At 36.7% G+C, this 72089-nt stretch overlaps 1 protein-coding gene and 1 long non-coding RNA gene across 2 annotated transcripts; both read right to left on the bottom strand.

The window, feature by feature from the left end:
• Nucleotides 1-24769: 24769 nt before the first annotated feature.
• On the bottom strand, nucleotides 24770-29832 carry LOC120297717. Its single transcript, XR_005553870.1, has 2 exons — nucleotides 28935-29832; nucleotides 24770-25676 (listed from the first exon to the last, which is right to left on the bottom strand). It is a non-coding gene; the product is annotated as an uncharacterized LOC120297717 (long non-coding RNA).
• Nucleotides 29833-30106: 274 nt separating this feature from the next.
• On the bottom strand, nucleotides 30107-55640 carry TMX3 (thioredoxin related transmembrane protein 3). Its single transcript, XM_039320671.1, has 16 exons — nucleotides 55486-55640; nucleotides 54122-54179; nucleotides 52786-52825; nucleotides 51319-51442; nucleotides 50984-51029; nucleotides 50572-50652; nucleotides 48088-48187; nucleotides 47315-47392; nucleotides 44647-44713; nucleotides 43665-43763; nucleotides 41231-41288; nucleotides 39205-39258; nucleotides 37098-37154; nucleotides 36160-36289; nucleotides 33912-33980; nucleotides 30107-32682 (listed from the first exon to the last, which is right to left on the bottom strand). The coding sequence occupies exons 1-16, from the start codon at nucleotides 55529-55531 to the stop codon at nucleotides 32419-32421; spliced, it is 1371 nt and encodes a 456-aa protein (XP_039176605.1). The 5' UTR covers nucleotides 55532-55640; the 3' UTR covers nucleotides 30107-32418.
• Between the last annotated feature and the right edge of the window lie 16449 nt (nucleotides 55641-72089).

The raw sequence follows: 72089 nt of genomic DNA, 5'->3' as shown, positions 1-72089 counted from the left end.
TGATTGGCATCTCTTTTATAGAGAGAGGTTTTCTTCCAGCTGTCTGAAGTGATTTCCTTACAAACAACATCCGTTTCCTCAAAAACAACAGCATTAAACTTGTTCTGTAAGAAGTGGTGACTGGTTAAACAATCAGTATTCAGTTTGGAAAACTACAAAATATAGGATAACTTTCAGGGGACAGAGGCTGCATTGAATATAACTCTGCTAAGCTCAGGGCCAGCCAGTTCAACTTTTTCATCTGACATGTTTAAACAGAAAAATAAAACAAATCTTACATTACAAGACTCTTGTGGGTATTTTGTCAGGAAACTAAGCCTATTAAAAGTCACCAGCAAGTCAGGGCATTTTTCAAGCTTTCAAGTATTGTATTTTTACATTTTGCAAACAATAAACAATAATATATATTGCTCTGTAACAGCTACTGTTGTGTCCTATAAACAAAGTTCATTTAAAAAAAAAACTTGGCTGCTGAAATGAATATTAAATGACAACCTATGTAACTTATTTTTCCTCTGAAATTTCTGTTTTTCTGAACTGCTATAGAGTAACTAGCAAATCCCTGTATCTCTGCTAGGTGAAAGAAGCCCCCTCCTGATCTTCAAGCAAAGTGCCTGAGGGTTACGGACATCTGTGACACCCAGAGGTTTATAACTAGTTGTCAGCTAGTCAGATATTCATGCTAAAGCCATGCAATTGATCATTTCCAGGACATGTCCAGTTTCTAATCCTTTGCACCCCATTTTAACCATTTCTGTTATTATTAGTTTTCCCATTTAATTTTTTACTAAATTAAGGTGACCAACTGTCCTCCTTTAGGGAGGACAGTCCTCCTTTTGTGAGTTCTGTCCTCCCTCGAAAAGTGTCCTCCTACATGTCCTCCTTTTCGATATTTGAAGACTAATCTGCAGGCCTTTTTTCCCTCATAGAACGCTCAGAATGGCGTTCCGGCACCTTTTTTTGATCGTTTTTTTTTCAACTTTTTTTTCAACTTCAGCAGCAGTGCTGCTCCCCCTATTGGCTTTCAAAAGCCAATAGGAATTGCTGCCGAGAGCACCAAAACACCCGGCCGGCAAACTTTGCACATCTAAGTTGTCTGCAGTGGAGGCGAATTGGCAGGAATTTTGCACCCCTCCCTGCTACCCAACTACACCATCTCCTAGTTAGTTCCGAAGATATCTGGAGGAGATAGGAGCGGTGACACCATGATAACTTTCTCTTGATCTTTGGCCTGCTAGGGCAATAATGGCTGCGGGCACAAGAGGCAGGGGCGGAGGGGCTACTGCAGGTGGGGATTGGAGGGGCAGAGGTGGCCAGCAGCCCTCTGTGCTTTGGGAGCCACGGGGCCTGTTCTATGCGGGGCTGCACAGGGTGGGCGGTGGTGCTGGTGGGGCAGCTGCAGACGGGGTGTGTTGATGGCGGGCTGCCCCCCGGGGCCGGAGCCAGTGCAGCTGGTGCTTTGGGAGCCGTGGGGCCTGCTCTACATGGCGGGGCAGCAGTGCTGGTGGGGCGGCTGCAGGCGGGGACGCGGCATGTAAGCATAATTACAATATAAAATGTTATTGTTACAAATGTTTTTATTATGCATTTATCATATTATAGTGTGTTCTGTATTATTGTTGCAATGAATAAAATGTTTCTTTTATTTACGATATTTTTTCTTCAATTTATTTGTGTCCTCCTTTTCATTGTAAAAAAGTTGGTCACCTTAACTAAATTCATCATTTATCCAATCAGCAATTTTATTATAGTCTTCTTGAGTTGCCTATAGATCTTTCCAAAAGGGGGTTGTGTTTCCTTTTTATTTGATTTTTCATTGTCAGATTTTTCTATTGTCATTTATACTTTGGTAGAATTGCCTCTGGTCTGATGTAGCTGATTTTGCTTAAATTGGATTATTCGTGCCTCATAGCATTCAGTTTTCCCAACTATTGCTGTTATTTGTTGCTTTATCATTTCCAAAGCCTCTTCATTGTTTCTGATGCTAAGCCAATATTTTTTTTTTTTTAATTAGGCTTGTCTTGATACTTACATTCTTAAATTTTTGCTCTTCCATGTTCTTTAAATTACTCGCATTTTATCTTAATTTCTTTATCTTGGCCTCCAGTCTGATCTTCTACTTTGGGATTGAATGGTTTCCCTTAGGTTTTCTAAATTTTATACCCATTTCTTATGTAACCACCACTGCTGCGCTCTAGGCAAGCTTATTGGTCTGTTCTGTAACCACCACTGCTGCACTCTAGGCAAGCTTATTGATCTGTTCGATAAATATTATTTTAATCATTGTAAGTACTTTATTCGTGTCCTTCATGATAAGTGCAAGGTTTGGTGAGGAAATACTTTCAGTATTGGCATTCTTTGTTTATGTACTCGTAATTCTGCATACAGTATATTTTATTTCTTTTAATTTTTATTGTTGAGCAGTCAAATCATTGCTTTTTTTTCCCCAGTGCTGGCCGGTACTGGTTCTGTTGTTATTACTTCAGTGGAATAGCTTGTCTCCTGGAGCTGTGGGTGATACATTACTGGAGGTTTTCCAATAGACTGGACAACCATTTGACCAGGATGATATAAAGTCTTCTGTCTTAAGCAGCGGGTTAGACTAGAAGACCTCTGAAGTCCCTTCCAGCCCTATGATTCTGCAGTTCAGGAAGCTTTCCTCTATATTTCCATTTGTTGTCATCTACATTTCTTCTACTGTTCTACTATTGTTCGAGGGTCTTTCATTTGGACAAGTTTTCTGAGTCTTTTCCAGTTCTGTTTCCCTGAATATTTTATTTGTGGTAATGAATCTCCTTTGATCTGCTAATTGTGTTCACTGATATTTGAGTCTGGATAAATTCTTTCCACAGTTCAAACATTAAGTCATCTGACTTCGTTAGTTCTGATGTATAATTGTGCAATGTTGTACAATGTTCAAATACAGTATACAGTCTTGTCCATGGCTGTAGCTCTTAATCTCATAGAGCATCACAAGACCGACTCCCATGACAAGGGGTTATCCATGAAGCTGATGATGTACCTGCATTTAACTTTTAGATAGGATTGCTAGCTGTATGTGTAGCTTGGTGTGGTGGTGAAGGCATAAGACTAGAATCTGGGAGATTGTGAGTTCTACTCCTGCCTTAGGCACAAAGCCAGCTGAGTGACCTGAGTGATTAATGCTGTTAGGTAAGTTGTAGGATATTAATTAGTCTAAATTGGAATTGATGTCCAAAGCTAAAAATGTATTGATACATTATAACATAACTTTTTAACATATACTTAATATATTAATTAGATATTAGTATTCTATACTTTATATATGTATTTGAAAACTGCAATATAGAATAAGATGAATAAAGATTTCTAAGTTTGGGTTATTGATAAATGGAATATTTGAACTGTAAACTTTGGGATACCATAAATACTCTTAAAATGAATATAGTTCTGAGTACTTTGTATTTTGAATGAAATTCCCATGTAGCTATCTATTAGGAAAATATATTGAAAAACTTGATAAATTGTTTCATAAATGCATATGGTGTTCTTCAGAAGGTATTCTTGAAAACGATGGGTTGTCAGTTAAGGAGAGTGGTGTGGTTTTCCAAAGATTGAATTATATTCTTATGCACATCTTTTAATTGGCATCAGTTTTTGGACAGCTTTCCTCAGCATAAATTCTCCTTCCTAGGCCCATTGGAACATTCACATATGGTACTTTTGCTTAATTGGAGTATTTTAGGTTCAAATATGATCAGTGAAACATAGTTCCTGTAACTACTGCATCAATTTGAATAATGTGGCTTCTGCAAAATTGCATTTTTTTTCTTATATTAAATTGACTTTATGGAGAGATCCATACCTTACAGTAGATGAGAAATCTGCTATATAAGAGATTTGGAATGAATACCAGGATTTTTACTTTTGACCAATTATTGAACTACAGTGATGAATGTCTGTGTTGAAATACTAATATATTTTGTCTTTTGCCACCCACTAGCAGTATTTACAACTACAACAGCTTGATTTGAATCTGCAGCATTTTTAGCTTCAGTGACACTGAAATTGCCAAAGATTTTGAGACTAAAAATCTGGCAATCAGTCTTTACACATACATGCTAGCAAAAAGTCAACTTGACATGCAATTTGTAAAGATTAAATGGAATAAGAAATTGGAGATCCTTATTTTGTCAAAACAATGGAAGACTGTTTTAAACTATATAATATTTTAGACTATGGCTTATTCAACAAAATAAATGAATGTTTCCCCTTATTGGACCAAACTGTATTATATATAAATAATTAAATCATTGTGTTTTTGGAGCTGCTATAAAATAACTTCATTCATAGATATATTTTGGGATACCTCAAAATGTTGAGGTTTATTTTTTACAGATTGTAATACATTTGGATATTTGTATTCTTTTGAATTGCTTGAATTTCTACATGGAAATTAATAGCAGGGAAGCAGAAATGGATTCTTCACACTGTTCTTACTGTTAAGGGACTTGTTCACCAACATGGGGAAAAAAATTCGTGACTGAGGACCTGGCTATTACTTGCAGCTTATGAATGAGCTACTTAGTTGAAATGTTTACAAAATAATTGACAGAACTCTCCTGCATGAATTCCACTAAAGTTTTTTTTTCTTATATTCTAAAATAACTATCAATGTTATATATTTCTTTTTTATAGCATTGAAGTTGATTGTGAACATCATTCTGCCTTAGAAATATTTTGGACCTAATTTATTAGATACTACTTTCAACCATCACTTTCTTCTTCACTGGCTTGAATTTAACACCTAGCCTGCAGTAAGATGATCTAAAAACATAAATGATTCAATGTTCCCTTTCAATTGCTCTGCATGGTTCAGCTAATAAAATTCTAAAGCATAGAGAAGTGATAAGAACACACATGAAATATAAACCATTTACCAATCATAATGTTTAAAACAAATCCCAAAAGACTGAAATGCTTGGCTTTCAGTGAGATAATTGGACAGTTTCCACTATCCAATATATAGGGTGAATTTTAGTTAAATTGATTTCAGGTCTGGTATATGGACAGAAAGCTAAGTTCCCTTTCCTTATTTCTGATTACAGGACTTTGAAAACCTTGGGTATAGAAGCCTCTATAACTAACACTAAGTTGAAAAAACTGGGATGTATAAAGTAATAATTCTCCATAGTTATCTTTGATCTTAAATATTCTGTGGAAAGAAAAATGTCTGAAATCCATCTTCATATTCCTTGGCGACTGCCTCCTGATTTCTCATTTGTAGCAAAAAAGAACCAGTAAAAATATCTGAGTTAAAATTCCTTCAGGAATATTTCAGCATAGAACTTAAAAAGATATAGTGTTCCCTTGGTATTTGTCATTAATTGATTCTGGGAGACACAATGAGTACTTTAAAAGTGCCAAATAAACTATGTGATTTACCATGTGACCGTGTGTTTGGCTGGAAAAGACTTCCTGTCTGCCCCTTTTCCTATGTCAGCAACCTTCCCAACATGGCTGACTTCCTGTCCGCCCTCCACAGCTGTTATCCTCTTCCTTTTGCAGTGATCTTCTGGCATAGCCGACTTCTTGTCTATTCTCTGTGGCTGTCCCCTTTTTCCCATTGCAGTGCTTGAGTACCAAACAAACAATGAACACCAGGACATTTTCACATCAAAATACATCAAGTACCAAATTTGATGAGTTTTGAAGCGGTTGAGTACCAGGGTCCCACTGTATGTTTCAATTTAAAGAAAACACTCTGGCTGAGGAATTCTGGGAATTGAAGTCCACAAGTCATAAAAGGGCCAAGTTTGAAGACCCCTGCTGTAAGGAGTAAGAAAGCAAATGACAAATTAAAGAAAGCAGTTAGGAAGACTGCAAAAATATCAGGAGGCATATTCTTCATAGCAAGATGAATATCTTGTCAAAGGCACTGATAAATTAAAATCAACTGAATATCATGGGAAAATGTATATAATACTCATGGGAAGGAAAAATACTTAGGGGCTTTGATCTGGTTGGGTAGATAAAAAATACAGTTCAGATGGCACTGAATTATTTAGGGATACTTTGGTAGGAAGACAGCTGCCTCTGTGACGTGACATAGGTGGCAAACTTCCTTATAATTAACATGAGGAAGCCTATCAATTGATAAGTGTGTTTATGAACTCAACTCTAATTAGAATTAGTGATAGAAAATTATACTGCTTGGCATTCTTATGAGATTATACTGCCAGGATTTCATGGCAAAACCATATTACTAGTGGTACAATTTTTTGCTCTTTAAAAAAGACTCAAAATAGATTCAAAATACTTGTGTTTCTTTCACCTCAACAAGGTTTAACCTAACTCTTCATATCACTGCCTGATTGCCATGCTCTCTCTAGGCCTCAGAGGCCTAAAGTAGAAAAGCATGTGTTGGATGCCAATAATATTCTCCATCACACAATACAGTGGTCATAGTTACACACTGGAAAATTATCATGAACATTAGTCATACTCCTATTTGACAATTCCTTCATTCTTTGATGGTGGAGAGAATCAATGGATGAGGTTTCAGTAGAATTTAATGACTTTTGTCCTTACACATATTCTTACAGATTCAGTCATTATTAGCATCAATGATTTATTTACTTATTTAATTCATCTGGTCACCCAGAGAAATTAACTAATCAACTAAATGATGCTGGGCGGCTTAGAGTTCTAAAATGATAAAACAGTTAAAGCCAATAAAGCAATCTAAACAAATACTGTATATACAGCAGCTGAGATAATTGCCCAGTTGACAATAAAGCCAAGAGATAGGGCCCATAACATGGAGCCCCAGGCCTGGATAAACAGCCACGTTTTTAAAGCCTTCTGAAAGATCAACATGGTTAGGACCATTCTAATCTCTGAAGGGAGAAGATTCCACAAAGCAGGAGTTACAGCAGAGAAGGCCCATTTTTGGTCCCCACCAGCCAGCACTCTTTGGCCAATGAGATCCAGTGAGACTCTAGGAAAAAGACAATCCCTCAAATCCCCTGGATTACTACATATTGTAAATATGGTGCAAATGCTAGTTAATTAATCCATGAGGTGGGAATGTTATTTAAAAAAAAAAAATTCTGGAGCTCTTATTTTATGATCCAAGAATATTTGGTTATCACCCTAAATAAGCAGATACTGTACACAGTTCTGCTATTTTTTTTCTTCCATTCTAATCCAGAATAACTGAGTTTTATTTGTCACAATAATTAATGCATGATATGATGCTGGTTTGAGAAATTATAACATTCAGTATTACATTTTCAATATTTTTCTGTGGAATAATGGGAATTTATTTTTTAAAAAATGACATTTCAGTCCAATATATTGAATACATCAAAAAAGCACTAAAAATTGATAAAAGCCTTTATATTCTTTTATCTATAAGCTCTTACTTTCAAATGTGGCTTCATCATTTTGCAGCTGTAATTAAATATACATATCTGAAAACTAAAATACAGTTGAATTATAAAATATAATTATTTTTGCTTTCTCTGTGATAAAAAATAGATTTATTTTTTATTCTGTTTGAAAGGGAACACCCTGACTATATGTCTGTACAGTGCAGATACCCTTAGGAAGATACTGGTAGCAATATGTTGATTTGCAAAGTAATATCTAATTTAGAGATCCTAGCTTTAATAAAATTTTGTGCAGAAAGATGCTTCAGGTATAGCTGGGTTTTGTTTGTGTGTTTAACATACTAGCTGAAATCTTTCCAAACTGACCAACACTTTCCTTATTGTTAGCAAGATAGATGTTGCGCCCTGCGAGGCCTGCTCACCTGGACGGTCAGAGACAATGCCATTTTGCTGCTCCGCTGTCTGGCAAGGGCCTCATTACCCAGCTGCTGCTGGTCTGCCGCCATTGCTGTTGCCACTGGTCTCCCATCATTGCTGACATCATCAGGAAGCGTCTTACATCGCAACATCATCAGGAAGCACCTTGCCGGGCCGACATTCGTCCGAGAGCGCCGTGCTGCTCCTGCAATGGGGAGAGGCCTTTGGGCGTCCTTCTGATAGACCTAGACCAAGGGTCGGCAAGCTGAAACACTGAAAGAGCCACTTGGACCCGTTTTCATCACAAAAGAAAAAACTGAGAGCTGCATAATGTGCGCGCACATGTGCACACACGCACATGCGCACAGAAGAGGGGGCTTGATTAAAGAGTGGAGCCTAATGCGAGACTTGCACTGGTTCTGCCCCCATCCAGCTGCGTCCTGGCTTCTCCTCCCCTCAGAAAAGACTGCTCTCCCCCCACCCCACTCTCTCAATCTCTGGGACTTTCTTCTTTCCGCCTTTTGGTGTGAAGGTTCCCAGGGAGCGGAGGAGGAGGCTGATGGGGAGAAAGAGCTGCTGTGGCAAATCTTCCAAAGCGGCAGCAGACAGCCACTTGGGCTCGCCTATCTCAGCCTGCTGCGGGAGGCTGGAATTGAGGCTTCTGGCTCGCTTGGGGAGGGGTGCTTAGAAAAGAGAGGATGAGAAGCAGAAAGTGGGAGAAAGGACGTCTTCCACCTCTCTGGGGTTCTTTCACTGGGAAGACGAGGAAGCAGCAGTTCCGCTCCACAGGAGGTGGGAGCAGGCAGCCTCTCCTTCAAGCTTCTCCAAGTGACTCCAGGAGTGAAGCAAGGTCCGAGTCCCTGGAATGTCAACTTTGCAAAAGAGGGAGGCAGTGGGGGGATTAAAATAAAACATGGGGGGGAGGAGGTTGAGGAAACCCAGCAGATGCCTCTATCAGAGGACGAGCAAGAAAGGCAAGATTTGGGAGAGAAAGAAAGCTTCCAGGGCTTGCCCAGCAGGCAGTTGCTCCCTGCTCTCAGAAATAGCCATGGCAGGCAGGGACTGCGAGGAGCAACCAGGATTGGAGGAGCAGAAGTCAACACTGCCAAAGAAGAGGAAGAAAAGGAAAAGTGGGGGTCTTTAAATAGTCATACCCACTTTTCCCTCTTTTTTTTCCAGACATCCACGTGTGTATGGGTGTCAGGTTTGGAAGCCTCCGTTTAAGTCTGTGTGTGTGCACAGACATAGGCTGACTCCTCATCTCCTGCCCTTGCTGCATCTCCTGTGGAGACACATTTGCATCTCTGTGTCTCTGCCACTCAAAGCCATCCCGCAGCTCTATCCTTGGAGCTGTTTCAATCAGCCAAGCATCTCCATGGAAGTCAATGGACAGCATGACTGAGATAGGCAGCAGCCACAACTCTGGTACGGGGAAACAAGAGTGGAGCGGTGCTGCCTATCTCAGTCACATGGAAGAACAGGCATGTAAACAGCACCAGATGGCGCCGCCGCCGCCAGCAGAGATGACCAAACTCATGGAGATGCGTGGCTGGCTCAGCTGCCCAGGGACGGCCCAGGGAGCAATGCCCCTGCTGGCCGCCACCTCTACTGGGACTGCCACCCAGGGGGCTGCAGGAGGAAGAAGGGGAGAAGGAGGGTGAGGAAGCTGCTGCCAGGACTCCACGCTGCCCGGCCTTGTCCTCCGCCCATCCGATGTAGCCACAGTGGAGGCTGGGGCCACGCACGCCACTGGCCCTGGCCATGGCTGCTCTGCTTGACCAGCCCCTCCACTGGCCAAGCTGCTCCTCCTCAGGCATCCCTCTTGCCCCAGCACCCACCTGAGCCACCCGGGGGCCAGCAGGAGGAAGAAGAAGGAGGAGGGTGAGAAAACTGCTGCCACTGCCCAACCAAGACTCCGCGCTGCCTGGCCTCATCTTCTGCCCACCCAATGTACCCACAGCGGGGGCTGGTGCCACGCGGGCCACTGGCCCTGGCCACAATGCTGTGGCTGCTCTGCCTGACCAGCCCTGCCAGCCCCTCCACCAGCCCAGCTGGCCCCCCGGGTGTCCTTCTTGCCCCAGCGCTTGCCCGAACACCCTTGGGGCAGCAGGAGGAAGAAGGGGAGGAGGAGGAGGAGGGTAAGGAAGCCGCTGGTGGCGCCGAGCCCCAGGAGGAGACTCTCCTCTCCTACCATTGCTGCATCTCCCTCTTCTTTCCCAGCAGCCATGATTCCAGCGCACCTGCCTGGCCAGCGGGGCCAACGGTCACACTGATTGGGGATCGCAGGGGCTGCTCTCCCTTGGGCCACAGCTTGCGGGAGGGCTGGCCCACTCAGTGGAGCCTCCAGCGGGCCGCTCCCAGCAGGGATCCCGGGGCTTCCCCACACGGCTTCATGGCCATGTGCGCCTTGGATGGGGCCAGCCCGGGAAAGGGACTTCCTGGCTGCGCTTCTCCCAGGGGGTGTTGCACCCGGGCACAGGGCCAATCAGGAGCCCTGCGAGGGGGAAGTCCACATGAGACAGAGAGAGAGAGAGAAGGGAAGTGCAAGTGCCTCTCTGTCTCTCTCTCTCTGCAAATGGCAGAGGAGGCTCTGGAGCTGCAGGTGATGGCTCAAACAGCCGCATGCGGCTCTGGAGCCACGGGTTGCTGACCTGTGACCTAGACATTTCCTAGACTGATTGGTGACCGGGCTGCAGCATGGGATTGTTAGTGATCCATGGGGGAGGAGCTAGCAACTGAGCAGCTGGTTCTTTTCCATTCCACCTGGATGGTGGCTTACTGAGTAGGGTGGGGCCAGGTGAGGGTGGGGCCGTCTAAGGGTGGGTACGCCTTACAGTATGTAAGGCACTGGGAGCAAGCCACTCCCAGTGCTAACTTTATTTCCATTTAGCAATAAAACTGTTGGTGGTCTAAGTGTTCCTGTTTTCTGGCTTGTCTTGGGAGCTCAAAAAGGACGTCTTAACAATATGCTGTATATGACAGAGATGGGATTAAGGCTGCAACCATAATGCCTTATTTATCATAATTAATTGACCAATTCATCAAAGTCAGGATGGGAAGCAAACATCAGGCAATTACCATGCTTATGGAAGACAGTAGCTTAAAATGCAAGAGGGACAAATAATAAAAAAAAAACATGAATTAAGAAATGCAATCAGAAAAAAATAGCCATGTATGCATGCTATGCAAGCTAAGAAAAAGAGAAAGCATGTAAAAGATCCAATGAAGGTAGTCTGAACTTGGGGAATAGTAAGGAAAGAATACAGTCAGAGAAATAAAAGTGACATTTTAATTGTGAAAGAAACAGCTAGATGGCAGAAAGTTTGAATTGGCATCTTTTAGGTTCTTGTATATGTATGAAGATTTTTGCATATTACGCTCTAAGGAATGGTTCTTGTGGTTTTCACTCTGAGTTTTTGGAATGAATGCAGTCCATGGCCCAAAGTTGTTCTATAGCTAACATGAATGAATGAATGAATGAATGAATGAATGAATGAATGAATGAATGAATGGGTGAGAACAAGGTGAAAGAGAGCAAAAAATGGATGGGATCATTTAGAAATTCAAAAGTGAATGAGAATGAGGACTGGCCAGTACCTACTTAGCAAAAGATCTTTGAGTCTGTTTATATGTTCCCAAAACAAAGGAATGAATATAACTCTAAAAACAAAATTTAATTATTTATGCTGACCAATTGAGATAATTATTGAAGAAGACAGGGACATGAGAGATGCTGAATGTGGGAGGAAAAGCACTTGCTGTGGAGCTGAAGGGAGACAAGTGACAAAAGCAACACTGTGTTGCTGTGACATAAGTTCATACCTTTCGTCCACACATCACGAAACCACAAGATATAGGCAAAAAACATAAAGTCTGAGCACAATGGTACAACGCTGGTTTCATCATTTTGATGAAACCATTTGCCCTTTATGGGATTAGATTTTTTTTTTAAGTGCTGGGAATGTATGTGACAAATTTGGATTACAGCATTATGAGGGTGACAATGACAAAATTTGAGAAGTGGCATGGCTTTAAGCAGGGCAGATTTATGTATTTCCTCATATGAATACAGAAAGCTTTACCTTGGTCAATGAAAATAAAGAGATGATGTAGAATGCAAGTTAACATGACCATTAGAATTCAATACGATCAGGTGATGCAATTACAGCCCAATTAAAATGACCCATGATTGTTTATGATTGTTCGTATGATGAAAATCAAAGCGTGATGTGTAATGTTCTGGGACTTTTATAAAGCAACATAATTGAAATTCAGTAATGGGCTTTGAACCAATCAAGAGCCGTTCCTGCAAAAGGTGTCAGGCTGTGAATAACCATCATTTTCACACAATGAAATTGAAGAGGATGCAAGACATGAAAATCAGGAAAGAGCAATCATAGACTGAATACCAGGGCCATGACAAAATGTAATTCCGCACTTGGGAACAATGAACTAGTCAAATCGACAGCATGATAAAATCCTTTGAGAAATGACAGTGCTACTGAAATCCTAATGAGACCGTCAGAAGGCACATGAATTGCTTCAATCAGAATGCCACCAAAAGAGGAAAATTAAAATAGGGCTTGAATAAAAGATTATTAGTTATATCAGAAGCATAAAAGAATACAATATGTACTTGGACAACCAAATGTAGATTTTTATCCAAGTTTGCTTAAACATAGATGACCATTGGTCAACTCCCATTTTTCCCTTGCTGATGTACAATCTGCAGGCCTGGCTAGCATAGGATCTGTTGGCAGGCTGACAGTAGACTGAAAAAGATCTTTTGACAAACTTTTTGCTCTTGCTGACCAAATGTTAGTTTTTAATTTTATTAGAATTGTATTCATTATGAATTTTTTAAAAAATTGTGAGTTTCTGCTCCTCTTAGGTGCCTGTTTGTATCCTTCCTCATTTTTGCAATACCTTATTGCATTCTTCCTCCACTTTTTTCCCTTCATTATTTTAATGAATCCTGTTCCCACTTCTACCATGCATGTAATAGCTTAATAATACCTCTGCGTATACTATCATTAAACTCTTTCCCTCCTCATCATAATATTTTTCTGTGCTCTTGTCGCCCCACCAAAAACTTATTTGGCCAAGCTGACCAAAGGACATTTTAGTTTGGGAGAAAGTGAGATAAATTAGCTTTCCTTCCCATACTCCTCCTTTACGTCCATATCTGTTTTTATGCAGAAGGAAGGTATGCAGGAAACCAATAAAATATATGTGAGGTAATAGAAGCAGCCATATCTTTAAGTGGTGAACTGGGGCAATGGTCACGTCTACTGCTCTCCCTACCAACCAGCTGGAATGGCTGCTTCATTGTACTTAACATATGGTTCTGTGGATCTGATTGTTGCCATACTGGCTAGGATTGTCCTGTAGCTATTGCTCTGCGTCAGGTTTCATCACCTAGTTGCAAAGCTATTTTGTTTTACATTACTATTGGGTAGTCCAGGAGCTATTCATCAAGGGATGAATAGCAGCACTACTGTCACTTGGAAATAGGTCCACAGAAAAAAGATATAATAAAGAGCACAGGAAGGAATTTATACTACACCGCATAAACAATTCTCACATAGCAAGCCTTGGGTGCCATTACTTCTTCAATGGGCAGAAGCATGAGATCAGCCTATCTGGTGAGTAGCGAAATAAATAGTAAGAAGGAAATTCTATTTAAAACCAATGCAGAGTTGTGTTAGAAACCAGAAAAGTACCTTGATCAGCTATAACTTAAAGCTCAGCTTTGGTTACTGCCGCCTATGGGATCCAACAATTGGCAGAATAAGATACAGAGTGAGGAGAAATGGTACAATGTGAGGACACAATAGTCAGTTCAACAATGCTCTCATATCCTGATCTAAATTCAAATAGTTAAACCACTCATATTGCAAGCTTCAGCTCTTTGCATTTTAACATCATGATGCCGTGCTGAAAATATCATCAGATTTAATATTTTTCTATCCCTCTGGTAAAAGAGAGGTTACAGAATGGTAATGAAGCCCCTGGTTTGATCAGAAAACCTCTTCCCTTCAGCTTGTCCTCAGATACATTACTCTCTGAAGTTCTAGTCCTGCATTAGGATGCAATTAGAATGATATAGGAGAAAAAGCCTCTATAATTTTGATGAGACACAAGAATACTACAGGCAATGAATGCTTTTGAAGAATTCTCCTTCCTTTACTCTCCGCCCTTGCTAACCTCACCTTTTGCTCAGATTTAATTCCATGTAGCCTCTTGAAAGCAAGAGCCCTGACATCCTGTTGAATGGCTGGCTGGATTGCAAATCTCATTCATGAACAGGGATGACACATTTTAAAACAATTATGAATAGAACTCCTCTGAATAATCCACACTGAGCAGTCACCATAAAAACAAACAAAATTAACTTTTTCACCAGTCACTATGAGGAAGCCAGTCTGAGTTCTCCCCCCCCCCCAGCCCTCCTCCCCCATCTGCCTGGGAAAATAAAAAGGGGAAACTGCAAAGCTGAGTAGCCAGTTCCAAATCACCCCTTCCCTTGTTTTTGCTTTTCCTAGAAAGAAACCGATTTTAAGATCTTATTTCCATTTGTAATTCAAGTAATTCCAGAGGAAGAGCAGCAGCAGCAATTCTGATCATTCCACTTCCCTCTCCTTGAGCTACCTGAAACCAAGTCTTTGTAGCCATGTGATTCCAGCCAGCCCAACCAGGAAGTGGAAAAAGGAGTATGGGTGTCCTCCATTGAACTAGACTTACCAATACAAGGCTGCAGCCTTGCCCACTTAGACCCTTCTCAAATCTAATGAGTAGCCCTACAGAGTTGAATTTCATAGCTTGGAAAGAACCAACAAGCTTTGCTGATCAGTTGGGCCCAAATCAGATAAGGGAATGGGACACCAATGACCATCTTCTTAACTGATCTGAGCCCCATCATGGTCTTTGGAGCCCAAAATATAATAAAATACAAAAATGATATAACCTCTGGTCTGTGAAATAGTGTCTGTCCCTGTAACATAGTTTGTAAATTTTGTTCCATTTCTGCAACATTGCTATATTTGATAACTGAGAATGGCACAGTTCTATATATTATATTAGAGCTGGACAACTAGTAGGCAGCAAAGGAATATAAAACCCTTACTCTTTCATGCCAGTTTGTGGTGGTCCAGATTTTTTGCAGACCAAATATGGTAAATCTATGGTTTATAGTATTCAGCAAAGTTGTTTCCAAATTCTGAATTAATTACTAGAATGCCTTTGCTGGCTGTCATTGTAAGACAGATATTGAAAAGTTCCTCTTTGCTGCCCTAGATGTAAGATTTCGGTTAGCACAATTTAAGGCCTGCATACACAAATTATCTCTACTCTAAGAGGTAATAATTGATCATTCTGACTACTTAAATGTTGATTGGTTTTTATCTCAGCTGCTATATATGTAACTTATAATGTTGTTATCAGGCTTTTAACTTGCTTTTATTTATTACTAGCCAAGTCATGTATTTGAAATGGGTGGCCATATGAATCAAAGGAAGGAAAAAAAGAAGGAAGGAAGGAAGGAAGGAAGGAAGGAAGGAAGGAAGGAAGGAAGGAAGGAAGGAAGGAAGGAAGGAAGGAAGGAAGGAAATTTAAGTAAAGGCAGAAACTTGGCTGAAGCTGGCTAAATAACTTAAAAAAATGAAGATTAGATGTTTGCAAGATGCTACATATCTCAGAAATTGTGTTGCTGGAAGATTTCAGTTCTGACCTGCTGGTTTAAAATATTGCTCCCTATAGATATTATATTTGTTCCAACTCAAAAAGCTTATGACATTATAGTAGTGACTGGAACAGTTTAGAGATTTCTTAAAGTGGCTAGACAAGACATAACAAAGTAAAGTATCTTCAGGGAATCCTATAATAAATGGAACAGTCCATTATCACTGCAAACACAGCAAGATTCATATAAAAGCATTCTGTGTGATGAAAAATGCACCACAAATAGAAAAACTAAAAAATACGTTATCAGTAATGCCTCCTAGGATCTGTGTATATATACTATTATGTTGAGATTATACAGCAGGGAACAGTATGAAAGCAAAATCTTTTAACTAAAGAGTATTTAAAAACTATACATCCCAGAGTGACCTAAAAGGATGACAGTATAGACCTCAAACAAAGTGATTGGATTTTATTGCAGAATAACCCAATGAAAGCATATCAGTGGGAAATGGCAAGGAAGGAGAAAGCAGCAATCATTGGAGAAATAAGATTCAGCGGGGAAATAACACTTAAAAAATACCGAGATAATAACTATGAGCAATCAGATCAGTAAGGGTTAGTGATAGACCAGCAAATACAATGCAGTGTTTAAAGAAGACAGGAAGTCAATACTAGTTCTAAACAAACCTTCTTCTTTGTCTTAAAATAGATAGTGAGTCCTGAAGAACAAGAGAAAGAAAGAAAAGTGGAAAGAGAAAGGATATGGAAAAGGAGTTGAGAAGTCAGCCTGTATATAAAGAAAGATAATAGATAAAGCAGGCTGAATGGGGAGAGACAGACCTTTCCATAGCACAATTCTGCTTTAGGGCTTAGTGATAGATACAACCTTCTGAAGTTCATGGAAGAAAAAGGGTTTTTATTAAGAGATGGTCACTGGTGTCTTTTAGGTGGATCAACTCAGCATTTGACCTACTGAAACTGTGACTGCCCTGGACTGCGAATTTAAGGTATGGAGAGAGGCTTAGATGCTTCTAGGGGAAATTCAAAGGGAACTCAAATTTATTGAACCTTTTAAGCACTTTTTAAGACTCAAAGAGAAAATTAGTCTATCCTCCATGTAGAAACATTACCAGTGAACATCCCCATCTTGCACCAAAAAAAAATGGAGAATGCAAAAAATCAATTCCAATTCTAATAGGAATTGGTATTCAACTTAATTGAGTAAATTGGAAAATGGAACGGGTAATATCATTACAGAAGTAATATCAGCAAAATATTAAATCATCTAAATCTGGTGGTATTTTTATGGATTCTTTCTTTGAATACTATTGAACTCTATACTGTATATTACATATATTATTCTAGAATTGCATGGTTGACCATACACTGTAGATCACACAGATGCCAAGGAGTAAATCGAATATGTATTCCATGATCAACAAAACCAGATGAATAAGACAATAGTCAAATTACTTCTTGATAATATACCATAGATAAAATGGGCATAATATTTCTCTAAGATCCCCATATTAGAAAAAAATGCAATTTCTCTTTTCAAGTAATTTCAAGGCTGTGTTAGTCTAAAGCATAATAGCACTTCTTCATATATGATCCTCTTTTATTTTTTAAAGTGTTTTCAGGAGTAACAGTGTGCAACAAAGTCCCTATATGAAAATGATTGGAAAATCAAAATTAATTTTATCTTCAGTTAGGTTTTGGGTCCACCAACTCCACAGTGCCCTTTATTTATCCATTGCTCTTAAAATTTCATAAATATAGACTTTCAATCAGAACTATCTACCAGATGAACTTAGGACTTTTCTACTTAAGACTAGAGAATAGGGGCCATAGTTTTTTTCCCAACTGTGTGATAAGACTATGGCTATACAATATGTATGTATCTTATTATTGTCCAAATGCAAGAAGTATGTGCTTACACATAGCACTTTATCTAGTGAATGTTTTCTACATAAAGCTGTATGATTGCTTTTGTGTTTCAGTTGATGCCTACATTTCAACAATAAGCACTATTTTCCTTGTATATTATTCTGGTATATCTGTTGTTCAGACTTAGTTTACTGATTCTCATAAGAAAACTGTTTTATTCAGGATATAAGGAAGAAATACAAATGTTGAGCTAGCAACAATTAGGATGGAGGGGGAGGAGGAGAGGGATAAGGGTAATTAGAATGGAGGTTTGGCAACAAAAATGCAGTAGATAGTAGACTGTTAATATTGCTTGTATAAAAAGAACTACTGTATGTGGGCTAGAAAACATTGGGCCGTGCTTGCATGCTGAAGAAAGGAGAGAAAGCTGTTGTGTATAATCTGAAAAAGCATGCTGAAGGCCAGAAGAGAAAGGAAAAGTGTGGGTCCACAATTACTAATCATGAAGAGGGTTTGGTGGGATATCAGAAGATAGCCCAACTAGGTAGACCAGACCTGATTAACTCCTCTGAAGGTAAAAATTAGTTTTATTGAGATTGAATATAATAAAAGAATCCTGTAAGTTTGATTGTGCTTTATCATCTCTTCTTCTTATAGTTCAGTAAATTAAAATGTCAGCCTGAGTCACTTCTTGATGTTATTTCGCTGTTTTGGGCTTGAAAAATGCTTCAGCCCTTTTGCCTAAATAACAATTCTGACATCTCATATCGAGAATAATCTTTCTTTTTTCAGAAGAAACTAAGATGAAAAGTTGCACTCACCATCATCAAAGAAAAAGGGGCTGATATCTTGATTGGGAGAGAGAGAAAATGCTACTCTTCAATGTAGGTCCTAATTTACGAAGGAGAAATAAAGTAGCATGCACATATAGTGGATATAGAAAGTCTATACACCCTGTTAAAATGCCACGAGTTCCAAATATATATAAATATAAAATCAGATCTAGACTTCAAAATTCTTTCCACCTTTAATATGTAAGTTGTACAATTCAATTGAAAAACAAACTGAAATCTTTAAGGGGAAAAATAACAATAAAAACTAGAATAATGTGGCTGCAAAGGTGTTCATGCCCTCTTATAAGTAGGGATGTGGCTGGGTTCAGAATTAACCAGTCAATTTCAAACTGAGGGTTTTTTAAAAAAAAAAAAATAGCAACCAGTAAACACCTGCCATCAGTTAAAGTGATTCTGATCAATCATGGAAGGTAGGTTGGGCTGAAAGAGCTAATGAGTGAGTAGCCTAACATTGCCCAATAATGGCTGAGATTAGAACCTGGAGTCCTTGCAGCTAGCACACCTTAATCATTGTACTATACCAGCTGTCAAATATGAATCACTGTACTTCAGTTTGTCCTTTCTTAATTTAGGGAAAAATCAATCTCTATCTCACTTTCTTTCCTTGACCAGAAATTCCTGGTGGTAGAAATTATGGCTTCTGGTACTGGGATTTGTGAAGTGTGGCAGGATATGCTAACCCCTAAAAAAGTCTGTGATTAATCCAGTACATTCCAATCCCATATCTGAAAGAGAGTAGGAGAAAAAAAAATACTACAGGTAGTCCTTAACTTGCAACAATGCATTTAGTGAGCTATTTGAAGTTACAACGGCACTGAAAAAAAGTGACTTATGACCATTTTTCATACTTATAACCACTGCCGCATCCCCATGGTCATATGATCAAAACTCACGTACTTGTTAATTGACTCATATTTATGACGGTTGCAGTGCCCTGGGGTCATGTGACCATCTTTTGTAACCTTCTGACAAGCAAAGTCAGTTAATTAACTTAACAACTGGTTCATTAACAACCGTGTCATTAATTTAACAACTGCAGTGATTCACTTAACAGCTGGACAAGAAATGTCAAAAATGGGGCAAAGCTCACTTAACAAATGTCTTACTTAGCAACAGAAATTTTAGGTTCAGTTGTGGTCATAAGTCAAGGACTATCTGTAAACAATGTACTGTAATGTAATCTATTTCGTGATTACTCTTTCTCTGTGTGTGTAATTTTATTTAATGGAAAAGAAAATATTGGAGAACAACATTGATGTTTAAGGGGCATAGGCAAACAAAGTTATAAAAACAAAATGAAACAAATAAAAATGCTTGGAATATGCAAATTAAAATCAAAATAAATCCACACTACTATGCATGTCAAAATAATTTCCTATTTTCTTCCTATTTGACCATATTTTGGTTTCATACATCTTATAAGCTTGTTTACTTGTGCTGAAATATATTTTTAGTTGCCAGATGTTTCACTGCATTTTAATTTTCCTGTTTATTATGCTTTGTACAACATTTGCATTGCATTATATGGAAGGTTTAGTTTCAGGGTGTTTTTTTGCTACATTTTCTCAATTTATAGATATGACTTTCTCAACTTCCCATTCTAAATATTATTGTAAGCTGCAGTTAGAAATCAGAGAGCACTGCACAAACTAGGTAAGAAACCATACAATTTCTCAAGAGACAATTCTAAATTGCAGGGAATAAGATTGTTCAACTTTCTCTTGCAACCCACAGCTAAAACAAATATTAAGTGGTATTTAGGTCAAGTGACATAATGTTGAAGAAAATTCTCCACAGCATTCAGAGTTATGTGAATACATGTTGGGGAAGAGGGTTGGGCCCCAAAATGTTTTACAATAAGCATTCTACAAAGAAGTAACCCACTTTGAAAAATCACTGCATGAAGTTTAAACAAAAATATTGGAATATTGCTTCCTGTCTCTGATGGGAATTTAACAAGAAAGATGTTGAGCTCATAAAGAATAGCAAAACTTAGAATAAGATACAGCAAAATTGTGGAAAAAAACAGTATGTAATGATATAAAGCCAGATTTGTAACTTTCCCTTTGAAAATCTACACTTTACAATTTGCTGGAAACAAGTGATTTTTTGGAGGAGGTTTTAAGAGGTGAAAAAGGTCCTTAAGCCTAAAACATCAGTTTAATTTCTTAAATCCCAGCCTCAGCTTTATTACAAATGCAATAAAGGGCCAATCTTTTTGCTCTACCAAGTCTGGAAGAATTATAGATACCCTGAAAGCGAAGCTGATACTCACCTCCTTCTCATCTCTTGTACCCACCTCCATTTCTCCTGCTGTGTAATGCCATAATTCCCAAACTTATTACTTCTAGTTATATGTAGATTTTAATAGTAATGCAATTTTCTCTTGACAAAATCACGAACATTGCTAATGTGTCTCAAATATAAGAAAAACTGCTGACATGCTGAAAAGCTAAAAAATGCAGGTGTTTCATTCCTCTCTCTTTGGTGAAGACTTCAATCATTCAAAATTTCATAAGACTTTCACTTCTGAAATAGAAAATCTGCTACAGATACTTTATGGCTCATCTTGGAAACATATGAAACATTAATCATTTCCTGCAAGAATTCCAAAATTATCCCCTTGTGACTACTTAACATAGCCAGTCCACCAACCTTTATGAAGCAAAGTTGACTTAGTTGTTATTTATTCCACTCTCTCTTCAGCTTTAAATTTTGTTATTGGGGTATGGAAAGACACTACATTTCCTAAGCATACATCTTATCTTTTTTCACTGAGCTGGCAAAAGTGGCCCAGAAGATGACATGTCCTGTGGTAACCCCCTTTCTTGTTTAACTTTATGTTCCCCTGAAGCCAGATTAGTCCGCACCCTGCTAGCCTAGAAAAATGATAAAAGCTATCCTTTTCCTCTTCCAGCATTTGGGATGGATGACCTTTAAGAACATATAGAACAGAGGTTCCCAAACTCTTCAGTTCATCAACTCTTTCATGAAGTCTCAGATTGTCCATCAAGCTCCAAATATTTATTCTATGAAAATAATTTAATAATTTAATAAATACTATGTTAATAGTAGTATTAAACAGGAGTAATGGTGGTGCAGTGATTAGAATGCAGTACTGCAGGCTAATTCTGCTCACTGCCAGGAGTTCGATCCCGACCGGCTCAAGGTTGACTCAGCCTTCCGTCCTTCGGAAATTGGTAAAATGAGGACCCAGATTGTTGGGGCTAATATGCTGCCTTTGAGAGGTCTGTGAAGCACTATAAAGTGGTATGTATGTCTAAGGGCTATTGATATTGCTTTCTTGGATAGCCTTATTGACTTGGGAAATAAATATGAGCCATGTTGAAGAATCCTGATATAGAAGAATGTTATGCTGTTATTGTTTTATGGTCTGGTGAAATAGAGAGCATATACTTCTTGGTAATAAATTAAAATAACAGAAAAATTATTGTATTTTCCTAGAAAGACGACCAGGAAGGGGTCATGTCAAATTGCATGATAGCCTATAATGGATTTATAATTCTGGTTGATAAGCAACTTAGCCATTCTGGGTTAATTCTTATTCAGACCTGGGCATTTTATGGCACAAGAGCCACATCTGGTCCATGGGCAGTCCCAGTCATGCCCTCAGCAATGTTGGTGGTGGGGCATTGGCAGCAGGACATTGGCAGCAGGGGACGTGGCATTGGTGCAGCACAGACAGGGGGGCATTGTTGGCAGAGGGGGACAGAGGTGCAGTTGCATTAATGGAGGCAGTGCAGCAGCAGAGGAGACACAGCAACAATAGCAGCCCTCCACAATAGTCTCTTTTTCTTATGTGATGCCTTGGAAAAATTAATTGCCCAGCCCTGCTCTTCTTAATACTGAGATGAGATACTACCAGGGAATTTCAGGATTATAGCCTAGACTAGGAAATAGAAAAATCAGTCTAGAAGGCATCTCTGAATCACTTCATTATTGTTACTGAAAAGTTCTCTGGCTGTGTTCATGACATTATAAAGGTAATCCTTGTTTAGCAACTATGATTGGGATTGGCAACTTGGTCATTAAGTGTTTTTATTTTAGTTTTCCTTGTTTTACAGACCTGCAAAGATCATAAATGTGATGACTGTTTTCAAATGGTTTAGTGACAAATCAGTCACTAAATGAGGAGTACTTGCACTTGACTCAAAAGTGTCTTTATCGTTAAACATGCTTAGGGTTATTCTGCACATTTCAATTTGCCAATTTAGCTATAGTCCTCTATATTACTACATTTTAAACGTAAGCATTTCTCCTGCCTTTTTGCTGAAATTATACCTCTGTTTTACTGTTTTTCCCTTTTTGTAATCTACTAAGCACAGCTGATTGGAGTTACCAAATTCTCATCTGTAGTAGTGTTTTTTTGGATATTGAAATTTTACAATCCTTCCCCAAAGGAACTCTAAGCCACATGAGACAATGAAATTCATATTCTTTCATGCCAAGATTTTGATAATTTAAGTATTATCAGTGTTGAGTCCTTGGCGAAAAGCAGACACGAGAAGCAGTTGTAGTTCTCAGGTTTCTTTTTATTCTGTGTTCAGCTTACAGGTGAAGGCTTCAGCAACGCCCCAAAGCTCCCAGCCTCTTATATAGGCAATTCCCGGGTCAATGTGTTACTTTTCCCGCGCCAGCACCCGCGCATGCGCACAGGCGCTGGCGACAGCCTGTCTGGTCCCGGGCAGCTTGCACCTGCCCGGGACTGCCTGCAAACGCCCCGAGCCCGTTTGCAAGGCTCGGGACATAACAATCAGCATATTGCAGAGTGGTCATTATGCCAAAAAAGGTTTTTCTGGTTAAAAACCTGATAGCATTGGCCTGGATAAAAAAGCAAATTCAACACTATGTACAATTGCTTCCTACAATTCCGTACATTAGCTGGATTTTAATTTTGTTTTACACGTACCACATTATATCATTTAATTTTTAAATTTGCCTCAAAGTACTTACTTCTGAATAAACATACAGAGATTTCCATAACAAATGTGTAAATTCATCCACATTAATTTTCATATCATATGCTCAAATAGACCTGAGTACTTGATCTGGACTGCCAGTACTACAAACAACTACTAGATGACAGCATTGAGCGAAAACTGCTGCTGTCTATTGATTATTCAGATTTTTGCAGCCAGATACGGTACCTCTAAATATGGTTAATAGTTAGGGCTCAAGAACACCATGCTGTTGCAATTTTCCATCTTTCTTACAATGTGGTATTTAGTGATAGGTGGTAGATTTTGACACTCTGGATGTTTTAATTTTTTAAAAAACTATTATCTTCAACAGCGCTTGAAATAGAATGCATTATAGAAAGTTAGCTCTATGCAGCAGTTATTTTAATATAGCTGCAGCTTTTGTTCAGTAGAATAAGTCATCTGCCATCAACAAATGATTTTCCCCTTTAATTTAGAGAGATCCAAATATCTTATATTAACTATGCAATTTTGAGGAGGAAAAGTTGAAAACCTTCTTGCTCTTTTGAAAAAAAAACCCTCCTATTTAATCCATTTACAGAAATATAAAGATGCAATGTTTTTGTGATTAATATTAATAGCTTTTCAGTTTCTTGGATTCATGAATAGATGGCAACATTGGAAAAGCATAGTTAGCAATGCATTTTAATGATAAAGCTTATGTTTTATTCAGGGTGTATAGAAACAGAAATGCCCTTTCTTTAAAAAATAGAAAACCACTGGATACATTTTAGCACTAATGGCTAATCAAGTTTTTCAACCACAGTAAGAGTTCTATATTTATTGTCATTAAAATGCACCACACATCTTTGATGAAAGCCACAGGTATCAAATCAGAAGTATAGATCATCATTATTGGAGGCTATAAAATGTAGGCCTAATTATCAACTTTGTAGGCAAAACATCAACAATCTTCAGAACTTAAATCAAGGTTTTCAAACAAAACAGTTAAACCAATTTGTCAAAATTTAAAGCTGCCTAGCAGTCTTCTGCTAGAGGGTAGATTCACTCTGCAGTCAACTGCTCAAGTTAGCTGTCATGATTTAGGCCACGCTGATTTATTTCCGTGATACTTCACGTTTCTCATTTAAAGGTTTAAAGATTGTTAAACTAACTTTAAAAATGAAGCTACTGATTTGGGCTGCAAAAATTTCAAATAACTGCTAAGGGGCTCAAAAGAAGGAGGAATTTTCTGTAACTTTTCCCTTTTATCTAGTGACCCTCTAGAGCAGGGGTAGGCAACATTGGCTCTTTTATGACTTGTGGACTTCAACTCCCAGCATGGCTGGCTGAGGAATTCTGAGAGTTGAAGTCCATAAAAGAGTCATAAAAAAAGTCATAAAAGAGCCAAGGTTGCCTACTCCACCTCTAGATATTTGTAACCTAGAAAGAATGATCCATTCTTAGCTCTCTGATATGTATGCATCCTTTTCTCTATTATTACAAAAAGGGTGCTAGAGTTATTTCCAGATTCTGAATAGTTAATACAATTTACTTAGCTCCATTATTAGAAGCAAACCTCACCATCAGCATAGACACGAAGATGCAGTGGACCTTTTTTTTTTTTGTTCTGAAAAACATATGCCTTGTGTTCTAATTAGAGATCTGGTAATTACTTACATGCATGATCAGTACAGTACTTCCAAAAATGATAACTGAGTGCGTGCAGTGTTTTAATCAGAGAAATTAGCATTTGTATAATGACAAAATAGTAATTTGCTGTAATATGTTTAACACTGAAGGTCAAGATGAACTATTCATTCATTGTTTATCTGCCCTGATATACAACAAATAAAGATATTAGTGAAATATTGTTAAACTCAAGGTAGAATTCTTAAAGCCAGATCTACTTTATGTAACTTGAGTGCTTGTCATAGCTGAATATTTGTCATAATAAAGCATGGCAATTCATATTTGAGAACTACTCAAGCTCTTGTAAAATCAATAGGTGTATACTGAAAAAGTAGGATGTTAAGTTGAAATTAAGTTTGAATACTACAATTTTCTTTCTTGGTAATTTTTTTTTCATTTGTCACTCAGAATAAACAATATTTTGCTAAACAGCAATCACATTCCACTCACTTTGACATTTCTGAAAAACAGTATAGCTGTCAGATAAATCCTTATAGTTACACATTAACTGAGATATTAACTTTTAAAGGAATTCTTTATATAGCAGTTGGTGAGCATGAACTCTAATTCATATAATGCCAAGAAATTCAAAGAAATGTTTTGTTTCTTTTCCAGTTTTAAAAAAGATGCAATCAATACCCTATGCTTGCAAAATCTTACTCATGAAACAAACTACCAGTAAAATCTATTTAAAATATGGAATTTGAAAATTGAATTGGTGAAGACAATGTTGAAGAAACAATTTGCTGGCTTTGAATTTCATCATGGTGAGTAGAGTCTGGATCATCTTCCAAGCACGTCTCAAAGATTGTCAATAAAATGCTTTGCTTCTGAAAGAAATTGGAAGGGAAAAGAAATTAAGCCCCAGTATAAAGATTGAAAAACAGGTTAAGTGCTTTCTGAATCCTAGAAAGCATTTCTTGGACTCAATAACAAGTCATAAATTGTTGAGAGGTGGCCTTCAAAAGAATAGTGGTAGTAATCAGGGTCTGGCTCATTAGACAATTAATAATGCATGCTGTAATTTTCAACACCTAAAGGTTAAATTTTCCTAATTCATACTTAATCCTCTGATTAAAATCAATAGGGCGTACAAGGGCTGAAATATGACTGCACCAGGTGTCTGCAACTCAGGGTATTTCAGGAGATTAAATTTAGCAATTTTAAATTTAGCCATTCACTATCTCAAACCCCTGTTTAAAATTGCAGTGTAGACACTAGAAAACATGGCAGTCCTAAATGATGTTCTGGTATATTCACCTGTTACCTTCAAACTTGCCAATTGCTCCAGGCTGCAGCTGGAATACTTGGTCCAAGTTTGGTTGCCAATACAAATCAATACAAGAATATCGAGGAATTGGAAAGAATGCAGAGAAGAGGAACAAAAAATAAGAATAGGACAACACAAGAGGAATAAAGGGTACCATGTACCTCACAAATGGGAAAGAAACCTGGAAGAATTTCAGAGACATCAACATAACCCCTTCCTTCCCCTTTTCTTCTCTGTTTTCCCCTCAGTTTAAGACAGCAGATCACACCAATATGGGAAGAAGATATTTTCAGCACTTGGATATTGGTATACTGTATATGTTGAGAAGGGAGACTGCAGTATATGGGAGAGAGTTGGAGAAGAGGTGTCTCAGGGGACTTTATTTAAGTCCCATAAATAAATATTTATTTATTTATTTATGGGACTTATATACCGCTTTAAGTGCAAGCGCTCTCTAAGCGGTGTACACCAATAAGCAATGTATATATATATATTTACATTGCCCCCAACAATCTGGGTCCTCATTTTACCTACCCCAGAAGGATGGAAGGCTGAGTCAACCTTGAGCCGGTGAGATTTGAACAGTCAGCTAAAGTGGCCTGCAGTACTGCACTCTAACTGCTGTGCCACCTCGGCGCAGCAGTTAGAGTGCAGTAATACCCAAATGAGTTATTTTATACAGATCTAGGCAATTCAAGTCTGCTTATAAAGAAGGAAGGAGAAGAGGAGGAGAATAACCGTACATAAGAATCCTTAAAATCAGACATGTAGCACATATAGAAATGGGTAAATAGGTACAGGTGTGTTAATGAAGGCAAGAGACGAAAAGGACATCCAACAGCAAAAAGGATGGACAGTGACAGGGGCAATGAGTACAATGAGAAAATCAGTATATATGGTCACTAGGACTTGAAAATGACTTGATAGAGAGGGAGAGAGAGAAAGAGAGAAAGAGGGGGGAGAGGAAAGGGAGAGGGGGGGGAATAGGAAAGAAAGCATGAGGGGAAAGAGAGAGAAAGAGGGAGAGAGAGAGAGAGAGAGAGAGAGAGAGAGAGAGAGAGAGAGTTCATGCACAGCAACCTCTATTTCTTTTTAATTAAACTCTTCAATCAAGCTTCCCCCCCCCAGTGTTTTCTTTTCTCTGGGAAAGGGGTCCAAGTGGTTCTTTGAGTGTTTAAGATTGCAGACCCCTGCACTAGATATTATCCATCATGGTAGAAGAAAAAAGGGAAAGATCCAGCTCCTATGGCCAGATCCAGATCACTTTGCATTACTGAAGAGAAGGATGCTATGCAAAGGTGCACTTTCCTATAACAATTGCATTACCAAAACTGCCCTTGGTTTTCTACCATCCCGAGGCCCCTTCTTATTAATGCTTACTGGTTAAATTAAACAGAAAGCTGAAGAGTGGGGGTTAGAATTAAGGATTAGGGTTTTATGAAACTACATATTCATATTAGAACTTAACGGTCGAGATTATTTTAAAATAATAATCTGGGACAAATTTCAATTGATCTATTTACAGCAAGGTAAACTATGATTGCCTGTTTATCACTTCCAATCAGGCTACCAGACCTAGAAAAGATGCCTTGAGTTTAAAGGTGAGGGTGAGACTGGGAGGTTGAATTGGTTAACTATTTGTAATAAAATTCCTGCTAGGCAAAAGATTAAACATCTCCTCTTTGTCTAGAGAAGAAATCTCAGGAAAAAAAAATCCCACTTGTTTTGAAAAGTAAAATAGTCTTAACCGCTAACTGTAACTTAGTTTAATAATCTAGCACATATTTGACACTCAGATTAATATTAATTACACAGAAATAGAGGTGGGTGTATCAGAGGCAAAGATATATTTTCAAAGAGTCACCAATTGTACAAGGTGGGTCAAATCAATTATGTTTTGCCTGGTGCTTGAGGATCTCTGTAAAATAAAGACATAGTACATAGAAATGGCCTGTATTACAGAGGTCTTAGACCAAAGGTCTTGCACTTAAATGTAACCACACAACAAGCAGTGGACAATTGTTTTGCCAGCAGGTTTGCTTGTTTCTAGTGAGGGTGACAGATGATTATGACCTATTCAAAGGGAATAACATAGTTCTGCTTTGCACTGGAGGGAAAACATACAGATCATGTTTCTAGTTAGCAGCGCCGACAGCTTTTCTCTTGATGTTCCTTAACAAAATGTGCACCGCTGTAAGAAATACACATTGGCCCACATCATATTTAATATGTTTCACTGTTGAAGTGTTTCATCTCCCGGAATACATTACCAAGATTAATAAAATGAAGAGTTAATCAGTCCACATACCGTTACACATGTAAGGCATGCACTCTTATTACATTATTGTCATTTTAGTAAATTCCTCCTATCTGGTGATTTATATATACTTTATGAGCTATGTATACTTTCACACAGCTAGTGCTTTTCAAACAAGCTTCGCTATAGCCAGATTATGATTACGTTTGACCGTATGCGCAGGATTTAGAGATATCAGTTCTGTGTAACTTTGAAAATAACATTATAACAGATGATACCTAGTAAGCAAGCCCTTTTGCTTCATAGTATTTTCCTATTTATATTGTCTGATGCTGAACTCAAAATTATGGAGTAGTCTAAGTAATCCACTTATTCCTGCTTCTGCATCCATAGACCTGACACCGTTGCGTTGGAAGTTTAAGTGAAGGCTACCTCTTTATACACATCAGTTTGATTCCGAGATTCCTTGGCAATCACCATATATTTGAAGACTACAGAGAAAAATCAAATTGCAGCCTTCCTGTCCACCCTCCAATTGCAATTATTTCCCAATTCTCTTACCTTCCACATTTGACTCTAATGTTGGAAAAAATGTCTTGTTCTCACCAATATTTGACAAGATACTGTTTAAATAGAAGATGTATCGGAAGGCCCTGCAAACATTTGCAGCAGCAATCAACTGAACAAAACCTGAATTACATGCTTAGAGGTGATCTCCCTCCTCATCCCCCTGTTGACAGTGTGAACACAGTATTGTTTCCACAAGGACCAATTATTGATAAACAGAAGATCTGCTCACGCAAGACTATTTTTTAGCACAGAAACAGATTTTTAAAAAAAGAAACCAAATCTTGTGATTTTCATCTTTAAGTGGATGTTTAGATAAAGGTTAACTGTATGTTAAAGATACATTATTAAAGAGGCAGCAAACAATCTGATTGCATTACTTCATCTTAGGATGAAGTAAAGAACTTGGCATTGTCCAGGCAAAAGCTGTGAAGAAATATGAAAAACAACACCTGTCAGCAGCACCAAGAGTTACCTGGTTTTACACTGTAATAAAGCTGATGGAAGTCTGCATGGGTATTACCATGGCTATTGCTAAGGTATCAGTAAATAGACCAGGGGTGTCAAACTCGCAACATCATGTGGCGTGTTGCAACGTATTGCGGTTTTGCCATAACGCACCCGGCCCATGGGCCGGCAGTTTGACACCCCTGAAATAGACCAAGGGGAAAAGAGTTGGGGACATATGGAGATAGAAGGGTAGCCGAATATTAGTTGCTAGATGTCTGTCTTATATACAGGTAATCCTTCACTTACAACTACAATTGAGTCCAAGATTTCTGTTGTCAAGCGAGAGTGGTTAAGTGAGTTTTGCCCCAATTTATGACCTTTCACGTCACGGTTTTTAAGTGAATCACTGTAGTTGTTAAGTTAGTACCATGGGTGTTAGGTGAATCTGGCTTCTCCATTGACTTGTTTGTCAGAAGGTCACAAAAGGAGATCACTTGGCCCTGGGACACTGCAACTGTCATGAGTCAGTTGGCAAGCTTTTGAATTTTGATCACATAGTCAGAAGTGTGAAAAAGTCACTTTTTTCAGTGCTGTTGTAACTTCAGTCACTAAATGAACTGTTGTAAGTCGAGGAGTACCTGTACTACTTATGAGCCTTGCATTAAGCATCCCCTGGTTTCTCTGGGAAAGATACTAGTTTATATGACCCTTTAGTCTGATCCAAAAGGAATCTTATATCTTTTATTATAAAAATTAGTGCCAAAATACACATAAATGCAGCACCAACCTTTGTTATTATACAGTATACACATACCCCAACACACACAACCAATTTACACTTGATAATGTTTATTTGGGATTTAAGTTATTAGAGAACTTCCGATTCAAGTCATAATAGCTACTGAGTGAAGTACTTCACGTGATCGCTCACTTTGTTTCATACCAGAGGCTTTTCATTCTAATTATTATGTTAAAACATTGGAGTGAAAATGGAAATATATTTCAGTTTAGTAAAACTATCTGGAAGTTTAGCCATTCAAAAGAAAAAATGATAAACTATACTTAGTCTAAATATTATTGTTTGAGACAGTCAACATCTGATTAAGAATATCTAATGGGCACAGAAATGGTACCAACAAGAGAGAGCTATTAATTCCCTTTAAGCTGCACTGGGCAGTAGGCATCACGTTCAGAACTATTGACTATCCTTTGGCATTTTGAGCAACTATTATGCAGCAACTAGAAGTGTTCTCTGCTACGTAGGCCAAAGCTAGATTTGAACAGATATCTGAAACGCCTGAGGGGAAAAATATTTATAAAGCATTTCTACATTCATAAACTAGTTGAAGGTCCAATAAGCTTCAATAAAAATAAACCATTTTATATATCCAGCAGTAATAGTTAAAACATTTCCATTCACTATACACAGAATAAAACCATTTATTCTTTGGAAAGATAGTAACTCCTAATAAAAGTACTTGGTCTGAAAACACAAGAAATATAAAGTGTTTTTTTAAAGACCAATATTCATTTTTATCAAGGAAAGGGGTTCTTCTTCTAAAAAGTGTGTATGATTATTTTTCAAAACAACTGCAATAAGGGTAGTATAATTTCCTTCCAATTAATAAAATATTGTATGACAAAGAATTAGGCTTAGAGTTATGAGAGTTTGTTATAGAGAATGAAAGTAATTGAAATGGCAAACAAAAGATTCCTTAGCCTTAAGGTCATATTTTTAAAAAAAACAACATTAAATTTAATATTTGACAAGGTATGTAAGAAACTGTGCTGATTAAAGCCAAATATTCCACTATGACACATAAGCTTACAATTTTTATTTTCAGTCATTAAACTGAATGTTATACAGCCACAGTTTTAAAAACGATTGCTATAGCAATCACCATGGTTTCAATATTCCAAGTATAACCCTATGGCTTATCCCTTGAGATCTCAACCTGGGAAACATGGTCCATATTCATATCATGGGACAATACGAGGGATGATATATATATATATAATTAAACTTATGACAAAAGTATTCTTTCTTAAAAAAAATGCTGGCCATATAAAGATGTCAAGGGAATTTTCAATGTAAGTCAATAAAATATTAAGATTTCTTTTCAGCTGCAGAAACCAAAGATGTAGCAAGGGTTTTATTAGATAGCTTAAATATTATTTAGTTAAAAAAAAAGATTTGTCATTAACTATGCAGAAGCCATATTCAACAAACTATTATGCTAGTGCAGCAATTAACAAACAGAATCATTAGACTGTCATAAGGTTAAAATGTAGGGAAATTTCCTGTAAAGGAAAAAAGATTTAACACCTTTACTGCAACACATTGGACCAATATAATGTAAAGTAGTAACAAATGGATCCAGAGATCAAACAGCAAGCAAGTAAATGCTATTTCTATATTTACTAATCATGTTTTTTTAAAAAAAGCCAGGGAATTTGTAATACTTCTCTTTAGCTATCCCATTTTCTAAAGAGAAATTCTAATTATTTTCTTAAAAAATAAAAAAAATACTGTTTTGAATGTATAGCCATTAAAATATGCAATATCTCAAAGCATATTTCCCATGAAAGATTTCTACAGCTCAGTATTTATAGGTTTTATCACAGGCAAAATTAATCGAGGGAGGGAAGGAGGGAGAGATGGAGGGAGGAAGGAAAGAAGGAAGGAAGGATTACTTTGGCCATAATGGAAGAAAATATTTTTAATTCTATGTATCAGTATCCAAAAAAAAAAAAAAAAAAAAATAAGAGGGGTTTTTATAACCCAACTCAGAGTACATTCATTAAAATAACCCATCTCAAATTTTCTTTTTAAGCAGAACAGAGACAATAAGAGACCTCAAAACCCCAACTCCAGCCCCATTCTTCTTCACAGCCAAGCAACTTGAATGCATGCACATAAACACAAATGAATGAAAAAGTTCTTATCTCTGAAGATCACAGGTGTAATTGAATTCAATAAATAAGTCTCTATTTGGAAATTCTACAGGAAAAAAAAAACATTAACAGTTTAGTCTCTCTTTTTTTCCAATATAGTTTTCTGTTCTTGCTCTCTCTCTGGAAATTCTACAGGACTTTCACTGCTTTCCTCCTCTGGTTCCTCTTCCGTGCCTTCATCAGTTAGATCCCTGCTTGGGGTTTCCTTCTTAGAGGCCTCACTTTCATCTGATCCACCCGAGTCAGCAGTGCAAATCCCGTAACACATGATGCTGATGACACCCAGTGGCAGACCAAACAGAAAGCAACCAAGAAGTGGCGAACTCTTGAAAACGGACTGTAGGGAAATAATTGGCCATCAGTTATATTTTCATAACATACTGAATAACTCAGAGAAGATGATTCCCACCATTTCCCCACGCTTATACATTAACATATTTTAAGAAGAATCAAGGTATGAAGAATGTCATTTGAGTATCTCACAGAAACTTTAATGAAAGAAGTGGGAAGACTGTTGGGCAGTTATTTCTTTGCTAGTATCCTTACACCCTTTTTCTTCCTGCCTCATGACTTACCCTCAGAACTAGCAACATGACCAGAAATAATCCCCAGGAGCTCAAAGAATATGCACACAATGTTCTAAGAAAGGTTTCAGAGAAAGCCTGGGTGTTACTTCCCATTTTTTTCCTTGTTTATACTTGGCCTCATCTACCTTCGGAACTCTTTGTAAAAAGTATAAAGTTTCAAACAGATCCATTTAATTTTTGTTACAGGAATTTGCAGGAATGGCTTTTAAGGCACATGCATGCAAATGTTACTCTTTTGCACTTAAAATTCTGTCAGAATTTATTCCACAAGTGGAGGATGGCCTAAACTTAACATTATTTAATAGTTTAAACCCTATAGAAGAACACAATGTACATATGAAAAACTGTGTTGAGGTCTATACAAAATTGGTCCTATGTCAACTGGTGTTCATGGACATCAACTATCAACATGAATGTATTTATGCGCACTCAACTGAATCAGAAATAATTTGGTATAGTCATAAAAAATAAGCTCAAAGTATATGCATATGTACAAGATAAGAAAGAAATGAAAAGAAAACTATACAATCTGAAAGAAACTAATATCCTTCCTTGTCCAATATAATATGTAGCAGCAAAATTTCCAGCAGCACAACACCCAACTGAACACATTTTAAAAATAATAGAAATGTATATCACTCAGAGAAAGAAAACAAAATTGTAATAGTTAAATGTTATGTTCTTTGTGGGGAGAAACAGACAAAAAAAAAAAGACTGATTTGGAAAAAAGTGTCCACGCTCTATCTGTCAACTATTCATATGTATTATGACAGATTCAGATGCTATCCAATTACTACCAATGACACATTTTATATGTCAACAGGTTTATTTCAAAAACAAGGTGTATTGTAACCAAGACAAATCCAACAAACTTAATAATATGATTGAATAAAACCTTTCCGGATTCATTTCTGTACTTAGCAAGTGGTGCATCTACTTTAACTTGATGGCTATAAATATTTTCTAAGACTTTACTTACTCCCACTGTAGACTTGGCATCGTAAATTATTCTCTTGATTCGTTGAAGAATTCCATCTCCACCATATGCCTGAAATTTGAAAGATAAAAGATTAAAGCAGATCAGCATTATTTATTTCTATTTCAGTTTTCAATTACTTTATTTTACAATGTCATCTTACCAATACTTACTTACAAAAATATTATTTCACTGAAGAGAAATTACTTCATGTAGAGTTGGGGATTCTACTTATTCCTGCAGGGCAATACAGATGGACTCAATGAAGATTCTCACAAGGGTATGATTATACTTAACAGAATAACAGAGTTGGAAGGGACCTTGGAGGTCTTCTAGTCCAACCCCTTGCTCAAACAGGAGATGCTATGCCACTTCAGGCAAGTGATTGTCCAATTTCTTCTTAAAACCTCCAGTGATGGAGAACCCACAATTTCTGAAGGCAAACTGTTCCACTGATTAAATGTTTTAATTGTCAGAAAATTTCTAATTTCTAGATTGGTTCTCTCGATTAGCTTCTTGTCCTGCCTTGAGATGCTTTGGAGAATAGGTTGACCCCCTTTTCTTTGTGGCAGCCCCTTTGATATTAGTTGTAACGGTTTACTCAACAGAAAGCTGGTGTCTTGTCTTCACCAGAATTTGCTTCTATTATTGAAGTTCAAGCAAAGCTATGGGACTATAGGGGATCAAAAGTGAGAAAGGGCTGAATATTACTCCTTTAGGGCTAAGGGCACACTTCATGCCCACAATCCAGTAAAGAAAAGCATACATTAGTTCTGATACATGTAATCCTTGACTTATTATCACAATTAGAACTGGAAAATGCATTGTTAAGTGGTGCAGTTGTTAAAGAGAAGCATCACATGACGGCACCGAGTTTTATGACTTTTTTGGTCCCAGTTGTTAAATGAATTGCCACAGTCATTAAGTGAGACATCACGTGACTGCAATTCATTGCCTTCCCTGCTGGCTTTCTTAGTGACTTTGCTTACGGGAAGCCGGGTGGGAAAGTTACAAATGGTGATCATTTGACCCTGAGAGGCTTCAACCATCGTAAATGTGCAAAAATTGCCAAGCACCAGAAGCACAATCATGTGGCTCTAGGGACAGTCATTAGTGCAAGACTGGTCTTAAGTCACTTTTTTTAGTGCTGTCACAACTTCAAATAGTCACTAAATGAACAGTCGTAAATTGAGGACTCCCTGTAGTTTCCACAAGCTCAAGCCTATGGAACCTCATTAGAGGTTTTTAGAGTGCAGTACTGCAGGCCACTTTAGCTGACTGTGTTCAGCAGGTCAGCGGTTCAAATCTCATTGGCTCAAGGTTGACTCAGCCTTCTATCCTTCTGGGGTAGGTAAAATGAGGACCCAGATTGTTGGGGGCAATGTAAATATATATATACATTGCTTACTGGTGTACACCGCTTAGAGAGTGCTTGCACTTAAAGCGGTATATAAGTCTCATAAATAAATAAATAAATAAATAAATAAATATTTGAAATGGTATAGGGTCTCCTGCCAGAGCAGGGGTTGGACTAGAAGACCTCCAAGGTCCCTTCCAGCTCTATTCTGATTGATTGACCAAGCCACAGCGGATTTCATTCATTCCATGTATAAATAGCAAGTTCTCGATCATTTATAATATTTATGAAGTCAATAGTAATGATCAACAAGCCATTCATTTCAAGTGTTTGGACGGCCACATATAAACTACGGATTAGTCCTGTGGAATAATCCATCGTAAAATAAAGAAAAGAAAAGAATGTAGTTTTTTTCCCCTTCTACTCTTAAAAAGTGGTGCTGGTTGCTGATATGGTGGAACAGGAAGGCAAAAGGTATCTCTGCAGCAGGAGGAATCAAATGGAGAGACCAGCAATCATCTCTCCTCTTGTCCTGCCAGTTTCATAACCACGTTTAAAATATTTATATGCGCCGTTATTTTTTTCTTTTAAAGGTTATACATAAATGTACATTTGGAACCTAAACCTGAGAGAAGATAGTTGTCTGACATATGAGGAAAGTACCAAGATGATGACTGAAGCCAAATTGGAGTGGACCTGTGATAGTCACCACAGACACATTTCAAATAATGAGGTTAGCGACACTCCCAAGATTCTGCTTTGATTTTCAAATAAATATATGTAAAGATACTTCAAGCAAGACAATTCAAATGAAGTAGGATAATTAATGAACTGTTCTCATATTTTGGTAATTTGAACAACTGTTGAGATTTTAAATAAATGTGCAATACTTACTTCAGCTGTGCCTTCCACAATATCATTAATGAACTGGACCAGATCTTCAGTGCTCTCTATTTGTTTATGAGGTAGGAAATATTGTTGATTGGATGTATTTAGGACAGCAATAGTGGGGATTACCAAGTCACTGAAACAGTAAAACCAAACAATTCAGAAACTGAACTATAACTAGTTTCATTAATAAAGCCTTGATGAATGATCACACTCTTACCAAAATAACTAGGAAGAGAAGGGTTTTTCAATCAGATTACTTACAGCTAAATCTTTACGGAATAACACTAGGGACTGATAGGTTGGTTTAATTTATTTCTTATATAAATATAATAATTATGGCTAATTAATCATCCATTTCAAAGGCTCTAAAGTATCCACAGTTCTGTTTAGTGTTTCATTCTATTCAACATCTGCATTAACCTGTTGGGCCAAATGAATCAGGCATTAATTACGCTACAAACTGATGGTACTGCAGTTTTGCAGTTTTAATATTTACCCAATGAATGCCACTGATGAGAAATTAAAGGTATTATAACTGAATTCAGAGAACATTAATGCAGTAGTGAAAACAGTATAGAATACAAAAGACAAAAGCAGCAGTAAGAACTGATAAGGTTCAGTCACAAGCTGTCATTACAACCTATTACTAACTAATTCAGAGACAGGTCTATGTCTTTAATTGTCAATCACAAAAAAACCTCATGTAGCCTTCTGAAGGACATACATGATCTGATGTTGCCGCAGATAGGCACAGTACAAACTCCATAAATACATATAAATGCCAAATCTTTTTAGCTCCTGAAAATTAGTTATTTAATGCTGCCATCTAGTGGAAACACATTTAAATATTTTTTAATGTTTTTGTTATTTTTGTTTAAAGAGTTTAATCGAAAGAAACAAACAACTTTATTCTCTATCTGAAAAAAAATGGTTTTACTTACTCCATTAATAAACTATTAATATATTCATTTCCATCCATATAGCCAAACTGGAAGTTTCTATTAAAAGGCAATTCACAATAATATCCGTTAGACTGATTTGAAATGAATAATGATCTTAATAAACAAACAAAAACATGATAACAACCAATACATTTACTGAAAGGAAAATTCAAAGAGGAAAAGGAAGGAGATTCAATCTTTAGGATAGCAGGAACAGATAAAGAAAACTGATTATCAAACACTATTTACTCAAAACACCCTATGTAATCATTAATAACAAAAACTTGGCTAAGGAAAAAAGCAACTAAGGATTTGGAACGGAAAGAGCTGAAAATGTAGTATTTTATCCTTTCACCTATATGAAATTTTTGTTCTAAAATTTGCTTTACATGCACCCACAAGAATCTTGGAAGCACCAGGATTTGTTCCTGAGCTTCAGAAACCAACTAGGGCAAGTAAAGCTACGGGATACCTCTAAGGTCTTATTCATTTGTCTCATAATTAATTATGAAACTAGGATGAGGCAATCTTACAGAAGAATGTATAGATAATAGCAACATAGAACTCTGTTATACTTTGCACGTAGGTCTCTCTAAATTGCCAAACTATTCTTGAAAGAGCAGTGCAAACTTTTATATTGCACTAAGGATCTAACAGACAGATCCAAAAACTAAAACAAGTAAAAGAATCTTATTACTCATGATCTTACGAAGATAATGACGATTTATATGGCCATCCACACCAGATAAACAACTCTGGGTGTCTAACACAATAAAAGCATCAATACTATAAAGGATAACTAAAACACATAAAGGACAAATGGCCGTCAAGGATAAACCAATTAAAAACAGATACATTTCCTTCATTTCTCCTACACCTAAGATAAAACAGATTTTATGAGCTTCACAAGAGGCCAGCAGGATTAGAGTAATCTAATGGGTCCTGGTTTCCTGACAAATGGCAGGAACTCTTTAATTTAAGGAACTGAGCACACCCCTTTTTTCTAGATCTGATGGATTAGGTAAAACAATTGGAGAGAGACAGTCCTCAAATAACCTGGCCCCATGCTATGAAGGATTTCATAGCTGATAATCAACACCTTGAATTGCACCCAAAAAAACTACTGACAGCCAAATGCAACTCAAGACACAAATGGGACTAACAGTGTAAATGGGCATACTGATCTCCTGATTATTGCTAATTACCAGCCATATGAAAATACAGAAAAATTATATGAAATTAAACCCATTGGTAATACAAAGAGCTTTTTTCTACTGCTTTGATTACTAATTCTATAGTTCTTTATAGGATCTTAGCAGATAGCAGTACTTAGCCTCAAGAATTAATTTATCACAGCTCCTTACTACATATGTACAGGAAGCGAAGGGGAACTTTTGTTTCATGCCCTTAAACAAACTACCATGTCCCAGATCAGCACCCCTCTTTCTCTTCCACAGCTTTCTTTGCAGCATATTCCACTGGTTCACCATTTTCCCAACTTCTATTCCTTTCCTCTTCTTAATTGCTGTTGTATAAGTTCCCATCATATGCCCTTCTTCTCCTAAGCCACCAATAAACTCAAAACATAATAGAGCTACAGACCCACCTATCTCTGTTTTTATTAGGATCTTCTTTTAGTTAACACCACTAATGGCTCAACGTGGCATACCTCAATGATAGATGATAGATAAAGTAAGTATTGTATAACAAAGTGTTAAGATTGTTGAGCTGATTTGTAATTATATGCTGCTGCTGTTTTATGCTCTTCATTTGTTTAATAGACTATTGCATTTTTATGTCGTATATTATTAGTTGAGCTACATTGTAAACATTACATAAAAAAACAATACATTTTGTAGTACCATAGGTACATAATTTTAAATTGCAGAAAACTGCAAATGGTTTAAACTGCAATCCAATCCCTATTTACCTAAATGAAACCACTACACCTAATGGACATTTATTTTTTAACATTAGGATTCCCAAACAAAAATATATTACCTATTAAAAGATCACAGATTTCTGTAAAATCTACCAGAATTGGATATATATGCATGTAACAAAAGATAGAGCTAGATTATAAACATAAAAAATTTAACTTAATTACCTATGAAACTGGTCTCTGTAATTTTTAGCCACATCTTGAACAATAGATTTCAATCTGTAAGATAAAAAAAAATTATTGGCTTTCCGTATCTTTTTAGCTGGTCAAAATATACAAAGGAAATAAAGAATACAAGCATGAAGCCAGCTAATGAGGAATGAACTATATCTGGGCATGACATCTAAATTCCCCTGCAAATCTTTTTTTTAATCAAATCCATTTTATACTTTAATTTCAAATTATAAAGGAAAAAAACTCCACTGTTATGAAATATTAGGAAATATGTGTCAAAGATAAACTTGGTATATCATTTTTTGATTTGAACTGCCTATTCAAGAAAAGAATGCATAAATGGATTTTGAATCCAATTCTTAATAAACATCACGTCCCCAATGTTTCAGGATGCATTTACAAAGAGGTTTTAAGTGGCTGGGGTAATATTACAAATGGCAATATTACAACTAATAGTAATTTTATAAGAAATATGTGATTTATGCAAGAGTTAAATAGTGGTATTTGGTTTTGCAGCCAACAGTACACACTGGTATGCAAGTATGGCAAAATTCAAGAAGTCAGTTGCTATTGAGACAGAATCCTACAATACCTTTTGTTTGAATTTATTTAGTAGCTGTATGGTAATCTGTGTAATAAATCATTCCTTGTGAAACTTTTCAATTTGGAAAATAAATAATCCATTTGGCCAATTCTTCTATTGTTTGGTTCTTCAGCACAGAATATCACTAAATATACTTCTGGGACTCTGGTATAAAAAATAAAAGAACATGAGGTCTGCTTTTTTACGCTGTATTTTACTGGAGCACAAGCTGCTTTGACTATTCCAGCATAGAATTTCAGATAGAATTTTGAGCCAACAGTGACCCTGTTGCTCTGATTTATCTAAAATTCACTCAGAATTGGATTGAATCCAATCTTTCTGAATGCAGGAATTCGAATTAAAGTATCCCAGGAAATCCTGGTAGCCACTGAATGAAACCTCTTTGTGTATCGTCTACACTTGAATTCAAATTCTCTTGTGGTCAGAAAGTATTTTTTCTTAATATTCAATGAAAAGTTGCTTTCCTGCAAATGTAAAACTATTATTTTTTGATCTGCATGCTGCAATGATAGGAAACATTATTGGATCTTTCTTTTGGGTGGCATCTTTTCAAATATTTGAAGAGCGCTGTCGTTATCTTCTCTCCAGCTTCTAAACGCTAAATATTTTTTTCTTCCTTCCACCTCCCTTCTTAGGTTTTTAAGTCCTATCATTATCTTCTTAGACTTAGAATAACAATAAGATTTTGGAGGGGGAGAGGCACTGCTGTTTTTATCCTGGAAAAACCCAAAAGGCAAATGAGGGTTGGAAAGAGAGGCAAGGAGGCACAGGGTGGCAAAGTGAGAGTTATGTTTGGCTCACTTCCATTGGACCCTTTCTTTGAAAAGGGCAGAGGTTGGTAGGTGGGTGGGGAGAATTGCAGCCCCCCTGTGGTCTTAAGTTTGGGCAAGTTGCCAAGTGCCCGAAACTTGATCATGTGAAAATGGGGCCGCTGCAACAGCCATAAATAACATCAGGAATCGGCTGTAAATCCCTTCGTTTAGCACTGCCATAAGTTCAAACGGTTGGTGAACAAATAGTTTTAAGTCAAGAACTACCTATTTTGTTATTTATATTTTAAAGTATTCTTATTATGATAGTTAAATTATGAATATTATATACCAGGAACCCAGGTGGCACAGTGATTAGAATGCAGTAGGAATAGGCTATCTCTGCCCGCAGCCTAGAGTTCAATCCTGATGGGGCTCAAGATTGACCCATCCTTCCATCCTTCCAAAATCGGTAACATGCAGACCCAGATTGTTGGGGACAATGTGCTGATATTTATAAACCACCCAGAGAGTGTTATAAAACACTACGGAGCAGCATGTAAGTCTAACTGCTATTGCTACACAAAGTCAATTATTTTTTTTAGAGTTCAACTTCAGTTTTAAAATAATAATTCATATTTTAAGACAAAACCCCTGGACCTACCTTGCATGATCTGCAGAAGCATTTTTATCATCAATAACTGCAATAGCCACAAGTTTTCCTAAAATAAAGTGAGATGCATAATGCAAATTTGTTTTGATTTATATTCTATCATTATTTTTTACATCAGCAATCAAGGTAGTAATTTTTTTTTTAAAAAAGCAAAATGTAAAAATTTAAAATTACAGATTAAAATTAACAATAAAATAAATCCAAACTTTATTTATGACTGCATTGCGTAGTGGCATGGTTTCTGGTCCCAATTACCATTGGTAAGCCCACACAGAAAAATATTTCTTAGATTTAAGGGGAAAAAAACAGATCAGGAAACTACAGACCAATCAGTCTAACATCAATATCTGGGAAGATCCTGGAAAAGATAATCAAAAACAGATCTGCAAACAACTAGAAGCAAACAAAGTTATAACTAGTAGCCAGCACAGATTTGTTAAAAACAGATCATGCCAAACCAATCTTATTTCATTCTTTGACAAAGTGACTAAATTAGTAGACCAGCGAAACACTGTGAACATAGTATTTGACAAAGGCATTTGACAAAGTAGATCATAACCTGCTGCTTAGTACACTAGAAAAAGGTGGGATAGACAACATCACCACCAGATGGATCTGTAACTGGCTGACAAACTGTACTCAGCAAGTAGTACTCAATGGTATGACATCCACATGGAGAGAAGTAAGCAATGGGGTGCCACAAAGCTCGGTCTTAGGCCCAGTACTCTTTAATATCTTCATAAATGACTTAGACGAGGGAATAGAAGGGGAACTCATCAAATTTGCAGATGACACTAAACTGGCAGGAATAGCCAACACCCCAGAAGACAAGCTCAAGACCCAAAAATATTTTGACAAACTTGAACAGTGGGCCCTATCCAACAAAATGAGTTTTAATGTAGAGAAAAACAAAGTTTTACATTTAGGCAGGAAAAAATCAAAGGTATAAGTACAGATTAGGTGAGACCTGGTTCAAAAACAGCGTGAGAGGGACCTTGGAGTCCTAGTGGATGATCACTTGATTGAGCCAGCAGTGTGCAGCAGCAGCCAAAACAGCTAATACAATCCTGGGTTGTATAAACAGAGGCAAAGACTCAAGATCACGCAAAGTATTAGTACCGCTTTATAAAACCTTACTGGAACCACATCTGGAATACTGCAACCAATTTTGGTCACCATACTACAAAAATATGTTGACATTTTGGAAAAAGTTCAGAGAAGAGCAACTAAGATGATTCAAGACCTGGAGACTAAAACATATGAAGAACGGCTGCAGGACTTGGGTTTGGCCAGTCTAAAGAAAAGAAGAAACAGGGGTGACATGATATCAATATTCCAGTATTTGAGGGGCTGCCACAAAGAAGAGGGCATCAAACTATTCTCCAAAGCACCAGAGGACAGGACAAGAAATAATGGTTGGAAATTAACCAAAGAGAGAAGCAACCTGGAATTAAGGAGAAACTTCCTAACAGTGAGGACAATTAACCAGTGGAACAGCTTGCCTTCAGAAATCGTGGGCGCTCCATCACTGGAGGTTTTTAAGAAGAGACTAGAGAGTCACTTGTCTGAAATGTATAAGTTCTCCTGCTTGAGCAGGGGGCTGGACTAGAAGACCTCCAAGGTCTCTTCCAGCTCTATTCTATTCTATAATTCTAATCTTAATTCCCCAAATAAAGAACACCACACAATTTAATTATATAAACAGAAACAATGGGGAACTTCTTTTCCTTTTCTTTTCTTTTTCTCTAATCACCCACACTTTTACATCATTTTAAAAGTGTTTCCCCCCAAGTATACCCTGAAGAGGCGGACAACCAGATATTCTAGCAGCAATGAATCACAATCCAGTCACAGATCTTCACAGCAACACTGGTCTTTTCTCTCCATATCAACAGTCAAATTTAGAACTGCTCCCACAATATGGCAATCTCTATTTAAATGCCTACTGCTTCAAAATCCACATTCTTCAGAACACTCTACTCTGACTAAACCCAGATGCTTCTAATGGTCCACATAGGAAATAGTATAAGCAAGACAACACTAAGTCACATTGCCTAACGTGCAATTTTGAATATTACAGAATATTCAAAACAGCAGCATGGTGGTGCTTTCTTCCACACTCAGGATAATACATTCAAAAATCAGTGCTTTTTTCCATGGCCAGAAAAGTTGAAATCCCTGTTTCAAACTCAAAACTGTTCACACCCTATGGGAAAAGAATCTGAAGGCAATTGAAGTCATTCTGGATACTAAGAAAAATTGTAGGTATTTAGCATCACAATCCAAAATAAAATGCATACTTAAAACACATTTAGCTACATAGTTCTTTCAGGCACAGCATGCAGAAATTAATAAATAATTATTTTAAATTGACGTTGACATTATAAAGATCTATGTGGCAAGTTGGAAAGGATTCTCATCTTACCTGTGTCTCCAAGCTCATAGAGTGTAAATCCATCTATATTAAGGTACCCTTGAAATCTTTCCCTATTTATCCAGGCTGACAAATCACCATCTACATACTCTTTATGGGGAAAAAGGGAGAAAGTAAGAAAAATGAAAAGATGTACTTAATCAAAAGTTACCTCCTAAGTTCAACCGTATATATTAGAAGCACATAAAGGCCATATACAACAATTCAAAGCTTTGTGCTCCACCAGTGAAAATGAGATATGGACTGGCTTACTGGAAATTGCTGGTGCTATCAAAAATTTGCAAGATTTCAAACTGTCACTAATCATTTAGGAGTCAAGAATGTAAAGCAATATTGCAAATGTAGCCTGCAGGTCAACCCCCTCATTCCAACTGTCAGTCCTCATTCTTATGAGGAAGAGCAGCCCACCTCCCCCATGCCAGACTACACATTCCCATAAAGAAGAGACACACTTGATCACATACAGAGTAAAATATCCTACTTTTTCCTCCCTCCCAAGACTCTAATAAATGGCTGAAATATACTAAGAATCTGAACACCTTTTTTTTGTAGCGATCATTAAGCAAACTGGCGATCATTAAGCAAATGCCATGGTCATTAGTGAACTTTTTTAAAGGAAACAACTGGTCAATATGTACCAAACCAGGCACATTGTTCTACTGCAGCAATTCAAGATTTTGTTTTATTTCTCAGCATGGCATACGTTTCCTGGTGTCTATTCAAGTACTAACTTCACCTGACTTGCTTAGCACACACCAGCCTGCTGCAACCTACACACACATATATTAGCAATTCTCAGGTAATCCACAAATAATCTAACCTAACATTGCACTGCTTCTGAATTTTTTTAAATATGAAAGGACAGTGTGGTACCAAATAAACAAGCTCGTTTTTGAAAAAGAAAAAAAGATAATGTGGATACAAACATTAAGATCCATAAACATCTATCTATGATAAGAGCCGATGAACTTACCATCATACACAAAGTAAGTTCCATCTTTTAAGACTAGAACAGCTGGTATCTCAGGGAGTGTCATATGCTGAAAAAATTGGTAAAAAAAAGCAGAATAGTTTAATGACAAATTGTCTTTACACATTTAGAGTCTATGTTTTTCTATACATAACTATACTTATTGATTTTTTTCATTCCCCAGTTATTAATACTTTAGTAAAGAAAAGTGGCAATAGAAGTAGTCTCTCTGAAGTCTTTACTTTGTCAGCTAAATTTTTTAAAGAAACCCCGAGTTGACTTTATCTAGTGACAGTGTGTGAAAGAACCATTGTTATTTTGAGGAGTTAGAGACATGTTTTTATTTCTCCATCACATTATGAAAAGTCTAGAAGTTTAAAATTTCTTCTGAGTTAGCCTGCTTGTTTCTCTCTCTCGCTTGCTGAAAGTGAAGAGTGAGGAATCTTCACATAGTTTCAAAGCTTTGCCCTCTGTGAAAGTCTTGCTGCCTTTATTTAGTGGTGTGCTTATTATCTCCCAAAGAACCAACTGCCTGAGCACCTGATCATTTCCTTGATGCCTGGCAAAATACTTTATTTTTAATTCATAAATAGTTATAATAGATTTTAAAACATATATTAAACATACATTTCTGGCAGCGGTTTTTCTTCCCTTATTAATCTTTTTAAAGTATTCTTAGTTAAATTATGGATATTATATATATATAAAGTCACTACTTTTTTTAAAAAAAAAAACAAGCAATTTAATGATAAAAATTATGTTATTGTCTGTGTCCCTTCTTTTCCTTCTTCCTCTCATGGATCAAAGAAAAACTAGGCTGATTTTATAACAGAAGAAAAAAGGAATTTTTTTAAAAAAATATTTGCAATGTACCATGAAAGAAGACCCAGATGCGCCTTTTAAAAAGACAATTCAATTCATAAATATTTGCTTACATTGTTCCAGTACTAAATTAAGCAAAGAAACTAGTTTATGCATAACTATTTAAAAAGATGTTTAAATGCCAAGTTAGTGTATACATGTTTAATAAGTTGCTCTTAATAGACAGAAATTCTGCAGAAAAGTATGTTTGGATGTTTTATCGAATTTGGAAATTTGCATCTCAATTCTTTTTCTTATCTCGTTTTTTCATTTTCAAACTCTGAAGATAACAAAAACTACCAGGACCCCAGGCAGAATGATCTCTCGAGCAATGAAGAGCTACGATGATCCCTTGAGTCTGAATCAGGTTTCATAACTTCTCCTCATATAATAAAGCCTGGGGGTATACTAAAGTCACTATAAATACTTTTAACAGAAACAATTCAGCTGTGCTTTCAAACAAAACAATAACAGTTCTTTGCTGCTTATATTAATCATCTTCGTGACAGGATGCCCTTTGTAATTTGCCACATCAAAATATAAATAGAGAAAATGCTTTTAATGAAGATGTACCATGTCTTTATATAATCTGTAATATCAAGTATATGTGAAGGGGTTATAATTTAACTTGCACTAATAAAAGAATATTGTCCTGTTCTTACTAAAGTCATGATTAAAGGTAAAGTGCTTGCCTTCACATGAATTAGCAATGTAAAACATGGATTTTTTCCCCACAAGTTTGCAAGAAAAACATAAAAAGCAGAAAGCAGTCAGAGATACTTAAGTTAGATTGTAAAATATTTCTTTGGGGAGGTGGTAATAAAGATGAATTGTTTTCCAGGCTCAATTTAAGCTGTTCTTCACCTTTAAAATAATGAACTGCTGAAAGCCTGGCTCAGAAATGACTTGTCTCGTGAGCCTACACAGTTAGTAAGATCTGCAAGAAGGCCCTTTGAGGATATTTATTTTTCACAGAGAGCTATTTCTCTAATTCAGACAAAAGGTCATTTGCCTACATTACTTCCAAACCAAGGAAAGTTCTTCTTCAAGGATTAAGATTAGTCTGCCACTTTTTCAACTTCCTAAAAAAAAAATTGGCACTTTTGTTTAATTTGGTATTTTAAATTTTGAGTAGTTTTTTTTTCTCAGTGAAAGTTGTTTTTCTGTATTGTATTGTATTGTTCTGCGAAATGTCCATCTATTCAATAAAATAAGGCTACTATTTTAAAACTAAACAGATCGTGCGGGCAATGTTGGCTGGACTATTCACTTACATTCAGAAATAAACATAAAATTTTGGGTTGTCAGTTAGCAACAAGGATATAATTCCCAATACTTTCATAATAACCCTATGTGCAAAGACAAAGCTCATTTGCATTCCTCATCCTTTACTGTTCTAAGAAAAAGAGAGGCCTAAGTTTTAAATGCATAATTCAACTCTCTAATTGTAATATTTTCATTTACCTAACTTGGATTCACAGGTTGCGATTTGACTAAGCAAAATAAACCAACTACTGTGGCTGAGTGTTGCATAACCACCATCAATACCACAATTAGAACAAACCAATGTAAAAATAAATTAAAATTTAATATGTAAACTTAACAGCCAATGAAGCAAACTTTAGGTTCTATCATGAAAAACAGACAATCAATGGCTGAGTTAATAGTGGGAGGTTTAAATGCTTACTCTACCTGGCATTCATTAAAATTACTATCAATAGTAAGGGGTATATTATCAATGGATAAGAGGTATTTCTCAACACAAGTAAGTATTCAATCAAGTACATCATTATAGTTGTTATTATTTTACCTCGGGTAGTATCTCTTCTGAGGCAGAAAAAAAGTATGTATAAACAATTAGTTCGGAAGCAACTTCTATGTATTTTTCCTGTGAAAATACAAATGGGTAGTTTTAATACATTTCTTGTTTGTTCATAAGCTTTTTTTGGTAACAGAGCAAAATACTATTTTAGTTCAATTTCATGTTTCAACTAATGCAGGTCTTTTTCCACTCCAACTATAGAATTATTTACAAGCGATGACAGATAAATATATCTTTTATATATTTCCCCATTCTTTTGCTAAATCAAAAGACACATCCTTTCTGATATGTTAAGTAAAAACAATCTTATGTTAATTCTTTCATCTTGTATTATTGACATTTATTGTATCTCAGTATAGCAATAAGATAGCCCCACTTCCCCATTTCAATATTATCATAAATACTGCAAGAAACCACAGCATTTCCTTTTTTTTCTTGCATTTTCATAGTGTGAATTGCATATTACAAACTGCCCACCCATTTTAATTTTTCCAAGTCATTAACTCTATAGTGGCCTTTTTCTAGAAGTGAAAAGAAAAAAATGTGGAATTCTGAATGTGGGTGTTCAAGTATTACCCCAGTTTCATGATTTCTATCCAGTTAAATGGAACATAGTCCCTTTGACATTGCTGTTGTAAGTAGATTTCTACCAGTTTGCAAAGTTCTGCAATACAGAACTTTATTAGGAGATAGATATTAAAACCTATAAACTACATGTAAAATGAACAAAACAAATATTTGTGGTTATCAGTGTTTCAGACCTTTAATGGAGATTCCCCACCAATGTACAGAAAAAATATGCGATGTCTTTTTTGAACATGCTCAAACATATGTTGGCTAGGGAGATTTCGAATAATAGGCCTGCAGATTAAAGATAGAGAAAACAACAAAAGATCAACATCAATAGTAAAAGGCAGTGAACTGCTTTTTAAATGCTATTCCAGGGGTCTTCAAATTTGGCCCTTTTATGACTTGTGGATTTCAAATCCCAGAATTCCTCAGCCAGCAAGAGTTGAAGTCCACAAATCATAAAAGGGCCACGTTTGAAGACCCTTGTGCTATTCCTAGAGTTCTTTCATATTTCAGAGGATAAGGATTCCCAACAACCCCACTTTGAATAACATAATTATCCTAAAACTGATACGGTTTTAATTTTTTTAAACTGTATTATTTAAAGCTGGATGAAGACTCCCATGACAATTAAAATGCATGTATATATGAAGGGGGGGACAGAGAAACACAGTGTAAACTTCATATGCTTAAAGATGCTGTTAGTATTTACATTTAAAAGCAAAACATTTTCATTATCAAGGGACAATGCTCAGCAGTTATAGCACTTATAGTACACTTTGTGAAAACTATCAAACTATTCTATGGTTACAGAACCAAAAGACTAGCTTTGAAAATAAAATCTTACCAGAACTCATTGCAGTCCAGAATCTAGAAGTTATTAGCAAATATTTCATCATCCTATCCTATTTTACCACAGTAACTATCTTTTACAACTGCATCATTATTAAAGGCAACATAAAAACATTTGAAGATTTAGTAATGCAATTTCATCACACTATTGCCCATTAGAATGTTTTTTTAAAGAAAAAGGCAAAAGTTTTTAAAGTTTGCTTTCAACTATGTTAAAACAGTAATTGCTACCATCATTTTAAAAGTTCTATGAGTAAACACATCATTGTAATGGAAATGGAGTCAGATACATTAATACTGAATATAGCATATTTTAAAGCTTTAAACTAATATTCTGTTTGTCATACTCAATGGATTATTTATTTCTTTGAATCTTATTTTTAAAATCTTTCATATCCCAGAGGTTAATTAAACTATTCTAAATGGCAACAATAACCTTTCATTTTCATTTATAACCACAAACAGTCATCAGAATAACTAATGCATATAATAGTTGCTTTAAGTTCTCAAATCCTTGTTTAATCACAGTTATAATTATATAAAAAGGATTGGCTTGTACCATGGCAGTTTGTACTCTAGAACAGGGGTCCCCAACCCCCTGGGCCGCGGCCAGTTAGGAACCAGGCCACACAGCTGGAGGCACGCAGTGAGTCTGCAGAGATCTGGGCAGGGGCAGGAGATTGGCAGGGCAGAAGCCGGCTTGCTCAGTGCAAAGGTTCTCCAGCGGGTGCACTTGCAACTGGCTTGCAACATTTGAGCTCAGAGTCCTGCTTCTTATGCTCTCTCTTCTTCTGCCTCCTCCTCCTCCTGCTTCCTCTCTCTCCTGCTGCTTTTTCTTCCTCTTCTTCCTCACTTTCCTCCTCTCCCCTCCCAGCACCCCTTCGTGCAAGTCTCCAAGTCTGCAAGGCAAGTGCGTGCCAGCCCAGCATACGAGGGATTCCCCAAAACCTCATTGGAGGGGGATTCTCCCCCCCTCCAAGGTATGTGCTTGTGAGGGTGCTTTCTCAGGGTGCAAATAGGGGCAAGGAGAAGCTACCTTTCACTTTAAGCACTGCATCTTCAAGGGAATCTGTCATTTGCACACTGAGTTTTTTGCTTTTGTTTTGATGGTGCTGCAAGTGCCTCATGTTTTGGCAATTTCCTGCCTGCTTTTCGTGGTTTAATCTGCAATGAGGAAGGGGAGAGGGGAGAAGCTACATTTCCCCTTAAGCACTGTGTCTCCAAGGGAATACCTCTCTCATCTGCACCTTTTCCAAGGCTGCTGGGCTTGCGCAGTGCCCTCTCCCCCCCCCTTTGATTTGTTTTGCTGGAAGGCTGAGTTTAGGATTGTCTCCTTTCCTTCCCACTTTCTTAGAAGCAGAAAGTCACTGGTGTAATCTAATACAATGTAATAATAATAGAAATAAAGTGTGTTATTTATTTGTTTATCTAGAAAATTTAGAATAAATATAATGAATCATCCTGAAACCTCCCCCGCCCCCAACCCTGGGTCCATGGAAAAATTGTCTTCCATGAAACCAGTCTCTGATGCCAAAAAGGTTGGGGACCTCTGCTCCAGAACATTAAGAGCTATACAAGAAAATGAATGCAAAGGGCTATTAAATAAAACTAAGGAAATGTGGGATTGCAGTGGAGAAAATTACTGTTCCAAATGCCCAAGGAATCATACAAATGTGAAAAATTAAAAAGTTGCCTTTTAATTATCATACTGAGCCAGTTTGGTTGCATGATCTGACATACTCCCAATGTTTTTTAACCCCAGTATTTTCCAATGCAGCTCTTTATTTTACATGCTAGACAGGACTGAGCCCATAAATACTTACCCTGCAACTCTATTTGCAAACTCAATAATATCATCTTTGGTTCTTGGTCCTCTATAATTGTATGCCAAGTCACCCTTCAAGCTAAATAAATAGACATGAAACCAATGAATACATTTAATGCTAGATTTTTTTAGGCTTAATAATAACCAATAAAAGCACTGCATGTGGAATTCAATTATAAGGGATAACCTTAGTGTAGCAATACTATTTTAAAACATACTTTAGGAACAGTAAAGAGAAATGACTCTTCACAAAGTTTCAATTTCCTTTTAGCTAATGCAAAAAAAAAAAAAAAAACCCTGAAAAATTGGCTTAAGTTTTATTACAAATTTGCAAAGCTTTTTCTGAGAAACAAAGTGAGACATTATAAAGCACATATATTGTAATACAGGAAACACAATATTCAACTTACAGTTTAATTGTTGGATAGCCTCGAACTCCAAATTCAGAGGCAATGCCTACCAAAGGAAGCAAAATAAAACAGGCAAAAATGAAAAATTTGAGCATGTGATTTTTCTTTGACAAATTCATATATTCCAAACTATACTAGTATAGGAAGCAACTATAATACAGAACAGGAATTATAAACTTAAAAAGTATTCTTTTACTGAGTAACTGATTTAGACAATTAATATGCTGCACTAAGTTTTTAATTACCAATATTTTGGAGCGATAGCTAATTGAGCTTTTGTTAGTTTCCAAAATTATAAATTATATAACATGGGAATATATTGGCAGAAAACTTACTAGAATAAGAAGTTGCATCCATCTTGCCAATCTTTACTGGAGACCCAATACTTCCCATCTCTTTACCAACTTCATTCCACACTGGCTCCAATTTCTTGCAATGGCCGCACCAAGGTGCATAGAACTATGAACAAACCATAACCATTCAGAATTTAACCTACAAATAAAGAATGGCAGTTTCCTATTTGTTCCTTTAAAAATGCTTTTTGTTAGAAGGACACTACCAAAACTTTTTTTTTTTTTTTGGAAGTGCAGTAGCAAGATACTTGATCTTACTATGCAAGATAATACATAAGCAAAGTAAAGTTGTAAATGTAAACATAGACAATCTGTAGATCATCTCAGTATGGAAAGTATATAATAATTAACAATACCTTCTTTCTCCCTTTCTTCTCTTCCCTACTTCCCTCTTCTTCCTCTCCTCTCCTTCACCACTCTCCTCCCCTTTCCTCTTCCTCCAACCTTCCTACTTCCTTCTCCCCTCCTTTACTCTTTTCTCTCTCCTCTCCTTTCTTCATCCCTCTTCAGATACAATTCAGGGGTAATGTCTGAGCAACTCCTCTCTCCAAATTTCCCTATCTGTATTATATACAATAAAATACTTCTATTTATCTAACCTTCTCGGTATATACTTCTATAAACATTTATACAGCCTGCAGTTATTCAATACTGTGTCGCCTGGGTCTCCCTCCTTATCTGCTCCTTCTTCTTCCATCTAAATTGATGTTAACTATCTTTTAACTGTATTCTCTTTTCAGCCAATCATAAAAAGTTCCCCAAATTTCATAGTAGTCTGTTATCTTTAATTGTCATTGTTAGTCTATTCATTTCTGCACATTCCAATATTTTCCCAATCACCTCTCCCTCTGGGGGGGCTTTCAGTGCTTTCCAATTTTGTGCAAACACAATCCTGGCTGCCGTAATTACATGAATAATTAAATATGTTTTTTTCTTTATTGTATTTCTCTGGTAGAATACCCAACAGGAATATTTCTGGTCTTAGTTCTATACGTTGTTGTATCATCTTTTCTATCCATGTTCTAATTATATTCCAATAAGTTTTAGCTTCTAAAAAAGAAACACTGCACATTTAGTGCAAAAAAAATAATAATAATTAACAATAGCATACCAGATCTTCCAACAAGAACTTCTAAACCACTGCTTCACAGGCAACACTACAGTGCTAATCTATATCAGATTCTCTTGATTTATAAAATCAACTCTTAATCAGAATAAATGTACTGCATTTCTAAAATTAATAAAGCAACAGCCAATCACTTCCATATTTGCCAAAGAAAACTACATGACCATGACTATGAGCCATTAAGAATTGAGTTTCATTGAAATGAGTTTTTATTGTTAATTGAATGTTCTGCTTTTGAAAAGGATAGGCTACTCAGAGAAGAACTGTAAAAAAAAAAAATAAAGCAAATTATATTTAAAAGATTTAACAACTCTGTTACTCACATCAACAAGCCAAATGTCATCTTTACGTTTCTCTTTAAACCTATAAAAGATTCATAACCAGTAAACATTCTTACTAAATTTAGATATTTGTCTAAATATTTACATTAAGTCATAACAAAATGATGAGTGAGAAATCACCTTTTTAAACACAAAGATTTCACAGAATTTGGTATTGATTAGAACATCATTTTGTGTACTTTACAGCTATGAACATTTTCTGGAAAATTTGATGGGCAAAGCATCTCTCGGCAAATAATTAAAGCAGCTATGTCTTTTTTCAGGCTTGCATGGCTGCTTTCAAAGTTTTAGCAGGCCTCACAACCATTTTACTTTGCTTTTTTTCCATTCCTGTGCATTGAAAATGATCTCTTTCAAAGGACTTACACAAACTTACTGTGTAATATGGATTATAACCCTAATACATAACTACAATTCAGTAGGCACTATGCAACAATATAAATAACATGAAATGAAGAGACTGTTTACAAATCATATTATTCCTAAAGAGTTAGACATATCACAGAACTTGGTTTTCCCTCACTATTGTAAATGTAAAACACAAAAAGATAATCTTAAAAATAAAACGGGTAGCACTTCCCACATCTAGTTTTAGGAATAGGCTATCCACCAAGAGAACCAAACAATCTCAGTGCCACATCCTGGGTCAATAATAGAAATATAGAATAACATGGTCCAATGGGACCTTATAGAATATTTATTCAAATTCTCTATCCAATACAGGAATGATATTATTTTTGAGATCTTGTTTATGGAGCTGCTATTAAAATAAAATCTGTCAAGTCTCATGTGCTGGAATTTTTAGATTTCTGACTAAAACTGTGACTCCTGCAAAGTCTTAAGCTTCTGATTTAAAACTTTTGAAATTTGTTTATAGACCAAAAGGAAGGGTTTTTTTTTCTTTTGAAGCAAATAACTAATTTCACTAATTCCATTGTATTTGTTTCAAAAGAGCCACAATGACCATAACTTGTAACAAAACAGAAAAAAATGTGAATATTTATATATAACAAAGATTACTGGTATCATCATATATAAATTAAAGGTTTTAAGATTTTTTTGTAGTTAAGAATAGTTAGGTAATATGATCAACTTTAATTTACACACTATAGAAAAGTACATTTTTAAGCAAACCCTTAAGCAAAAAAAAAGGCCATTTTAAAACAAGCAATTACGTGGCCTCTCTTTTATATTTGTGATCTACAATGTATTAATATACAAGAAGAAAAGGATGCTTAATGGATATTTGTCATTCCATAAAGGCACAGTAAAACATAAATCTCTAAATTCGTAATTTGTGTAAATGCTACATACTTACGATTCATCTAAGTCTTCCACAAACAATGCATCTATGGCAAGTATAAATGTAGTAAATGCTGGAAGAAAAAGTTGGCAGAAGAAAAAAATAGAATATAATGTGTCTTATCTCATATACACTAAAGCCTACACATTCATTTTCTTCCCAAGCCATTTCTACTCCAAAATGCTACAGGAACAATTTTCCTCCAATTCCCTTAACTTCTCATAAGGTAGTCCTCGACTTACAACAGTGCATTTAGTGACCGTTCAATGTTACAACAGCACTGAAAAAAGTAACTATGACCATTTTTCACACTTACAACCTTTGTAGCAGCCTCATGATCATGAGATCAAAATTCAGATGCTTAGCAACTGGTTCATATTTATGACCACTGCTGTGTCCCAAGATCATGTGATCCCCTTTTGAGACCTTTCGGCAAGCAAAACCAATGGGGAAGCCAGATTCCCTTAACAACCGTGTTACTAAGTTATCAACTGCAGGGATTCACTTAACAACGGTGGCAAGAAAGATCATAAAATGGGGCAAACTCACTTAACCAACGCCTCACTTAACAACAGAAATTTTGGGCTCAATTGTGGTCGCCAGTCAAGGACCACCTGTACATTTCAAGACAGCCTTCTTTTAATTTAGGATTTGTAGGGAGAAAGTTGGCTCCATGCTTCTTAGAACAAGCAGCAAGATGCAAGCAGCTTTTTTCTTTCAGACCAGTGGCCAGAGCCTCAATCCCTCTCCATATCTCTCAACCCAAATGGCAGAGAGAGACAGATGCCTATCCCCCAAGAAAGGGATAGATAGTTCGCCTAAAATGTAATCCATTCGAGAGGGAGAGGGAGAGAGAAAAAAAGAAAGTTAAGTCCAGGGCTTGTTGCCAGTATTTACAACCACATACGCGGATCCCTTCGGACATCTATTATTTGAAGGGGGGGAGTCCTATACCCAAAAGGGGGCCAACACACACCCCCCCAGGGCCCTGTTCTGACTTCCACTTGAGGCTACGTACTTCCGCGGCAGATCTGTATTATTCAGAGTTGAACTCGTCTCTCCCCTCCACCCCCGCCTTCAATCCGCTTCCTGCAGCATCAATCGATGCTCGGGGCCATTTCCTCGTCCCTTTGCCTCCTTTCCAAGAGAGGTGACGGAAGGCAGCGGAAGGGCGGAGGGGGGGGCTTTCTTCCTCCCATTCCTCTTCGCAACTCCCCCCCTCGCATTTTCCGGCGTCTCCGCACACCTCCCCCCCCCCATACAAACCACCACCATCCCAGCCCTCTTCAGCAGCTTTAGACACTTCCTGCGCTCCGGCCAACTCTTCACCGCCCGGGACACTGCCCTCGCCTTCTCAAGCTCATCCGCGGCAATTGTACCTGTTGCCCAAAACAAGCCCAACCGCTCTTTCCTCACTGCCCCCATCCTGACAGGAGCCGGTAGACAGAGGGAACCATCAGCCGGAAGGGGAAACGGGATTTCTCCCACCCCGGTTTTGCCTTTCGGAGCATGCGCACAGTTGCCGCGGCGGCGGCGGCCACAGCGGCCTGCGCGATTGTTTAGTTTGTTTGAAAGTGGGCGGAGCAGTTGCTAGGCGATGCCCCGACAATAGCTCGGAGTTATGCCTTGTTGTTGCGGTGGGGGGGAGGTGTCTTCTGGTGTGTTGGTCTGTTTCTGGCTCTTCTGGCAGTTTAGTGCAGTATTAGAGGAATTATTTCAGGCACCACGGAAAAGAAATGCTCTTGTCGGCCATTATCATTTTCCTGAAAGCTGCAATGACAAAAAAATTAAAGAGTTCCCTCTTTTCTACCCTAGTTGCAAGTTCTGATCTGATGAACAGGGCCGATGACAAAACATCTGAATGTCAAAATTTCTGGCCGAGTGGAAATGCTGGGATTAAGCTAGTTGTTGCAACACCTTGGTTTGTGGAAAAAATACACGTTATCCCTTTCTTGAATAAAATGTTGGGAAAAATAAGGGACAAATTCCCTCTTCAAGCCGAAATACATAGCCAATATATTCTTATTATGCTGATTGCTTAATTAGGTGAGGATCAACAATATTTTATTTGGTTCTCCATAATAATTAGGTTAGAAGGATCAATGATGTAGATGACAGAATTCCAGTTTTGTTTTACAAATAAAATAAAGACTAGTTGAAACAGTTTCAAGTCCAGACTTTAAATTGTCTTCAAGTATGTCACTATTTCTGACATACTTATCTACCTTTTGTTTCCATTCTGGTGTGACACAGTTAGAAAAATGATCACCCAGTTATTATATTGCAAGATGATTTTTGTCATTTTTCACCCCCAACTATTTTAGTTCTAGATGCCAAAATAGTTTTCCGTGCACACCCAACATTATTTTTTAAGGTAAAGATGAATTTTCCCAACCACTTTTTGGGAGTTTTAATATAGTCTTTGGAAAGATACAATCATGCATAAAATTTCAATTTAATAATTTGAAGTTGGATGGTGGAATTTTCTTAATATGGTAGCACAGTACTACCCATTTTTTATTTCAGAAATCATTAGACACAAATTTTCAAATTCCATTCACATTCCATAACTTTTTATTAGATACATGTCCCACCTTTCCTTAAAGCAGCGGTTCTCAACCTATGGGTCGCGACCCCATTTGGGGTCTATCGACCATTTTGCGGGGGTCGCAAAACAACGCGATCCGCCATTTCCCCCCCCAGGGGGCGGGGTCGCCATCACACGAAGATTGAGAATCGCTGCCTTAAAGAATATACACAGCCTTCTGTTTTTCCTCTCAAAATTGCATACTTTTTATATGTATATTTTCAATATTGCAATTTTTGTTTAATACTTATAAAAAAACTTGCTAGAACTCTTTAAATTTTCCTTGTGTTCTTTAAAGGTTCTTTACTGTTGTATTCATAATACCGTCCCACAATCTAACAAGAAATAGTTATAACATAATTACAAAATTGTTTGCTACTCAGTATTATACAAATGGCTATAAAATATTTTTTTGTCTAAAAAAACCCACATTATATATATGCCTAGAATAGAAAAGAGCTGGAAGGGACTTTGGAGGTTTTCTAATCCAGCCCCCTGCTCAAGCAGGAGAACCTATACCATTTCAGACAAGTGACTGTCTAGTGTCTCTTCTTAAAAACTTCCATTGATGGAGTACCCACGATTTCTGAAGGCAAATTGTTCCATTGGTTAATTGTCCTTACTGTTAATTCCAGGTTGCTTCTATCTTTGGTCAGTTTCCAACCATTGTTTCTTGTCCTACCCTCTGGTACTCTGGAGAATAATTTGACCCCGTCTTCTTTGTGGCAGCCCCTCAAATACTGGAATACTGCTATCAGGTCACCCCTATATCTTCTTGTCTTTAGACAAGCCAAACCCAAGTCCTGCAGCCGTTCTTCATATGTTTTAGTCTCTCTAGGCCTTTGATCATTTTAGTTGATCTCTGAACTTTTTCCAAAGTCTCAACATCTTTTTTGTAGTATGGTGGCCAAAACTGGTTACATATTCCAGGTGTGATCTTACTAAGATTTATAAAGCAGTACTAATACTTTGTGTGATCTTGATTCTATGCCTCTGCTTATACAACCCAGGATTGTATTAGCTTTTTTGGCTGCTGCTGCACATTGTTGGCTCATAGTCAAGTGATCATCCACTAGGACTCCAAGGTCCCTCTCACAGTTACTATTTTTGAACCAAGTTTCCCCTAGAATAAAACCATATTCATAGAACACCCCACCACCACATGAATGCTTCATTCCCCAGTTGAGGCTGTCAAAATATTGTTTCCTGTTGCAGGGGTCCCCAACCCCCAGTCTGTGGACTAGAACCAGGCTACGGCATGCCAGCAACCGGTCTGCACAAACAAGGAAACCCCCATCCACAGGATGCAGGCAGCACACAAAACCACACCCCCTCCAGTCCGCAGAAAAATCTCCCTCCGTGTAACTGGTCCCTGGTGCCCAAAAGGTTGGGGACCTCTGTCCTTTTGTACATATAGTAGCTCAACTTTGTATCAATACTCTTAAACATTTATGTTTCTCTGATTATATCTTTTTTTCCATTCTTTCCTAATCACACTAAGCAATCATACATTGCTTAAATTGTTGGTAATCAAGATACATACAATCTGAGATATTCTAAAGCAAATTACTGTTTTCAAATGTGTTGTATTTTATTCCTCTAGCTCTATCACCAGGACTTTTATTTCTCTGTTCTTTATGTTAGGCTGACATCTTGTGGTAATAACTGCATTATGGTTAAAAAGAAATCTTCATGTTCTCCTACTGTAATTGCTTCATACTTTGTCACTGATAATTGATTTTGTGGATTATCAATTGTCAATTATCAATCAACTGACCACAGACTATTCCTTTTTTTTTTGTGCTTCATCTCAACAAACTACACAGCAGAAGAGTTTGTGGAAATCAGACAAATAGACGCTACAGTGGTCTTTGAGTTATAACCATAATTGAGCCAGAATTTACACTTGTAAGCTATGCCGGTCATTAAGCATATCATCATGTGACTGACCCAATTTTTCAACACATTTTGTAACAGTTGTTAAGTGAATCGCCATGGTCATTAAGTGAATCATCATGGTCATTAAGTGAATCCACAGTCATTAAGCAAAACCATTGTCTGCAATGAGTGTTTTTGCCAGAAATCTGGAGCAAACACACAGATTTCTGGTAAAAAAAAAAAAGCATTGTAAATTGTGGTCATGTGACTCCAGGATGCTGCAGAAGGTCATAAATACAGGCTGGTTGCTGATGCTCAAAATGTGATCACTTGAACGGAGGGGTAGCAGCCACTAGAACTTTGAATCTGGGTCATAAGTACCTTTGTAACTCCATTGTAACTTCAAATGGTCACTAAGCAACCAGTCGTAAATTGTGAGCTACCTATAATTTGCACACAATTATATTTTAATGTTTGTGAAATCCCTTCTTCCTCTTCCCTTCTGCCCCAGTAGGTCATATTTTTACCTACTGATTACACCATTATGGTTTAAGGGAAAATAATTTTACAAATGTGTTTAATGATGAATTAAAGTGATTTATGGACCAATAGCAATTGTGGCATTTTAGCTAAATGGATTTGCTAATTTCTGTTTAATGGAATAGCTATCAACACACTGTGCTATCAAACTTAATCTGCAAGAGATGTGTTCTAAAAAACATAAATACTGTGTCTTGACAATGGTGATGGTGTTTTTTAATGTATTTTCAGGGATATACTTCAGATTATATACTAGTTTATTATGTTATAGTTTTCAGTAAGATTATAATGGCAAGCAAATTTGGCAGGCAGTTTTCCTCTTAAAGCAACATTAAACTAATGTTTTATTTATTCATTATGCAGTTATTCATTGAAATGACGAACACATTTTTACATATGTCTTCATTTTTATATATTTCTGTATATACAGTAGAAAACCTGTCATAGCCCATAGTAGCATACATCAGTAGACGTAAATAAGTTTTAGGTAAAGTGATTAGAACTGATGTGCTTCATGCCACCATTAGGTAATATCAGAGTCTGCATTTAATGGTCCTAAAGGGGAAGAAGGTATGTTTAGATAACAAATGTACACCACATACAATAAGCTCATACAGGTCTGGCTGCATTCAAATATAAAAAACCAGCTTAGGATTTAATTCTAGTGAAATCAGTTTATTTCAAAATATGTACATTCATTTCAGCCAATTTTAAATTAGTTGAATTAAGACAAAATGGATACATAGAGACAATATAACTAGAGTTCAGGTTAATTATGAATAACTGATTTATCTATGGTTCACCAAGGAGTAACCTTCATGTTCTTTCTCCAGGCTGTAGCCACAAAGATCCCTGTGGCAGTGGAAAGCACTTTCACTTTAAAAATGCATATCTGCATTTAAAAACAAACAAGCAGAAGAAACATAACAACCAATTAGGCCTGAAACAATTATTTGCAGAGACTAATGTTTTGTTTGGCTCAGTTTATAATTGTACACTCCCATATATTCTTAAGGAATGCAGCCAAGATGGGTATAGCAGAAATTTGCAGCAAAAATGCATCTCTGCTTTGTAATAATTCCTGCATCCATTCTATGTTTAGAATCCAAGGAGGGAACTACTGTTTAATTTCCCTCCTGAGGGCTCTTCTTCATGATCATGTTAATATGTGTTCCTCAAATTCTTGAGCTGGGCAGAAGGCTATGTTTCCTTAACTTGTACTTCCCAAACGTGTCTCTTTCAAACACTTGTCCTTACAGCTTTACTGCAGGATAATTTAAGAGCAAATATTAGTAGATTCTCCTGTTTTTGTTTTTCCTCCTGTCCAACATCAAGGATCTTACAAAACTAGCCACCATAATCTATACTACTTCACATTTAACACATACATTTGTGGAAATATTATGTATCAATGTAGCAGTGTAAATTGTTTATATTTATTAATGTTCTTCTGTTAAGAGATATTTTAGCCCTCAATAATGAATAGGTAGTGATTAAGATCCTAAATTGTTGATAAAACACATTTCCAAAATCAGTTAGTGTTAACCATGCTATAAGTCACTGTTGCCCATAACAGAAAATTTTGTTTACATGGAAATATGCTCAGTTTTACACACTCTGTGGAGAAAATAGCGTCAATATGAGATGTGAACGTGATTTGTGATGATTTTGTCTGGAAACTCAGGGAGTGAATCTGAAGCTTTAAGGCAACAGGCTTTTATCTTCCCAAACTCCTCTGGCTTTATAAAATTCAGCACTATTTCTCGCAGCTTTTAGCTATAAAACAAAATAATGTTTTCTTGGCTTAGAAACAAGGTTGTCACTGTCTCGTACCTTTAAACTAAAATATGTTTAGTACAGTCATGTTATCCAAAGTATTTGCAGAAATATCCTGCTGTTAACTAAACAGATATTAATCACATGGAAAAACATTTTAATAAAACACTTCACTGCATCTGCCAGAAATAGTAAAAGTAGAAATAAATAATACATTTCAAGACCTTCTCGTAGTGTTATATCTTTTCTAAAATGTGAGGGGTTTTTTTCTTGTATTAACCCTTTTATAGCACCAAAAATGGAAAATGTGTGGTGGTTTTTATTAACATCATGAACCTAATTAAAAGCAAATAAAATAAAAATAAAACCATACAGAAATCTAAGGCCTAAAATATTTTGCTTTAAAAGTAGTATCCAAAGTAACACATATCTTATATAGACTTTTTTGCTTCTCTGGATTATTTTTTTCAGATAAGACACAAAAGAAATTCCATATAAAGCCCATCTTAATAGTAAAGCATGGAAGTTACAATTTTAAGATTATTTTCTTTGGTAAAAGAAAGAGAGAAGAAAATAGATTCTTAAATTAAAATTTCAATCTGGGCAGCTGTTTACCCATTGCTAAATGCTGATCTGAACATTAGGTGGGTAGTCAGATTGAAGAAACTGTATTGGGCACCATGGCTGGAAAATGCTGATAGACAAAATTGTACTCTTTGACTGGCATGCTAAGTCAAAATGTGGTTACCCCTCCATTAATTTAAAAATAAATTATCTTGGTTTAGTAAACTTTTCCTTCACATAGGCACATTTAGGAAAAATGTTTTAAAGGTCCAGACAATACAGTAGTTATATTTGCATGACATACTTATCTATGCATAGCTGAATTATTGTACTTAACCTAATCTTCTGAGGTTATACAAGACACTGAACCATAAGAGCCCAGGTGGTGCAGCAGTTAGAGTGCAGTACTGCAGGCCACTTTAGCTGACTGTGTTCAGCAGGTCAGCGGTTCAAATCTCACCAGCTCAAGGTTGACTCAGCCTTCCATCCTTCCGGGGTAGGTAAAATGAGGACCCAGATTGTTTGGGGCAATGTAAATATATATATATATACATTGCTTACTGGTGTACACCGCTTAGAGAGTGCTTGCATTTAAAGTGGTATATAAGTCAAATAAATAAATAAATAAATAAATAATGTAAACAGATATACTGAATCTGCACAAAATGATAGGATCATAATAGTGGATTAGTTTGTAGTTCAGGAGATTATCCAAATATGACTAACTGTATGGTAGGCTAGGAGGATGAAAGATGTGGATCACCTAGTTATCTGCTGCAAGAAAATCACACAGACTAAAATAACTGCATGACAAAGGAGCAAAAACAGTTCATTGGAAGTTCTGCAAGAAACTACTTGCCTGCAAGCAGCAACTAGTAGGACCACAAAATGGAAAAAGTAATAGAAAATGAAGGCATCAAACTGCTCTAGGACTTTAGAATTCAAACAGACGAGCATAGGCTATATAACACCATAGATTTAACAATTGTCAATAAGAAAGAAAAAAGTCTGGATAGTCGATGTGGAGACAGCAGAGTAGAGAAGGGGAAGAACTGGAGAAGATTACAAAATACAAAATGTAAATAGAAGTAAAAGGACTGTGGCAAAAGAAAGCAAAAATGGTACCAATAGATGCAATCCAAAACAATTGGAGCCACACTTGAGCATGATTGGCATTCGCAGTTAAAAGGAAGAAACAGCTACAATCACACATTGCTCCTAGAAGCACGAAGCCGAAAACACCAGCCTGAAGATGACGAATGAGACTTCGTCGAAACGTTGCCAAGACACTTCCAATTTGACGCAGGAGAAAACCCGAATAACCAAAGACCAACATATATATATATATATATATATATATATATATATATATATATATATATATAGGTTACTAACAAATAATAAAGAGAGAACTGGTATAGCTATTTCGAGTTCCTTTAACTCTCTTCAGCCAGACTTAATCTTCTGAGATTCGAACCTGGGCTATCTGCATGTACAAGCAAAACATTTTGAAAAACAACTATCATACAACAATAGAAGTATAAGAACTACTAATAATTACCCAGGCAATTGATTATCCTACTATTTTACAATGAATTTCAAAAGCAGCTCAAAAACTTTGCCAGGTTTTGATTGCACCTAATATGAAAGCTGAATTTTGATAATATGTACACTGCAGCTGTTTCTATAGCAAAATGATCTCCCTCCAAACTGCACAGCTGTTGTTCCATATTGGTTCAACTTTTAAGACACTACATTGCTGCAATAAACACCTTCATCTTCAAGGAAAGCTACCTTTTTTGGAATTATATTGTTGGGAAAAAATGGCAGCATGGCTCCCAACGGTGTTTGGAAGATAACTTATTGCTTCCATGTGTTTCTGCCATTAGAAATTGCTTTGCTTTAAATTGCTTATAGTGCAGATTTTTTTCCCCCTGTGTACTGCCTTGCTTAAAGAGATGGCTTCCTTTGCAGTCTCAGTGGTTTTCAAATTGAAATATTGTGAACTGCTGAAGCAATTGCCAACTGGTGAGAATAATATTTTAAAAGGCTCTATATTCTTTGCCAGTTCCTGAATTGGAAGGTGAGCCAGGAGGCTCTGCCATCCTTCAGAGCTGATCTCCAAAAGTTGCTTTAGAAGTCTAGACAGTTGCTATGTTTGTGTTCCTCTGCACTCTGAAGAATCTTTTGGAGGCCAACTCTGGAAGACTGCACAGCCCTATTGTAGATTTGTTATTTACTTAAATATTTATAATAATGATAATGATAATGATAACAATAATAATAATAATAAAGTTGGAAGGGACCTTGAAGATCATCTAGTCCAACCCCCTGTTCAGGCAGGAAACCCTATACCATTTCAGACAAATGGCTATCCAATCTCTTCTTAAAAACTTCCAATGTTGAAGCATTCACAGCTTCTGGAGGCAGGTTGTTCCACTGATTAATTGATGAAGATATTGAAAAGCACTGGGCCCAGAACAGAGCCCTGGGGCTGCCCACTACACACTTCCTTCCATGTAGATGTAGTTCCATTGAGGACCACATGCTAAGTATGGCCGGTCAGCCAGCTATGAATCCATCTGGTGGTGATGGAAATTTTTTCTATCTTATCAAGTAGTAGGTTGTGGTCTACTTTATCAAATGCCTTACTGAAGTCCAAGTAAATTATATCCACAGCATTCCTCTAGTCCACTAATTTTGTCACCTCATCAAAGAATGCAATAAGATTTGTATGTTTTTGACAAACCCATGTTGGCTTTTGGTAATGACTTTGTTTGCCTCTAGGTGTTGGCTAATTCGTTGCTTGATTATCTTTTGTAGAATCTACCCAGGTATTGAGGTCAGGCTGATAGATCTGTAGTTTCCTGATCCATTTTTTCTCTTTTTTGAATATGAGAACTACATTAGCTCTTTTTCAGTCCTCTGGTAGTTCCCCAGTGCTCCAGGATTTTTGAAAGTTATAATTCAGAGGTTCTGAGATCAGAGCTGCCAGTTCAGTGGTGGAATTGAAATATGTGAACAACCGGTTCTTACTGTAGATGCTGCTTCCAGAAGTCCATTCTGGGCCTGGGAACAAAAAATTAGCTACCAGTTCTGCTGAACTGGTGCGAACCAACTGAATCCCACCACTGTGCCAGTTTCTTCAGAACCTTGGGGTATAATCCATCTGGTCCTGGTGATTTGAACTCATCTATCTAAGGGAATCACACAGCAAGCTGCAATCCACTAAAAATAAGATTAAAACAGTAAAACAATGTTGAGGCAAGGAGAATAACAGACTTTTTGTCACTATTCTCATTTAAATTTAGGTGGATTATCTTAAGAAAGGTGTGGAGCACTTGGCTTCAGTATTAGAAGAAACCTGGGACTAGTGGCCAAACTGTTTTCCAAGCATATGTACTCACTTTAAGAATGGAATGTTTCATTGGCTATTAGAATCAACAGCAACACTGAATTAAAATGTAGACATTTCATTTAAATGCTGCCTTCATTGAAAGGACTGTATCTAGAGAATGGCAAATCAGAGCAGGGAAGAAAATGTTTTCCAGGCAGCTGATACTTCAGTGAAAATTAATTCTTGTATACTAATATTTCCCCACCACCACTACCAAGCACATATGAACTGATGAGAAGGGATTGGACTTCCAGTTCCGGTACGTAGCAACGCCGGTAGCGTCTGGCGACTCATCTCCAGTCTGAACGGGTTTTCTGCGTCGGTAGACCCCTTAGGGTGTCAAAAGTCACCCTGGAGGGGCGACCACCGAGAAGGAGGCTTGCTGGTGACTGTGGGAGAGTGGCAGCTTCTCCCATGGCTCCAGCTATTTTCTTAGGGCCAATGGAGCAACGATCGTCCTGCAAGATGGCCAATCATCCTGCTGCACCAGCCGAAGTCACAATTACAGCTAAGTGTATTAGACCCACCGCGGAGGATCTGGGTGAGACCCTTTTTGCCCCTCTCTTTTCCCTATTTGGCTTTTTTTACTGCCTGTAAAAACTTGGTTGGAATTATTTCCCTGTTTGGAAAAAGCAGCTTCTATATATGTGGGAAGAAAGGCGCTGAGAACAAAGAATTTTTAAAGACTACACTTTATTTTCATTCCTTTTGGGATACAGAAAAAAATGTTTTTTTGAATTGTATTAGTAGTTAATATTGGAAGATTATTTCTTTCTCCACTTTTTCCTTTAAAAGATAGAAAAAAGGGGGGGAAATGGTATCTGGAAAAGATTTGTTATTTACTGAGGACATCTAGTGATGAAAAATTAATATTGCAACTGTGGATTAGTCTTTGGAGAGAAGGACCTGACCTTCAAACTATTCTTGGAAAAGATAAGCTGATGCAGTTGTGGGAACTGAGGGGGTGGACACTGTTTAACTACAGCTTTTATTAAAAAAAAAAGAAAGGATTTTCTTTAATCAATTCTAAAATGGAGAAATTTTACTCTCACTTAAATTGCAAGCTTATACTGGAAAAGATTTACGAGGTTACTGAAGAAATAGTGCCATAAGGCAGGGCTTTTCAACCTTTTCATCCATTGTACCACTTTTAGGAGATGGCAATATCCGAGTACCACCAGTCACCTAGCAAGATGTCAAAAACTTGATGACCAAAAAAAAAAAAAGGAAAAAAGTGGTAAAGTACAGGTAGTCCTCGACTTACAACAGTTTGCTTAATGACTGTTCGAAGTTACAATGGCACTGAAAAAAGTGCCTCCCAAGCCACAGCCAAGCAAGACACCTGCCTGCCCACCCAGTGGCATTCTTCCTCCTGTCCGAGGTTTTCATTGTTGTGAGCATTTCTGTTGAGGATTGGCAGGGGAGATGGGGTGGGGTGGGTGTTTGGTTTTTATTCCCCCTGTCTGCTGGGTGATTGCAGCAGGTTTTGGTCACTTCACATGATCCTGGGACACTGTGACCATCATAAATATGAATCAGTAGCCAAGCATCTGAATGTAAATCACAAGTCCCTAGAGATGCTGTAACATTCCAGCTGATTGGTGCTTCTTCTGGGCTCAGCACTGATCCTGGCACTGAGCACTGAGCCTGGCACTGATCCTGGTGCTTCTACTGAGCCCTGACAGCCCTGAAGAAGTGCCAATCAGCTAGAAAGCGGCACTGATCCTGGTGCTTCTGCTGAGCCCTGACAGCCCTGCCATCTCTCACTCAGGCTTGTGCAGTGCTGCCACTGGTTCAGCTCATTCCCCTCCCCCACTACCACTTTTCTAGGATGGTCATGTACCACCTGCCAGGTGCCAATGTACCACAGGTGGTACCCGTAGCACTGGTTGAAAAGCCCTGCCATAAGGAAAGGGATTACTACAGAACAAAGAGTCAGCTGTACCCCAAACTCTCAAATTGACTTTCAGATCACATCTGTTTATTCTACAAACCAAATCATACCAGAAGAGGAATTAAGGGAGATTAAGGAGGAATTTGCTACAACGAAAGAAATTACCACAGAACTAAGAACCAGAAATTTTTCTTTAAATCTTAAAAGTGACTTGCAGACTACATCTGACTATTCTACAAACCGAAATACATTAAAAGATGACTTCATTGAGAATACAGAGGAACTTATTTCACCTTATAAGCATCTTATCTATATTTTTGAGGATCAGAAAAAGCAAAGACTGAGATTTGAACCTTTACAGCAGAGAGGCTTCAAGAATAAGAGAAATAGAGGTCCAATCCAGAGGACAGGAGGTTTATTACTGCCTCAAATGGCATCATAAGCAACAAAGAGAGACCTATCGGCCGAAAGGGAAAAGTTGTTGTGGAAACCTGCTTGGCAGAAAAAGAAACCTAGAATAAGACTGAAAAGAGAAATTTAAAATTATATATACTGGAATTAAGGCATTTTAGAATTATGGATTGATTTAAGGATTAAGTTCTTGAGTTAGAAGTAAGAAAATGGGTGATTATTAGAATATATATATTAAATAAAGTAAGATTGTATGCTTTGGAATAATAGATTTATATGTATGAAAATTATTATATAATGGAATGAAGAAAACTGAAGAGGTGTTCTAGATCGGGATTGAATTAATAATTAATTGAATGTTATTTTAATAAGATTATGTATTTTGTTTGATAATATGGATGTTATTAGGTTTGATAATTAACTGGATGAAATCAGAACCTTGTCTAATGGACCTAAATGATTTAAGGTTGATATTATTGTGTCAGCTTAAAGAAATTGATTGATTGATGGATTAGATATGTATAGGATAGATTAATACTTTATTTTAACTGAGAGATATTAGTGGAAGAAGGAATAAACAAGATTTATGATGAAATTAAAGAATTAGGATATATTTGGAAGGGATACCTGAACTGATAATGTGCTTATTTAAAGTTACATTTGATTATGGTCTTGTAAATGCATAAAGTTCTAAAACAGGTTTAGGATTAATAGAAATTTAAGTTATAAATAGACTATTTTAAATATATAAGCTATTTGAGGGAAATAGAGAGGGCATATTTGATGTACTGATTGAGTTATTTACATATATTTTGTTTTTGGATTTTTGATTGCCCCAACACCACGGTGTGTCTCGAGCACTTTGTCTTAAGAATTAAATTAATTCTTTAATTCAAAGAATTAAATTTGTTTTTTTTTTAAAGTAAAGGACTGTGTCATGAAGGGAAACAATTCAATAAAAATGTAGGCATTGATTAAACATCACAAATGCAATGAAGGATGTAATTATACGTCTCATATCAAAATGTGCATTTTTCTACATTTGCATAGTATTACCCAAAAGCATAAGCTTAGTAAGATAAAGAATGCCTTCAAATTCAGCTCCTAGAAACCATATTGTTATATCCATGCAGTTTTCAGAATAATGCCGTAAAGGTTTACTAATGTCTTATTCTCAGTTCATCAGAAGAACAGAACATTCAGCTATCCTGTAAATGCTGATATAGGAAATAACAATTATATAACAAAATAATCCTTACAGCTGCAGTCTGCATTTTGTTTCTGTTTTATAATGTAAATAAAATATTCTCTCTCTAAAGGCATGAACTTTGCTAGAGAATGTAATCAACTGTTCTTGTAAAAGGATTTACGTTTAATGATAGTCATAGTTCATCAGTTGAATAAATTCCAATTTTGAATTCCTCTTAAACTAGTTATTGCCCTGAAGAATTGAACAGAAATCAGCTGGAACCATTTAAAAAATAATCACATATTATATGCTAAAAACCTTATTTAATTTAGCCACATTGTATTTTCATTGGGAATTGTTTTTATGTTTTAAGGTTATCTGTCAGTATGGGGACAAGATCAATTTACAAGGAATATTTGAAGGAATATTACATGAATGCATTATTGTCAATGAATCTCCTTTCTGAGCAGACTGTACAACTGTACAACTCACAACATTCAAAACAAATAGGCCAAGAAACCAATTTAATCCAATTTCAGTATTTCTACAGAGGGATCCACTTCCAGCTCTGTCTATTATTTAATTTTCTAAGCTGGTTTGGAAATAAAATTATGTAAACAAATATTTAGGTTTTCATATCACAGTAAGCCATAATGTAATATGCTTGCATTTGGCTTTTCTTCTTGTGCAAATTCAATCATTGTGTTTTATAAACCACAATAGTAGTCTTCGACTCACAATTGAACCCAAAATTTATGTAAATAAGCAGGATATGTGTTAAGTGAATTTTGCTCCATTTTACAACCTTTCTTTTCACATTTGTTAGGTGAATCACTGCAGTTGTTAAATTAGTAACACAATCATTAAGTGAATCTGGTTTTCCCATTGACTTTGCTTGTCAGAAAGTTGCAAAAGATAATTACATGATCCCAGGACACTGCAACCATCATAAATATGAGTCAGTTGTCAAGTGTCTGAATTTTGATCACATGACCATGGGAATGCTGCAACGGTTGTGTAAAAAATAGTTCATAAGTAATTTTTTTCAGTGTCATAACTTTGAATGGTCCCTAAACAGACTGTTGTAAGTTGAGGACTACCTGTATACAATAGCATGTTGTGTAAAGCAAACTAATTGTTTATTATTATGAGTGAATCTGATCAATTGGGGCAGCAAGAATTTTTGACAAATTAGTCAGTGTGACCATTAAGAGAATATTTTCATAAGCAAAAATGTAATGTTGAATAACAACCGAATATCATTCACCAAATACAGCATCCAAAATTTGGACTACAGATTTCTGAAAGGTGCTTAAGCATAACATTGTATAGTACAGAAACTCTCACTAAAGTAAGTAGGTTACTACAAGGTTGATAAACATTTGTAATATTATAACATTCTTGTGCAGTACCATTATAGCTTGTCTCTGTGCAGTTGTAATATCTTGCTATGTTTTTAAAAATGTCAGTCCTAGGTTTAGGAAGTAAGTTGTTGGCTCACTGTAAATTTGAAACTGGGGTCTTGATTTGTTAGCTCCAAATAAATAAAAAATTCTAAGTTAAGAAAAAAAAACCTGTTTTGTGCCAATAACGCTTGATTCCATTAATTATGATGAGCACACTGATGAGATTCACTTTGTATGTGAGAAGCCTCTTTCCATAAGGCAATAAACTGTTCCCCCAGCATTGCCATACAACTCTATTTTTTTTCTTTCAAATTTCCTAAAAGAAAATCTCACTTTATTATATCATTATAATGCATCTGGTAATTTGATGGCAATACAAATATACTGCCAAATGTTAAATACTACCTAACATTTGGCAGAGCACAGCATTGCCATAAAACGATAACAGAGAGTTGATGCTTAAAAAATGACTTTGCAAAGCAAAGATAACCCTATCCATAATTTTTATTGCACACATCGCCTTCTGCTAATACCGCTGATACCATTAGCCTATTATTTTAGATGATTCATTTCCAATGGGTTTTAGTATTTTATTGCAAAGCTTGAATATATATAATTTGCAGAGTAAATTAATATGACAACTGAAATAAGTACATGTTCAAACTGCAAGCTTAAAAAATCCAAATATTTTGGATCTTAGAACATAATTCAGATCTAAGCACATTTTTCTTACTGTTAAAATGTTTTCTAAGCAAAGCTCATTGCAAAGAATACTTACTAGAACTGTGGGATATTTTGTACTACTTTGATATATTTTAATTAAAGGCTTTTTAGTCAGTCATCCATACATAAAGCATAAACACAATGAATCTTTTTAAGCAACTTTGTATAACTTCTCATGTTTCAGACTCCACTATAGAGGTATTCACAAGGTATGAATAAGTGATGAAGTATGTCTTGTCACAATGCAAACCCATGACTTACAGAATTGCTTCAGAGATTGTAAATCTATAAGAGGTTGTTTAGTGATGCCACCATCATTGAGACTTGCTGTAGATGCCTATGTAAAACAATCTATTTTAGAACTGATCAAAACAGAATTCATTAGAAATGTCCTTTTTGCTCAGTGAGCCCTTTTTACAGTGACATTTATGTCTTGCCAACTTCAATTAAGACCATTTTGTTTTAGAGATAGTTAGGAAATCATTTTAGAGTTCTTAAGTATTGGATACTTCTAATTTTGGCATAATTTTATATGCTGTAGTGGTATTGGTGTTATTTATTGTTTTTATTTCTTTATCATTTATGTATGATGAATGAATTCTTAGATAGAGAGGGGAGAAGTCAAATGGTGGATGACGTCTTCTCCCCATTAGGTGCCTATTATTGTGAACTGCAGCTTAACATATGAACCACCATGACATAATAATGAAGTTGGAATTCACTGTTTGATTACAGCCATCATTTGGTCCAGGTTTGGCATCATGCAACATCTACCTTTTCTCAAAATTGAAGGGGCACTTTTATGAACATGAAGGAGTCTCTCAGTGTAGAGTTCTTTCATAAAAACATCCTCTTATCTGATAGTAAATTCTTCTCCCAAATTTCTACCTGCAAAATAATGTAAATAATAGGTTAACAAGAAGAAGGAATAACCAGGTAATGATTTATGAGCATTTCTTTGTCAGAAAATTTGCCAAATCCAACTTTTTATATATGGCAATCTATATATAAGTAAATTGGATTCAACGTATATAAGTAAACCGTGATAAAAAATAAAAATAAGAACATAATGCAAGGAACTATGTGCTGGTAGATGGAATTTTATTGGTTTATCCTCTGAGCAGATTTAAGAATGTAAATAACTGCTTTTGTAGTCGTGACTTATATTAAATAAATCGTCTCCAGATTTGTCTTTTTCTGTAGTCAATTTAGCTTTTATGTGTGTAGCCAATAGTATTACTTTCTTTTTCTAGGCTAGATGTATAGACTATTACAATCCATTCCAGACAATTGACTTACTGCAATATTTTTCAGAAGTTGTCTGCAGGTTGTTCTTAAGTATATAGCCTTTGCTAAAACACGGTGTTGGTCCTAAATTCAAAAGCTGATTCTCCAGGGTTTTTCAAACAGGTTCCTTTTCAGCTCTGGTTTTAAACAAACTTGCAGTCAACTCAACCACCAATAAGGATGCTCTAAAAGGTAGATTTTCCTCTCTTCTGAGGGATTCAACAACAACAACAAAGTCCCACCCATAATTATGAACTTTTTACAGCTTTACTTTCATCATTAGGAAATAGCTTACAGGCACAGATGAAATAGAAATTTCACTGCTGACCTC

The sequence above is a fragment of the Crotalus tigris genome, unplaced genomic scaffold, assembly GCF_016545835.1.
Source record: "Crotalus tigris isolate CLP2741 ecotype Arizona unplaced genomic scaffold, ASM1654583v1 scf7180000023680.619571, whole genome shotgun sequence".
Lineage (NCBI taxonomy): Eukaryota > Metazoa > Chordata > Lepidosauria > Squamata > Viperidae > Crotalus > Crotalus tigris.
The sequence above is the reverse complement of the archived record's forward strand: the minus strand, read 5'-3'. Positions and strand labels throughout refer to the sequence as shown.

Excerpts from the sequence above, each read along its gene's own strand:
- TMX3 (XM_039320671.1), bottom strand. The coding sequence starts at position 55,531 with ATGGGGGCAGTGAGGAAAGAGCGGTTGGGCTTGTTTTGGGCAACAG. Across the intron at positions 54,180-55,485 it reads GGGCTTGTTTTGGGCAACAG|CATTTACTACATTTATACTT; the intron begins GTACAATTGCCG and ends TTTTTCTTCCAG. Across the intron at positions 36,290-37,097 it reads ATTAATAGTTTATTAATGGA|TGACTTGGTAATCCCCACTA; the intron begins GTAAGTAAAACC and ends TTACTGTTTCAG.